At 49.1% G+C, this 68,477-nt stretch overlaps 6 protein-coding genes and 1 pseudogene across 8 annotated transcripts in view; 2 read left to right on the top strand and 5 right to left on the bottom strand.

The window, feature by feature from the left end:
• Positions 1-6,176, bottom strand: part of Poldip2 (DNA polymerase delta interacting protein 2) — a 10,553-nt gene extending 4,377 nt beyond the window's left edge. Inside the window, exons 1-6 of the mRNA XM_036197724.1 lie at positions 5,940-6,176; positions 4,420-4,501; positions 2,444-2,541; positions 838-934; positions 604-679; positions 299-406 (exon numbers count right to left, since the gene is read on the bottom strand). Coding sequence (XP_036053617.1) covers positions 299-406; positions 604-679; positions 838-934; positions 2,444-2,541; positions 4,420-4,501; positions 5,940-6,100 — 622 coding nt within the window. The 5' untranslated portion in view covers positions 6,101-6,176. The remainder of the gene's footprint in view (positions 1-298; positions 407-603; positions 680-837; positions 935-2,443; positions 2,542-4,419; positions 4,502-5,939) is intronic.
• Positions 6,177-6,242: 66 nt separating this feature from the next.
• Positions 6,243-11,177, top strand: Tmem199 (transmembrane protein 199). Of its 2 annotated transcripts, XM_036196441.1 has the most exons (6): positions 6,243-6,521; positions 7,773-7,846; positions 8,548-8,637; positions 9,442-9,484; positions 9,682-9,794; positions 10,289-11,177. In XM_036196441.1, exons 1-6 carry the CDS (start codon positions 6,311-6,313, stop codon positions 10,382-10,384), a joined length of 627 nt encoding a protein of 208 aa, XP_036052334.1. In that variant the 5' UTR covers positions 6,243-6,310; the 3' UTR covers positions 10,385-11,177. The 2 variants fall into 2 exon arrangements, with proteins under 2 accessions (XP_036052334.1, XP_036052335.1); XM_036196442.1 differs by lacking the exon at positions 8,548-8,637 and having other exon boundaries at positions 6,245-6,521.
• Positions 11,178-11,591: 414 nt separating this feature from the next.
• On the bottom strand, positions 11,592-12,205 carry LOC118590129 (annotated as a pseudogene).
• Positions 12,206-13,831: 1,626 nt separating this feature from the next.
• On the bottom strand, positions 13,832-16,043 carry Sebox (SEBOX homeobox). 2 transcript variants are annotated; one of them, XM_036197754.1, is made up of 3 exons: positions 15,295-16,043; positions 14,979-15,139; positions 13,832-14,847 (listed from the first exon to the last, which is right to left on the bottom strand). In XM_036197754.1, exons 1-3 carry the CDS (start codon positions 15,320-15,322, stop codon positions 14,467-14,469), a joined length of 570 nt encoding a protein of 189 aa, XP_036053647.1. In that variant the 5' UTR covers positions 15,323-16,043; the 3' UTR covers positions 13,832-14,466. The 2 variants fall into 2 exon arrangements, with proteins under 2 accessions (XP_036053647.1, XP_036053648.1); XM_036197755.1 differs by having other exon boundaries at positions 14,979-15,052.
• Positions 16,044-16,583: 540 nt separating this feature from the next.
• Vtn (vitronectin) lies at positions 16,584-19,609 on the bottom strand. Its single transcript, XM_036196445.1, has 8 exons — positions 19,435-19,609; positions 19,225-19,344; positions 18,805-19,146; positions 18,581-18,720; positions 18,261-18,417; positions 17,969-18,121; positions 16,989-17,339; positions 16,584-16,776 (listed from the first exon to the last, which is right to left on the bottom strand). Exons 1-8 carry the CDS (start codon positions 19,496-19,498, stop codon positions 16,667-16,669), a joined length of 1,437 nt encoding a protein of 478 aa, XP_036052338.1. The 5' UTR covers positions 19,499-19,609; the 3' UTR covers positions 16,584-16,666.
• Positions 19,610-31,443: 11,834 nt separating this feature from the next.
• On the top strand, positions 31,444-53,719 carry Sarm1 (sterile alpha and TIR motif containing 1). The gene is made up of 9 exons (XM_036195259.1): positions 31,444-31,498; positions 32,552-32,637; positions 33,619-33,831; positions 34,108-34,199; positions 34,321-34,556; positions 39,170-39,272; positions 39,342-39,531; positions 48,575-48,696; positions 48,898-53,719. Exons 1-9 carry the CDS (start codon positions 31,444-31,446, stop codon positions 49,025-49,027), a joined length of 1,227 nt encoding a protein of 408 aa, XP_036051152.1. The 3' UTR covers positions 49,028-53,719.
• On the bottom strand, positions 52,227-59,315 carry Slc46a1 (solute carrier family 46 member 1). Its single transcript, XM_036195834.1, has 5 exons — positions 58,964-59,315; positions 57,679-58,531; positions 55,730-55,813; positions 53,317-53,473; positions 52,227-52,765 (listed from the first exon to the last, which is right to left on the bottom strand). Exons 1-5 carry the CDS (start codon positions 59,189-59,191, stop codon positions 52,708-52,710), a joined length of 1,380 nt encoding a protein of 459 aa, XP_036051727.1. The 5' UTR covers positions 59,192-59,315; the 3' UTR covers positions 52,227-52,707.
• Positions 59,316-68,477: the final 9,162 nt, after the last annotated feature.

Raw genomic sequence — 68,477 nt, 5'->3', positions numbered from 1 at the left:
TGGAAGAAGGTGCAGAGATGCTACTGAGATTAAGTCCTGAGGGTGTGATACCGTGGGGAAGGACTGGGAGTTAAGAGCCCTGGCACTCGTTTGGACCTCTGGTTGTTACGTCTATCAATTGTGAATTGTGTCTCATCACCCCACCTGTTTCTGCTGGTGTAAGGAAACAAGCCACTGACCACACAGGATACAGGGAAAGTGAGAAGGGATATGGGACCAGATCTAGCTGCCAGTTATGTCTGATACTCTGCTTCAAGAAAGGGGCTTCTCCTTCCTGCCTCCCTTCCTGAGAGATTACCTTTTGTCTGGTCATAGAGAAGAAATCTTTCGAAGAGCTCGTGCTGGATGGGAACCTGATCTGTGGAGGTGTAGGGGAGGATGTCTTCGTGGCTGACATAGTCCAAGCCTGGCACAGAGAGGCAGAGCTGGTAAGACTCAGAGAGCGAAGGGATGAAATGAAGAGAAAACACCTTCTGGTCTTGTCCAAGGCAGGCAACCCTGGCACCATGATCCCGCCCAGCAGATGACAGGACATCAGATCCCTCTCCCGGGGACACAGCCGAACCCTGCTCCTCAGGTACCACGTGGACGCTAACTCCTCACCTGGGATGGCATAGAGGGCCCGGCTGTCATCATGGTTAGCCAAGAAGGTCACAGCTTCTGTCTGAGATCTCTGAGACTAAAGCAGAAGGTGATTCAAAGGTTTCTTGGCCACTACCCAGTCCTGAGGCCTGGATGCTCAGGGCTGACCTGAGCTCTATCTGACCCCTCTTTGTGCCTAAGTGAGTGAAGGGACCCCATGGAAGGGACCCCGGCCCAGGCACTTTGCTTACTTACTATATGTGGACAGTCACGGGCATCAATCAGCACCTGATAGTAAGTGTGAGTTTTGCCTTTCACCTCCTTAGAGCCATGACCAGCGGGGTTCTCTGCTCTGTGGGGTAGGAGAGGCAGCCCAGATCACCCCAGAGAAGTGGAAGCTGTACCTGGCTCAGCTAACTAACATCTCCTCTGCTAAATGGGCTGCTTCATGATCTGAAGGGGTCTTGGCACAGGTTGGCACCTGCTCAATACCACCTCCAGTAGCCTCTCCCCAGTGAGAGCAAACATGGAGCCTGCGGGACCCATACAGTTACCACTCTCTGGGCACCTCCTAGAGGAGGGCCATGACAAAAGAATCCAGTTGCTACCTGAGTCCCCAAGGGCACAAGGACCCTGTGCTTCTCCCACCCCAGAGTTGTCTGTGGTCATTCAGTGGAGCTTCCTTCTTCTAATGTGCTCCAGGGTGATGTGAGATGAACAGGAAGATCCCAGCTGGATATCAAGAAACCAACCAGAGGGGCTGGAAAGTGGGCTTGGTGGGTGAGAGCACTGGCTGCTCTTCCAGAGGACCAAGGTTGGGTTTTCAGCTTCCACACGAAGTTCACACTGTCTGTAACTCCAGTTCCAAAGGGTCCTACGCCCTCTTCTGGCCTCTAGGAGCTCTGCATGAGTATGGTGCACAGACATGCATGCAGGCAGAACACCCATACATATTACATAAAAATAAAATCTTGCCGGCAGTGGTGCACGCCTTTAATCCCAGCACTTGGGAGGCTGAGGCAGGTGGATCTTTGTGAATTCCAGGCCAGCTTGGTCTAGAGGAAGTTCTAGGGCAGCCAAGGCTACACAGAGAAGCCCTGTCTCAAAAATCAAAAATAAACCAACAAGTAAACAAATAACAAAAACAAAGGGCAGTAGGAGTCCATTTTGGGAGGCCAAAAGAGACCCTATATACTTAGTATTAAGCACTCTGTCTCCATGGGTATGAGTGCCAGAGAAATACTTGGGAGTCATTTCTTTTATTTTGTTTGGTTTTTCTGTTTTGGGGTTTTTGTTTTGTTTTGTTTTGTTTTGTTTTGTGTGTTGTGTGTGTTTGTTTTTTTTTTAAAGCTGAGGATCGAACCCAGGGCCTTATGCTTGCTAGGCAAGTGCTCTACCACTGAGCTCAATCCCCAACCCTTGGAGTTTTTTTTGTTTGTTCGCTTTCTTTTGTTTTTTGAAATAAGGTCTCTCTACATAGCCCTGGCTGTCCTGGAACTATGTAGACCAGGCTGTCCTTGAACTCACAGAGATCCTCCTGTGTCCTGAGAGCTGGGATTAAAAGTGTGCACTACCATGCCTGGTTGGGTTTGTTGTTTTGTTTTTTGAGACAGGGTTTCTATGTAGTCCTCGCTGTCCTGGAATTTGCAATATAGACCAGGTTGGCCTCAAACTTGGAGATCCACCTGCCTCTGTCCCCTGAGTGCTGGGATTAAAGGCATGCACCACCACCACCCAGCCATGGTTGGGGTTGTTTCTAAAGCCCAAGAGGATGCTATTTTCACCCCTGAGGCCCCAACTGAGTATGTCTGCCACAAGTCAGGCCACCTGAAGACACCATAAACATGACAGTGAAACTTACTTTTCAGGAGCTGCAGAAGCCACGTCCCGGTCATACAGTCTGGCCTGCCAAGGAAACAGGACGACCCCTCGGTAGCCAAAAACACTATGAAGGAACAGCTAGGAGGAAAGAGAGACCTCACTGAGCCCACTGTGCAGAAAATTCATCCAGGTGGGGCATGACCATGAAGGAGTATGGGTACAGGCAACTACAGCACAGTCTTGCCAGCCTTCCCCGAAAACTCTGTACTTAACCCTAACTACTGCAGCATGTTCATGCCTCATCACTGACCCCTCACCCTTCAAGTCACCTTTGGCCTTTAGGGAACTTTCCTTGACCTGCCCTCCTCTTAGTCCAGGATAGAACCATTGATTATATTTCTTTGTCTTTCTTAAAGATTTATTTTACTTTTAATTATGTGTATGTATCTGTATGTGGGTATGTGCATGTGAGTGCAGGGGCCCAAGGAAGCCAGAAGCATTGAATTCCTGGGATCAGGAGCTATAGGCAGGTCCTCTGGAAAACCAGTAAGTGCTCTTAACTGCTAGGCCATCTCTCCAACCCCTACTGACCACATTTCTATCGTCAACTCCAGGACAGAAAGAACACTAATGCATAACACCGGGTAAATTTTAGGCATACAAATAAATAAATAGCTTCCCTTACTTACAATGGAACTTTTGTTTCAGAGGGGTTTGAAGTTTTGTAAGCCAGTCTGGCCTCAGTCTTGCTAGGTAGATAAGAATGACCTCAAAGTCCTGATCTTCCTACCTGCACTTTCCCAAGTGTTAGGATTATAGGAGTGGACCACCACATTCGCTTTGTGTAGTAGGATGCAAACCAGGGCTTCCAGCATGCTAGGTACCCTATCAATTAAACATAAACAACATCCCTAGCCTGATTCGAATTTTGTTGTTGTTGTTGTTTGTTTTTTCAAAATGTTTCTCCAAGTAGCTTTGGTGTCTTTCCTGAAACTCACTGTATAGCCCAGGCTGGCCTCGAACTCACAGAGATCTGCTTCCCTTTGTATCCTGAGTGCTGGGATTAAAGGTGTGCGCTACCACCACCCGGCTTGACTTGTATTTTTAACACGAATCCTTTTAAATGATAATAATTACTATTTGGGGGAGGTGTAAAGGGTACAAGTGCATGGTGTGTCGAGGTCAAAGGATAGCTCCATGGAATCAGTTCTCTCCTCCACCTTTACTTCCAGGCTTCCTCGGCAAGTGCCTTCACCAGTTGAGCCGTATCGCTGGCCTCTTACTGAATTTTCAAATAGCATCACTGTATTAGACCTCAAAATTGAAGTGTTCCTTCTGCTCCCGACTCTGAGTGATGGGATTAGATGGTACTGTACACCTCCCTCCAGAAACCTCATCTTTAAAGAATTTGATTCTAATGCACACATGGTATGCACAGCGCTAACACAGAGGCACGCACACTAAATGAATCAATGTAAAATATCTTTTGGCCCGTTAGATAGTTCACCAGGGTAAAGGCACTTGCCACTAAACCTAATGACCTGAGTTTGATCCAAGCCCCACATGGTGGGAGGAGAGAAGCCCTCTCCACAGCTGTCCTTTGCTCTCCATGCATGCGTGTTCTCTCTTTCTCAATAAATCAACGTAAAAACATTTTTTTTAAAGTTTGTGATTCGGAGCTGAGCATGGTTTCATACATCTGTAACCCCACGATTCTGTAAATTAAGGAAATAAGACTGCAAGTTCAAGGTCAGCCTGGGTTATAGAATGAATTCAAGGCTGAGCTACACAGAAGACCCTGCCTCAAAACAAAACCAAAACTTAGGATCTTGGTCTACCACCAAACAAAAGAAGAATGGAAGCTTGGGGGTAGGCCAGCAGTCAAGCATCTGTCTCCAGCACTATGGGGATACAAAGAAGAAAACGCCACTGAGACTCAGCATTGTGATAACATTTGACTCCATTCAGAAACCAAATATTCCATGAAAATGAGAGCTGCCCCAGCACAATACCTACCTGCCCGGTCTCATATTTTCCATTTTGTTTTGGCACCTCAAACACACCAACTGTCTCCAGCACCTTGCCCTCTGCTCGGTTTCTAGTGGGGAAGGAAAAGAATAAGCAAGTGAAATGTTAGGAAGGTAACAACAGCCCTTCTCCATCAGGAAAAACAAAACAACAAACAAAACCCTAGCACACTGAGGGCCAGGGCAGTGGTGGAAGAGAAGGCCGAGGATGCTGCTTTTCTTTCTTGAAGACCCAGCCTTCGGCCTCTACTTGGTGAGGACCTTCCCAGTCTCCCAGCGTTAGATGGAACTACTCCAGATTTACTCACTCTTGTCTTCACTGACCCTATCCAAGCTCATGGCTGCACATCCTGGTTAAATGTACACCTTCACCCACGCCCATGGCCACCCTCAGCATTTTAACTGGCCTTCCTATTCTGCACTTGAGTTACTGACGTCCCTGCCCTGAGTCCATGGGAGACCATTGTTTCCTGAGAGCAATGCCTAGTGTCTAAGAGGTGCTCTTTGTTCTGAAGAGGTGCCTTTGTTCTGAAGCAAGCAGCTCTTCTGTTTCTGCTCTTACCCACTGCTTCCTTGCTCAATAAACCTGTCATTTGGTACGTTGAAAAATGGTTGGGAACCAAACACGGTTCCACATGTCTGTAATCTCAGGGCTCTTGAGGCTGAGGCTAGAAGATCACACGTTCTGGGCCAACCTGGCTACATAGCATGACTCTTCCAATTCTACACATCCATCTACCCTGTAAACTATAACAGGACTTAACATCTCTAGATTCCCAAAGGTACAACATACAGTACTGAAGTCTCCCTACATAGCGCCCCCCACCCACCCCACTCACCCTGCGCTCGCGCAAGGATTATTTAAGTCTTAAATAGCAAATACCTCTCTCAGCCACTATCAGGTCAGTTCCATCAATTACCTTTTTAGATAGGACTAATTTTTCTATGGACTCGTCAAAGCACTGTGATTTTATTTTGAAAATGATAACTTCATACCCAACTCGATCACTCCTGTCTGGTCCCTAAAAGGCTTTGTTTACACCATCCCCAAGCCTCAAACCCTCTTTCCCAAGTCACATAGGCAAAACCAGTCTCCCCAGGGTCACACAGAAACCTAGGACCCACAAAGGTAGACACTTAAATCGACTTGTTTCCCACGTAATAGCATCTTTTTGAGAGAAGCCATGACCCAATAGTGACTGGGGATCAAAGTCAAAATCCCGGTAGTTGTATTAAATGGCAGCCCACTACAGGTGCCGGGGACCCCAGCAAGGGAGGCAGGATTCTCCCTCGGAGCTGCCCTGCACCGCCAGGGCCCTGGGCCGTGCTCCCTTCTCCGCTCCTGGCACATGTCCCAAGCAGCGCATGTCGGTTCCCTGCTCGGGACCCTTTCCCAGGTGATACTCCGGTTGCCCACAGAGAGTCAGGCCTCCTGGCCTCCTTAGTGGCTAGGAACACGCTCCCCAAATTCTGGGCCCGGTTCCCTGGCCCCCTGGCTCCGTCCCTCACCGGGACGACAGATGCCTTCGCGACGTCGCTGTAGCCACCGGCAGAAGGGCCCCTGCTCCACCGACCGCACACAGCGGCCTCGACCCTCGGGCCGTGGCCAGCGACCGAGACCACCAGCGGCTGCCCACAGTCAGGGCCCGTCGGGCCGCACAGCTAGCCATGTCCCGCCCGAGCGCCCGCTCGGCTGCTGACACAGGGCCAGACCCGCGGCGGGACGGCGTCCCGCCCCCGCCCCACACTGCCCCGCGCCTAAGCCCCGCCCCCGGCCCTCGGGCCCGCCCCTCGCTGCTGCGCGGACTCCTCCAGCTACATCCGGCGCAGGTGAGCGGAAGTCCCAGCCTGAGATCACCTGACCAGAGCGTGAGCTAGAAATGGCGTCTTCCTTGCTTGGGGGCGAACGATTGATTCGGGCTTTGGGCCCTGGCGGAGAACTGGAACGGGAGCAGCTGCCCCGGAAGCTGCGTGCCCAGCTCGAGGCTGCTTTGGGGAAGAAACACACGAGCGGTGATGGCACCCCGGGCCCCCGGCGCCTGATACCCTTCCGTCTGATCCGGGAACTACATCAACACCTGAGAGAAAGAAGTGAGCGGTCCCCAATCGAGTGTCGCCGCCTCGTTTCCAGATCTAATCCCTCCTGGGACTCCCCCAGCCCCCATCACTCTCGCGTGCCTGCCAAGTTCTCATTTAACCAATCCAAAGCCTTTTCATAAACCCCAGGTTCACCACTTACATCTTAATTTTCGTGGGAATGCCTCGTGTGCGACAAAACGTATTTGTGTAGATTTTGTTGAGTGTCCTCTTTTAGGTCCACCTAAGTCCACCTGACTTAAGGAATTCGAGATTCCACCCTAGTTGTATCTACCAAGTTGAGTTTCCCTTTATAATGAAGTGAGCTTCTCCCGTTTGGGAATTAGTGATTTTTCTTTCATCTCAAAGGCAAGGGTAGAGAATTCTGATCCCCTCCCCAGCCCCCGTTTAGGGGTGAGGGTAGGGAAATAGAATGACAAAAAAAAAAAAAAAACTGTATTGAAAGGTCTGAACTGGGAGTCGCATCTAGTTCTAGTCCTTTCAAAAAGTCATTTGAACCTGTTTACTTATCTATTAAGGGAGGGAATAGGGTAAACAGGCATGTAACATGTTTTGCCAGAATTGACATATCCTGGCCAGAAGTGCAAAGAATAGATACTCAACTTTTAGGACTTAAAGAGGACCTTAGAAAAAGATCCTCTAATACAGTGCCCTCTGAGTGCTTAGCATCACAACGACCCAATAGGACAGATTATTATTTTCACAGAAATACGCTATCACTGGCAGGATAATTGAAGACTGACAGTTACAGTCAACTGTGCAGCACTAGGAAATACTTCAGTGGAATTTTCCTAGATTTTTCTTAGTTTAAAATGATCTTGAGTAGAAAGAAAAATAAATGAATACATAAGCAAAAGAAAAAGAAAATGCTCATGAGGCTTGCCATGACAGACACCTGAAATCCTAGCACTTGAGGGGCTGAGGCAGGAGGATCGTGAGTATTGGTCTAGATGAGGTAAATGAAACCTAGCCCAAAAAGAAAAAAAGAGGGGTTGCGTATGTGGTGCATTTGAGAGACAGTCAGGTATATCCTTATGAGCTTAAGGTTAGCCTGATCTACACAAGCCTTGTCTTGTCTCCAAATATATAAATATATACATACATATATGGGGATATATATCCCAGGGATGGGTTAACAGGGATGGCCATTTTTTGGGGGGTTAAAATTAGGGCTACCCACTTCTATGAACTTAGTCTTCCAGCCACAGCTTCATGGGTCATTATGTGGAACCTTTTTCTTCCCAGATTCCAACCTATACCTTCATGAACTCCTAAAAGGCAGTGAAATCTACCTTCAAGAGGTTGTGAAGCCTCCTCGGGTATGTAAGGGATATATTTGTGAGAGTAGTTATGTGCTGAGTTGGATGTAGATTTTATTAATCAACTTTCATGTTTGAAATATTATATTTTAATGATTTGGAATGGCTGGGATGTGGTTCAGTGGAAGAATACTTGACAAGGCCCTGATTTCAAAAAGTAAATAAAATTTGGGGGCCAGTGAGATAGCTTAATGAGTTGTGGCACTTGTCACCAACCATGGCAGCCTGGCCTCAGTCCTCAGGACCCACATGGTAGAGGAAAAAAGGTAACTCTTAAAGGTTTTCTTCTTACTGCCACACATGTACTGTGGCTTTGTGTGCACATGTACAATATATATTTGGGGCCGGGCAGTGGTGATGCACACCTTAAATCCCAGCACTCCGGAGGCAGAGACAGGTGGATCTCTGAGTTTTAGGCCAGCCTGATCTACAGAGTGAGTTCCAGGACAGTCAGGGCTACACAGAGAAACCCTGCCTTGAAAAAACAAACAAATCTTTGGAATCTAAAATCAGAGAAGGAAGCTTTGCCTGACAACTTTGGAAAACTGAGATCCAGTAACCCATTTTCCAAAGCAGTATGCAGATGCTCCCTAGCACTCTTAGCTATACCCTGCACTTTGGAACCAATGATTATGACATATTTTGCAGCAAGAAATATGTAGAAGAATGTCATTCTTCTCATGTGGTTGTTTTTGCTTTAGAATCCAGAGCTAGTTGCCCGACTAGAGAAGATTAAGATACAGCTAGCCAATGAGGAATATAAGCGGATCACTCGAAATGTCACTTGCCAGGTAAGGGCCTACTCCTGCACCAGAAATGATACAGAGTTTCAGTTCTAAAAACAACAGTAGCAGAGTGCAGTAGCACACACCTTTAATCCAAGCAGTCCTGATGCAGGGGCAAGTGCATCTCTGAGTTTGATGCCAGCCAGAACTAGATAGTGAGACCCTGTTTCCGAAAGAAAGAAAAGAAAGACATGGGAATTGAAACTCAGTTTATATACTGTTCTAGAACTGTAAGACCTCTGTGTTCTGCCAGGCATGGTGGTAATGCCTTTAATCCCAGCCAGGGCTATTGCACAGAGAAACTCTGTCTTGAAAAACAAACAACAACATAAAAGACCTCTCTGTTCTATCTAGATCAAACATATCTTCAGTGTGTTCACTGAGATTCTTGGGCTTAGATGGTAAACGATTCTCAAATAGCATAGAAATGGAGATGAGCCTTGGAGCTTTTTCTTTATTCAAGGAAGGGTCTCTGTGGCCCAGACAGGCCTTGAATTCTGGATCCTCTTGACCAGCCTCCCAAATGCCGGGATTACAGGTGTACCTGCAGCTTTTTTTTTTCTTACTGACAAGACTCATTTGGCATGTTTCTGCTATAAAGTAGAAAAGTAGATGGGTTCTGGGAGCCTGGATCCTCCTTTTTGTGATCTAGAAGGCATCATACAATTCCCAGAAAAAGAATCCCTGGAGAGCACAAAATTAATCTGTTGAAGAGTAGTAAGGGCTGAGGCCAGACTGGCAAAGGGGATTTCTGAACTGCTTTCATTCTGAAATCATGTGAGTTGTTTTGTTGTTTTGTTTTTTTCCCAGGATGCACAGCGTGGGGGGACTCTCGATGACCTGGGAAAACAAGGTGAGGTACTAGAAACTGCTCAAGTCTCTCTCTCGTCTAGTCATGGCCTTGCTTCCCACTACACTATTCTTGGATCAAGGCTAAGATATTCAGTCTTGGTCTCTGAGAAGAACCCAGTAGATGGGGGAGCTATGAGGTAATAGGGTCTCCCTGAGAATGTTGACCTAAATGTTTCTTTTCTGAACTGCTTTCCAAAGTGAGATCGATGAAGGCTCTGGTCATCACCATCTTCAACTTCATTGTCACAGTGGTGGCTGCCTTTGTCTGCACTTACCTAGGAAGCCAGTATATCTTCACAGAAATGGCTTCGGTGAGTAGGCACTGGGCAGAACACAGTGCCCTTGTTGGGGTTAATGGGAAAGGGAGGATGTGTGTGAAACTGCACAAGTTATCAGTTGCATATATTTATGCAATAATGAGGGGACACATTTAGCTTTCCAGTAGTCATGGGGGTGACTAGTAATCTGAAGAGCTACCTTTCCCCAACAACTTAGAGCAGTGGGACCCGTTAAGATGGTTCCTCATGTTGTGGTGACCCCCAACCATACAGTTACTTTCATTGCTACTTCATAACTGTAATTTTGCTAGTTATGAATCATAATGTAAATATTTGGTATGTAGGATATCTGATACTCAACCCCTGTGAAAGGGTCACTCAACCCCCAAAGGAGGTTGTGACCCACAGGTTGAGAACCACTGACTTGGGGACTGAGATAGGGAATCTCCATCCATATTAGAAGTGCTAAGGGCTGCAGATATGGCTGTTGGCCTGCATCACCTACACCTGGTTCTTCCCACTGGCAGAGAGTACTGGCTGCATTGATCGTCGCCTCGGTGGTAGGTTTGGCAGAGCTGTACATCATGGTGAGGGTGATGGAAGGCGAACTGGGGGAGCTGTAACTCCACCATCAAAGTCTGGAAGAAGTTTGCGAAGCCCCAGACTCTCCATTGCCCATCACCGACTCTCAGTCAACCCACAAAGCTCTTTGTACTCCGCTCCAGTTAGTCAGAGGGCCAGTCAAGTTCTTCTTTGGGGAGCCATGTCTGCTGTCAGTTTCCTTGGAGAGGAATAGAGGAGATTCAGACAGCAGTGTTTCTTTAAAACTGAAAGAACTGGTCTCAGTAACTGCTCCTGAATCCAGTGCCCATTTGCCTTCTGCGGTCCATTCTGGGGTCTGCTGAGTCTGGGATTTTCCCATCAGAAGTAAGTAGAATCCAGACCTTCTCCCAAAATGGGCCGTACTGCCTTCAACTGGCCCAAGTGCATAAATCAGTCAGCATGCTTCATCCACATATCTTGGCACGAGATCTGTAACTGAGAGCAGAAGACCCTAAGGAAGCAGAAGGCATGAATCTGGGAAGAACCAGTCAGAAAACAGGCATCAAATAAATAAGAGAAAAACCAGTTGAAACAGGATGGTGGAACGAGAAGCCAGGCAGCTAACTTTTTCTAGAAAAGGAAATGGTATCAGGCCAATTTCCAGAATTCAAAACAGGCTGAAAGAAATCAGATGATCAGCTATGGTACTTCTGTTAAATGGAGCCAAAGGTGTCTACATTGTCCTGTTGTCTGTATGTTATGTTACACTTTGCAGAATGTGGATAAGTTACAGAATGTGGATAAGTTAGAAAATCTGTTTAAGGCCCTTGAAAAATGTTATTTATCCAATAAATATGTTTTGTGTTCAGTGTATTTTTGTTTTAGCTCTTTTTTTTTTTTTCTGCTCTACCACTGAGCTAAATCCCCAACCCCTTGTTTTAGCTCCTTTAAGAGCACAAAGCACAAAAACTTCTGTAATTCTGAGAATTTCTCAATATCTGCCCTTGTTTGTGACATGGTCTTGCTATATAGCTCTGGCTAACCTCGAACTCATGGCAGGCAGTCTTCCACCTCTGCTTCCTGAGTCCTAGGATTCAGGCACATGCCATCATGGCAGGTCTTTGAGGTCTGTTGGGCATGCCAGCTTTCCTTCCTTTCACGTGTCTGTGTGGCTAAATATGCTAGTGTGTGGGTACCGGGAACTGAAGCTCTATTCTCTGCAAGAGCTGTAAACCACTGAGCCGTCACTTCAGCCCCTCAAGCCTCTCTCTCTCTCTCTTTTTACTGTGAATGACACTTTATTCAGTCATTTTCTTCACAACTGAAACTCTGGGAATTCAAAATTATCATCTTTGCCCGTGAGCTTCTTATATACACCAGAAAAAGTTTCAACCTTGTGCTCCACGTTGTTCTGCTGGGCTTTGTCTAAATGAACCTTTAGGAGCCGGCAGCCATCCAGTTTCACCCGGATCCTCTTCCCCACAATCTCTTGGGAAGACCAAGTCCTCGAGGATGGCGTCATGCACTGCAGTGAGGGTGTGGCTTCTGGGGCCTTCTGCTTATTTTTCATGCGGCTTTTCCGAGTTGGCTTGGGTAGAATCAATCTTCCTCTGAGCAATGAAGACCACATACTTCCCACTGAACTTTTTCTCCAACTCACGAACCAGCCGGACTTGGATTTTCTGGAAAGACTTCAGCTTAGGAACTGGTACAAAAATTATGATAGCTTTCCGGCCACCACCAACTTCAATTTCCTTGGCCGTGGTGATGTTCAATTCCCACAGCTACGCCTTGAGATTGGAGTTCATCTCCAGCTCGAGCAGCGCCTGGGAGATGCCAGACTCGAACTCATCCGGCTTCTCGCCATTGGGCTTCACAATCTTGGCACTCGAGCTGAACATTTTTTTTTTTGGAAGCTGAGAATCGAACCCCAAGCCTTGGCTTGCTAGGCCAGCACTCTACCACTACCACTGAGCTAAATCCCCAACCCCGCCTCTCTTTTCTTAACTTCCTGTTGTCGTGTGTGTGTGTGTGTGTGTGTGTGTGTGTGTGTGTGTGTGTGTGTGTGAGAGAGAGAGAGAGAGAGAAAAAGAGAGAGAGAGAGAGAGAGAGAGAACAGGCCCACATGTGCCAGGGTTTTCAGATGGAGGTCAGGACAACGTGGAGGGGTTCATTTTGTCCTTTGCTTTGTTGAGGCTGGGTCTCTTGTTTCTGTTAACTGTACTGCATACTCCCGGCTACCTTTTCCTATTTCTTCTCTCTAGAAGTGCTAGGATTGTAGATAAGCATCATCTCTTTAGGTAAACTCTCCTCAGGATTGTACAGCAGAGGCTTTTTATCTACTGAGCCATCTCTGGACCATGTTTTTCCCAAGCTTGTCTCATATTCTTACTAGATAGTAGACGTTTTGTCAATTATGTTTATCAGTTCCTGTTAGAAGGGAGAAGTGTCAAGTGCAGGAAAATATAAGTGGCATTTTAAACAGTGTTTCTGATAACCAGGACTGTTAAAGAATTGGGTCAGAAAGTCTTGCTGAAGCCTGAGGGGGGACTTGTGGTTCACTTCCCTGTGTTTTCTGTATGTCAGGCTGCCTACGTATCCTTAAGTACCTAAATTTAAGTTGAGAGCCTTCCAAATGTTAGAGGTTTGACTTCAGCAGACTGCCGTCCAGCAGACTTTGACCAGCCTAGGGTATCTATTTCACAGTAAACTTGGGGTCCTTTGCTGTGAGGAATTGTCCACTAGATCCCAGTCCCTCCCCACAGGCCAATAAGCTTCAGTGACATCAAGCTCTTACCAACAGTGGAAGCAAGAGGCAAGCTGCAAGCATCTTTCTGTCTACACAGGCAGAGAGAGTGTTGGGAAAGAGGTGGCCAATTCACAGCACAGGAAAGGGAACTCTGCCACATTTTATCCAAAGCACTCAGGTTCTTACCAGTTTCTCATGATTTCCTTTATGGAGCAGAGGGAACTCGCATTTATTGAGTTTTTAATCATGTGTCTTCACATGAAGTTCCTTACCTAACATGTTACCCAAAACAGGAAGAGTGTCCATCCCTGCTTTACAGACAGAATTTCGGAGTTGTAGTCACATAGCAGAGCTAGGGTTTGGATCCAACACAGATTGATTGCAGACTCCATGCTTTTCTCTCCACAGCAGCTCCAGAGGTGGAGGGAACTGGAACATTCTGGCATGCAAGCCAGCTACTGTGTCCCCAGAGCCTGTGAGAGCTTGAGCCCTTTAATTAACCACCATAATCCCAGCAGAAGCCTGGACATGATTCCTACCCAGTCTGTGGCACCTGGCCCTATTTAGGGATTTGGTGATGGGAGATAACCTTCCCAGGCAGGCAAGCCTCACCCCCATTCATTTGCAATACAACAATCCAGATTAAAGTACAGAGTTGTTTTATTTGGAGATTAGTTGGTATTACAGATGCCAGTGATAGGAAAACCCAAGGCTGCCACACCCCCTCCCCAGATCTGTCAGGTTGTCCCCACAGCCCACATCAGAGGACAGCCAATCTGATCTTCGGGAAAATTCAATCAACCTAAGACCCGGGCTTCTATTTCTGTAACATTAATATCACTGTCTCTTCAAATCCACAGTTCTGATTAATTTGTCCAGGTGGCAGGAAGTCAGGCAATGGGGCCCTGAACCATAAAAGGGTAGGTGTCCCAGCAGTCCAGTTTAGGAGCAGTACCCTTCCCCTGGCACATAGGTAAGGTCCTGGCAGGGCCCTCGGACTGGTGGCCACCCCCTCAGAGGAAAGAGATCATCAGCTAAGATAATAGGAGTTGGGGACCCAAGCCTAGCAATAGAGGTCGACAACATGGCCCCTTACCTTGACAGTTTCTCCTGATGAGACAATGGGCATATGCCCCAGAAATGACCAGGGCACTGGGTAGTAGGAACTAGACTCGAATCCCTGCACAGGACCTTCAACTAGGTTGCTGGAGGTCGGGAGTGGAGGGTTGGGTCTCTGAGCTAACTCTGTTAGAGAACACTCCCTATGTAAAAAGAGGCGGGGGTTCTCTTATGTGCTCCATCCCAGGAGAGATGGATCGGGCTACAAGAGCCAATCTTACAAGCTCTACAAACTCTTACAAGCTCTACAAACTCTTACAAGCTCTACAAACTCTTACAAGCTCTACACCTAAATTAGGAGTGATCTACATTGGTGACAATGGCTGAGGTGTAGATAAGGTCAGACAGGCTGTCCAGTGAAGTCTGAGGAACAATTTGCTCTAAAGAAGGGTGAACCCCTGAAGCCCCACTTGGCCCCCGTGAGGCTGCAGCTTTAGCTCCTGCCCAGCTCTGCCCTGGACCCAAGCTGGGAGCTACACAGGAGGTCTGTGGGCATGCTGAAGCATGCTGAGATGAGCTGGTGGGGTGTAGAAGCTGGCCCGGTGTTCCAAGGACCCAGGGCTGCTGGGGGGTGTCTGGAAGACAATAGGAGTTTGGAGGAAGCTCCAGCCTAGGATTTGGGGCTCCTGGCTTTCTGTTCTTGAGTCTCTTGGCTCGGCGGTTCTGGAACCACACCTGATAGGGAAGATGAAGGGGTATATCTTGGCACCAGCACACTCTCCTGGGTAGAAATCAGAATTCGAAGGCAGGATGCCCAGAGGGAAGAGGTGCTATATCAAGCCCAGAAATTCGTTATTGCAGCTCACCTGAATTTTGGCTTCAGGCAGGTGAGTTACCTGGGCCAGGTGCTCACGAGTACTGATGTCAGGATAGGGCCTAGCTGCAAATACCCGTTCCAGCTCCAACAACTGCCCAACACTGAAGGTGGTCCTCTTTCTCCGATGGGGACCCAACCCACTGGCACAGCCTGTGGGCCGGAGTGGGAATCAAACCTCCTTTGCAAAGCCTCAGCTTTAGAGCCTTGATCAGCCTCTGCAGCCCCTACTCCCTACACTCCTCACCCTTCACCACCCCACCTTGCTACTCTTCCTCACCCTACCCACCCTTTCCCCACCAGGTCACCTGGAGATGTCTCCACAGGACTGGCCATGGAGCTGGCACAGAGTGAGGAGCCAGAGGGCCATGCCAGGGCTATTGCCCACCCCAGACTCAGGCCTTAGGGTTTTAAGCTGTTCAGAGTGCGCCGTGGCTCCGCCTCCAGAGGGAAGAGGCTTAGCAGTCACTCAAGGGAGGTGGAGAAGGCTGAAGGAAGCAAGGCAGGATTGGGGCTAATCGAGGTCTAGGTTGAACCAGATAGGTGCACACCCCAATTTTCACCAAGAAGCTGGTCACACCTCCCTCCTCAAACCTCAGCCTCTGGCAGTCTCTGCTTTCAGTCCTATACCGTGTGAAACCCTTGCCCCAAACCACAGAAATCTACCTCCCCAAAGCTCCCAGGGCTTCAGATGTTCCTTAAGATCCCCCAGTGTCCTGGTCTTGGCTGCCTTCAGGGGGAAAGTAGGTGGATTCCTGTCCCACTCTCTGAGGACTTGGCAGAGAAACTGGGTGGGATGAGGATGCTGTTGGAGCCACCTACTGTCAGCAGGGCTGGGGAACAGTTTCCACCAGCAGCTTGCTCTAGAACCTTTTCTGGCTCCTCTAAAGGCCAGACAGGCTTCCTGAAACCCAGGATCCTGGAGCCAGGGAACATTCACGGGTGAGCCAGGGCTTCACAAAGACATTGACTTTTACAGCATTTCCTTCCGTGAGGGTCCTCTGAGCTTCTTTACTATGAGAAGGGGGATGTATGTGAATGATGTTCTTCCTGTCCTTTGTCCTTGCCTCTTCTCTTTCTTTCTTCCTTCCTTCCTTCCTTCCTTTCCCTCTCTCTCTCTCTCTCTCTCTCTCTCTCTCTCTCTCTCTCTCTCTCTCTCTCCACCCTATGCCCAGGACAAAGAAAAGCCCCCATTAGGTGTGTGTTGTGGGAGTCTGTCCCTCTGTTGCTTGGAAGTTAACTGTGTTCTAGATGCACAGTGGACGGCAAAGCTGAGTTGAATTCCATCCTCTCGCTTCTCATCTCTGAGGCCCTGGTTAACTCCATGGTAAAGAAGCTTCACCTGAGAGAGGGCTGGGTGACTGCTGTCATCACCATAGCAACTGGAGTTCATGTTCAACTGCAGAGCAGGGTTGTGTGTGGTGGGGGAGACTTGGGAGGGTAGCTCTCACAAGGCCCCAGCGTTGCTGGTTTAGGAAGAGCACCGAGCCCAGTGGGGTCTTCTCTGTCCCTCCACAATCAGTCCTGAGAGCCCCACTTGTCCTTCTTTGTCCAGGGGACAGGGCTGCCCACCATATTTAGGACAGTAGCCTTAAACTCAGGGCCAACAGACTTTATTGGGCTGGGAAGAAAAGGCTGAAAGATGAGTTTCTCCAGGCTCTGTTATGTGGGCTCTGGCTCCTACTTTTCAGGGGCTGGGCAGCCCAGCCAGTACTGAGCAATGGAGCGTGGGTAGGGAGGGTTCACAGAGTCCACTCGCTGGGTTCTAAGGTTGACTCGGTAGTACATGTCTGAAAGAGAGAACGGAAAGAGGGTATATAAGATCCTGCCTGGTCCTGTCCCTGATCCCAAGAAGGAAAACAAGGGTTGCTCTCCGAAGTGAAAGGGAACATCCACCATGCAGATAAGGTCACCATCTCCAGGCTGTGTTCAGCACCTAGGGACCAGAGCCTGCAGGCAAGGCCCAGGCAAAGCCAGCTTCAGGGGCAGTAAAGGCTCTCACCTCCAGAGAAGAAATAGACACTCTGAATGGGCTCGCAGGTGGCAGGTACGAGCCAGCTCATATCATAGTCATAGTTGTAGGCGTCTAGCCCGCTCTCTTCACTAGAGAACAAAGAGAACCAGACTGAACGCGATGAGCGACGGGAGCTCAGGCTGCGGCTGCGGCTGCGGCGGCCACCCTCCTTGCGGGAACCATAGCGTTTTCGGCTGCGACGCCTAGACTTCTTTTTTTTGGCCTGCAGGGAGTGGGGTGCGGAGCCTGCGATGTAGATGCGGCCAGCCATAGCAGCGTCCACTTTTCCTGGCACACCATGCCAGTCCCGGCTGATGAACTGGGGTTCTCTGACACCGTCTGTAGCAGGGAAGGGGTTAATGCACTTTGAGAATTCAGGCTTTGATTTTTTTTCAGCGGGGCATTTATTTATTATTTATATATTTATTTCCTTTGAAACAAGGTCTCTCTATGTTCCCATGACTAGCCTGGAACTCACTATGAAGACCAGGCTGGGCTCTTAACTGACAGAGATCTATCTGCCTGCCTCTGACTCTGAGTGCTGGGATTAAAGGAGTGTGCCACCACTGCCAGCTCCAGCAGGACCTTTAGAGTTCATCTTGCCCAAGACACACAACAAGCTCATGATAGAACTCAGTACCCAGCACCCAGGCCTCAGACTCCCTGTCCAGTGCTTTTTCCTGTGCCCTTTCTCCACTGTATCCCTTCTATCTCTGCCCCCTCCCAAACCCCTCATCCACGCCCCCCTCCTTCTGCTGTGTTAGGCAAAGTTCAAGGTATGGGGTCCAAATGGAGCCAAGCCTCACCCCCAAAAGTCAACAGAAGCAAAGTCTAGCCAGAGCAAACAACTCTTGATCGATGGTGCCACGATTGCAGTCCCCTCCTCCCGAAACCCTCACTACCACCATCGGGCCCTATTCCAAAGCCACTTTCTGGAGAAGGAAGCCAGACTCGCTGTCCCTCCATACCAGAGGGTCTGCCCAAGAAGAGAAGTGCAAAGATGTCTTCCCAGCTGTCGCGCTGAAGCAAGGCAAAGTGCTCAAACACAGCTGACAGAGAGCTGCCTTCACATTCCTCCTGGCTGGGCTGCTGCCGAAACACATACTCCCAGTACTGCTTCCCTGAGGAGCAGGACAGCTGGCGTCAGAAGGGCAGGTCTGACTAAGGCTAGGGAGCACACCCCAAGTCCTGACCCGGGGAAACGTAGGAGAGAGCAGGGATTCCTCCACCGCCCGCCCTTTCTCCTGCCACCCCGAGTACCCTTGAAGAAGTAGACCCTCTCCCGGCCATTGTAGCGGTGGGCAGGAAGGGCAAAAGCTGCATCGACATTGTCTGGTATGCCGCTGAAGCCATCAGAGATGTTTTGAGGATAACCAGGGTCCAAAACACCATCCTCAAAGCGCCAGTACTGACTACCCTGAGAGGCAGGGAAGATGAACAGAGTGAGGACATACTGCTGGACAAAGGCAGTCAAGTATCCTGTCACCAGCTCCTGGAGCCTCTGACTACCTTGTTCTCATAGCTCCCAGCCCTTCTATGATACTCTTTACCTTGCTTGCTCATAGACTTGGGTCTGGTACCTTGAAAAGGTAGGTCTTCCCCTGACAGTTGATGCGTGTGAAGGCAGCATCAATGGGACCCTCGATGCCCCAGACATCTCGGATGAGTTTGGGGTACCCAGGCCTCACTGCCGTTTCATCCAGCTCATAGCAGTACTGCCCTAGAGGAGGGGAAGCTGTGTGAGAAGCAGGTGATCCTAGGGCAGATCCCCCGCCCCACCAGACCTGTCCGTCCATAGAGTCACCTCGGAAGGCAAAGAGGGAACCGTTCTTGAGGTCCGTGAAGGCGTCAAAGGGCTTCCCACTACACAGCTCTTCCTCTAGGGAGTCAGTGGTATCAGGACTTGGGCTCACCTCCAGGTTCCCCACTTCTGGCTCTGAGATGCTTGCCTCCAGTGTAGGAGCCTGTTCCTTGGGCTTTAGGAAAGATGTCGGCTTTGAAGTCCCTTCAGTTTGGGCTTGTTGGTCAGGGTGTAGAGAAGTGTTCTCTGGCTGTACATGGGTGCTGGTGTCGTTCTTGGTCCCCTCCGGGTAGTCATAATTCCAGTACTCATCTTCCGGCATAGTGAACACATCCCCCCGAGTCACTGTAGGCAGAGTGGGCAGTAGTGAGTTTCCGGTTGCACAGGGGACCCCACCCCCACCCACCAGGGCTCTGAACGAACCTTGGGGCTTGCACTGTGCCATGTAGTCAGCACAGCAGCTCTGATAGTAACTGCAGAGCTCATCACACTGGCACTTCTTGTCGGCCACGAAACCCTCCGTGCAGCGGCCCTTACATGACTCTGTGGGAGGGAGTATCAGTCTCTACAGCCCAGGCCAGACCACCTTCCCACCCCGCATTGCCCTAGATGTCCACCAATCGGCCCCCACACCTTGGTCAGCCAGGGAAACCCATGCCAGCAGGGCCAGTATGAGAAAGGGCCTCAGAGGTGCCATGGCAGGCCTCTAGCAGAGGGCCTGGCAAGCTGGGCTCGGAGCTTCCGGAGTCTCGCCGTCCTGCTTGAGAAAAGAATCGAACTGAAGAGGAGTTGCTATTTTACTGGGTTCCTACCTCTGTTTGCTCATCCTCTGGCCCAGCCCTATTCCCCTCCTCCAAACACAGCTGCCGCAAAGGGTCACATTCCCAGAACCCCAGCCCTAGGAGGGCTGGGAAATAGAACCCTCGCCAAGACCAGAGTCAGGAGGGTCATGGGCAGCTGGGATAGCATGGTGGGTTGGGAAGGCAGAAAGAAAGTATGTGTTGTCACCCTGTGAACCAGTTACATTAATGTCTCCAAGCCTTCCTTTTTACGAAATGGGACCATGGTGCCTGGCCTTATCAGATGTTGAGAGATTACGGGAGCGAGAACAGATAAAACGCTTGGTGCCCTGAGTAGCTTCCAACTCATTCCCATAAGCAGTTATTGATTTAGTGTTTGACCAGGCACATCCCGGACTAGGTGTTTGTTCCATCCTACCCCCACGTCCCAGGTGGATAGTTAGGGCCCTGGGGTGGAGAAGAGCCGTCAGCCTCTTCGGGAGGCTTCTTTTCTTACCATAAAAGAACAAAGCTTCACTTCTCGCCTCTCCTTGTGGAAGCATGGTTCTCTCCAAGCTGGGTTTCACAGCACAGGAAGCAGTGGCACCATGTTTGTCTTTAATTTTAGACTTATGTATTGTGTGTGTGTGTGTGTGTGTGTGTGTGTGTGTGTGTGTGTGTGTGTACACCATGTGCATGCCTGTGTCTGTGAAGGTCAGAAGTGGACTTTGGACATGCTGCAACTGGAGTTTTGAACAATTGTGAACTGACATATGAGTGCTGGGAATCGAATCAGGGTCCTCTTCGAGAACCAGGGCTCTTGAAGACCAAGCCATCTCTCCACTCCCAGAGCCTAAGATTCCTAAGGCTTCCACCAATCCACTGATCTTCAGTGGACCACCCCTGAACACGCGCAAAAACTCAAGAGACCGTTCATCTTATCTTAGGAGAGTTAAGGCAACTGATGTGGGCACACCAGGTATATATGTTTATCGACCTCTCACCAGGATCTTGGGACACAAAAACGTTGATTGAGAAGGTGCCGACTACTAGTAAGAATAAAGAAAGATGCTTAGGTCTATTGGTTGATGAGGCTGGGACGTGGGAACCAGGATCTCAACTTGTTGCCAAAAATTTTTCAGATCTAAGGCGCCCCGGTATCGATCCAGAGAACATATTTGGACTAAGCCCATTATATAGTACTGTATTATGTTCTGTAATCTATGCGGGGCGGCACTAAAAATTGCCTATAATTGTGCACCCTGCTCTCCATTTCTCCTATGGGCTAGACGGTTATTCAGCAGTCTCCGTAAGCGGCAAAATCGTCGAAGTCGCCTAGAAGTCTTGGTACTGTACCGGCTCATAACATGAGAACGATTGTGAGCGAGCTCCGAAGTTTGAGACTGGGTCATTTTACACACGCGGATCTTATAAGGATTCATCCTCTCAAACACTTAGATGAAAATTCTTAGTGAGAACCATCCTTCGAAGGCGTATATGTTGCGAGTTACGCATTTGAATGTCTTTCTGAGGTCTGCTTTTCACGGTTTGCTTTCCATCATCAACTCCAGCGGAGGGACAGGGGCGAGGGTGGTGGATCAGTGTTCGACGCATCGTATCCCAGCGCTTTCCCACACTCTATCTTAGGCCACCGTAAGCGAAGAAGAACGTCACTCCACTATGTAGAAATAGGAGAGGTGGGCGCCATTGGTGGGCCTCGTCCTCGCGTGGTGGGTAGGGGTAGGTGCATTTGCGCCTAGAGTCTAGTGAGTGGACGGAGCTCATGAGACGAACTTAGATGGCGTGGGCTCCTCTTGTTAAATATCTCATGACTCCGTCTACCAGTTGTACAGAGGCGCGGGCTCATGGTCTGTACTGGGTGGTGTTAAGGTTTCCCATCTCAGCGGTCTCTCCGGACGTGGTAATCAAAAGCAACAGGCACACTAGGGGCAGGGAGACTCACTGTAACATGGTCTGCTGGAGGCCAAGGACCCTTCAGTGGTATGATTGAAGGGCATGGGGTCCTCCTCTCTATTCTCTCCGCGTTCGGCGCTGTATCATCCTATTTGCCTTCCCTTCGCCCAATCACCGTGCAAGGGTGCTCCCCTTCCCACGTGACACACCGGCAGTCCTGATGTCCCCAACCTGATGAGAGCACTGGACACCTAGGCTCCGCATACGTAGCGTTATCTAACTTGCTTAGAGCCCATGAACACGACGCCTGGCTCGGTCACAGGTCCCACTGGGATGGGTATTTTTGAGACTTTTTCGAAGTGGACAAGGATGTTCTCGGGAGTGCGCTCCGACCAAGAGACCACCACGCGCCTCTTCGCAGCAGGGAGCCGCAGGTAAGTGTATCACCCAGGCTCGGAGTAAGCAACACAGGACGACCGCGAGGTAGGAGTGTCCTAGGCGATATTAAGAGGTACTCATTCTCCGAGCTCTACAAAATAACATATAAGTGGCCCGATTAATCTACTTCGGCACGCATAGTCTCTGACCACGTGATACGGGAAGCGCGAATCGGGCCTCGACAGTGCGCCTGGGGGGACCGGGATAGATCCAGACAATGGCAAGGACAGCCACGACATGATGGGAATTGAGGTTACTGGCGCTCTGTGCACCAGCTGGGTGGCTCCTGGCAGAAAGTTGGTCACTCCGGACGGGGTGGGCAGCCGGAAGTCTGATGCAACGCTGCAGCTCTGGTCAATGCCGGTGGTTTGATCGCTGCACGCCAGAGCATGTGGGCACTAAAACGCCACCGTAAGACGCACGCTGTCCATTCTGAGCTGACTGCCAGCGCCAAAGCGCGGCCGAGCGCAACGTGTGAGGCTGGAAGTCGGAGGGAGTGCGAGCGCCGCACAGGGTCTATATCCCTCAGGGCCAGCCAGGGGCTAGCACCGGGAGTGGGCATGGCTTCGCACTGGGCTTGTCCAAACGTGCTGGGAGTGAAAGGGAGGACCCGGGCGAAGGCTTGGCCACGACACAGTGGAGGTTGTGTCGGTGGAACGTACTAAGATTGCAAAAAAGGTCACAGGACATACCTGGATCACGGTGCCGCACACTTCCGATTGGAACAGCTATCGTCCGTGTAATTTGACGGCTGCTAACCAATGGTCAGGTGAGCGGCGGGCACGCATGCATAAGGAAGTATCCACGCGCCCTGTCTGGGGCAGGCAGCGAAATGGACGCACAAACTGCTTGTGGAAGATATAGAGCTATTGGAACCGTGGTGTGTTGGGAGGAAGCGCTGAGAAGCACAAGCGCAGGCATCTGGTAGGGATGTCGCGAGAGGCCAGGGCAAAAGGGGGAATTCGCTTAGAGGTTGGTTTAGTGGAGGACGATGCCATTGTTGGGAACCTTGCGCGATTTACAACAAGGTGGGATGCTGACTACATGCTCAGCTCCCCTGAGACAAGCCGCACGGGGACAACCGGACTCAGTTGCTCTCTGTACCTCTCCGTGTGATAATTCCAACATTGGTGTTGCCTTTACATAATGATAACCTCCCCAGCGCTGGCGTGTCCTTGGTTCCTGGAAGGGCACACGCACAGTGGAGACCTGGAGAATCATGTCATAGAGCGAGTGTCTTGGAGTGCAGGAAGGCGATATAAAGAGAGAGGGTGGTTTTGGTTGGGTTATATTTCTTGTCGCTGGATTGCGAGGGTTAGGGGCAGGAAACTAATAGGGGAAGGGGGAGGACAGGGGAACCCATTGGGCTGATTTTATATAGCAGAACCTTATACACATTCACCTCAATCTCGATCATCAATCAAATCATGTATGCGACACAGTTCTCATCATAAGGCCTAAATAATAATAATAGAATCAGAGTCTAGGGTCTTACAGCTCCTTCAGTCTAATGTCTGAAGGCCGTTACGCATAGGAGACTGCTTATCTTGGCTTTCAGGAATTCAGGGCCACAGCACCATCCTCTCGAAACTATGAAAACAGGCTTACAAGCAGAAGCTCAACTTCACTCTAGACACCACTAAATAGGCCATCTCTAGTGGTGGCCAGACATGAAAGGAACAATTAATAGCGGGACGTCTGTTCACAATAAATTTTATAATCTCATATCCATGCAAGATAGTACATTCAGATAAATCTGATCATGTAGGCTCTTCAACACTCGCTACAAAGTATTAAAGCGGTTATCTAGTAAACACTGTTCCAGTTTTAATTCAAAGACCATTCTAGTATGGACCAACTCAACACAAGGCTTCTGTCGGTCTGATACGTGTATGCGATCTGTGGTAAGGCTCTCTTGTCTCTGGAGGATTTATCCCTTAGTGGACGAGCTAGATAAACATAGTTAGTTTAACTGGTCAACATTGCAACGAACAGAGACAGTTATCAGAGTTATGCGGAAGACCCCAAAGAGGGAAAAGCTCTCGCTTGGAAAGCCCATATGCATACTTTACTCATCTATTCTTAGTAACTTATTGTCAATCTAGTGTCCCCGAATAGGGATGGGCCCGTGAAGGTAATAGACAGAATGTATACTTCCCATATGGATGGGGAGTGGAGGCTGGCCAAATGTAGATGTGTATGGTGGGTCTCGATGGACATGTTATTTTAGGCCCTTGGTGTGAGGCTTGGTAACCCACGAGATGGGAAGACACCCAAGCAATAAAGGAAGTGGCCTAAAAAGATAGGACTTCCAGTACACTAAAAGCCCACTTGTGTTGTGGTAGAACGATAGGGTTGGCAGAAGAAGCACCTTATGGGCAGGTGATATGTGGCACAGGAGCTTGCAAGGAACTTTGCAGAGGGACACTTTCGCTAAGCCACATGGTTTTATTCATTAGAATGACAGATGAGCATATAATCTCTGCAACCTTACTAGAGAGCTCATACGGAGGGATGATGCTCAAACCACCACAAGAAGTGGATCCAAGCTCACACACGCACGACCAGGAGGCCAAGATAAGTAACACGTAGTTGGGTGGAACTCGCTGAAATCAGGTATCCAGAGGACCTGCAAGGCAGAGACTCAAGACAGGGCACGAAGTCCTGGAGTGTGGAGTTCTTCTTCAATGTCCTCATACATATTCCCTGCTTGATGAGAAACCTCAGCGCGCGCTCAGTCTAGCCAATTTCTTTTCACGCGCGCTCAGAGGGGGTTTGCAGGAGGTAAAAGAGTCAGATGGTGTATCATGCCGAAGAGGGCAAAGGTCTGGTTTACAGAGTCTTCTGATCTCATCTGAATGTGAACTATCACACCCCGCCCGGTTATTGCTCTCACTGGAGGGGTTTATGTGCTTCTGAATGTTTCGCCTCCTCCCCCAATTCATTGCTCGGGACTGCAAGAGTGAACCATCTGGTCCTATGGTTGTAATGTTCGGGTGCAGAGAGCTCTTATTAGTCATATAGGCACTTCCGCTGGTATAGCTGACTTCTTGCTTAGCATTAGTTCTTTTCGCAGAATTTCTTCCTACCTTTTCATCACTTTCTACCATCACGGCACATGAGAGTCGAACAAGTTCCCTTGTGCGGAGAAGGCAACGCGACACTTAAACTATACTCTTGGTTCCTAATAAACTATCCTCGCGAGGATGAGAGGGGAAGACATTACTATACACATAAACAGCGCTATAATAATTACATAAATCACAGGCCATCGGCACTCACGCCATGTGTAAAATAAAAACACAAGAGTATTGATAGGAACAGGATGAAATAAATAAAAATCCGATGAATCTATAAATAGATACCATTCGGAAATCAAAGTAGATGAACAGGTTCTCTGAAAAATATGGCATCTCCTCTGGGCACTGCTTAAATTACTAGCTGTGATAATTAAATAAATAGGTATATCGAGATTATATGAAGATTGGTCCGGATTTAAATTTACACACAAGAAAAGACATACATAGTAATGTCAGCATTATATTGTCAAACACAAAATATATGACAATAACTGCTCGATATGCACGAACATAGGATATACTAGACTTGAGTAGTATATAAATAATTACAGCTAAAAGTGTTTCAGCAAAATGCCGTCCACGCTTGAATATGGAAGGAAAACCAGCTTAACTGAAACTAAAAGGTAACAACAGTCTATAGTATTCTCTACTTATGCTCTATGAACACCCAGACGATAGGGGGGGCATGAACTGTAGGATAAGCTCACCAATCTGGGTCTAGTTAACGTATTTTAGACTCTCATAATATTTCGTGTTGAGAAAGGGTCTCACACACTCAGTAAATATAAAACTTCCCCTAACTTGGGCAGGTTGGAATGTGTACCAGGGCTTTCTTGTGTAACAATACATAATAGTATTTATGGCCTCGTTAAGTCTATCATGCAAGAGGACCTTCAGTCTCCACAGAATACTATTACTAGTATTATTGTGTGATATAAAAATGATATTATTCTACGCGGTTCTCCAAACAACACCGGGAGAGTCTTGATCCATCATTGACTTCAGGGGAGAACGCATTCATTGGACCAGAGCAAGGGAAAATTTTGAGAGGTAAAAGAGGTCTCTTGGTAGGACTATAAGACTTTAGGAGGATCAGGAATACACACTATTACTCTATGACTCAGTCGAGACACGGGGTCGTTATTCGTAAAGCTCTCGGTCCAACAAGATAATAAGCCTCCTTAGTCTACATGTCACGGCAACAATAACCATGGGCCATGTAATGAGATGATTCTAGACCTTTTAAACAACTGTCAATAATATGAACAGATGGTAGTAAGAACTGTGTGAAGGAACAAGTTATAATTGCCTAACATTATTTGTAATGTAAATCATATTGAATAATGAATTTGCTTTCGGCATTGTACAATGTAATATATTGTGCTGCCTGTGCCATGTGTGGGTGCAGTACAGTCAATAAGTAGTCAGTGTAGAGTGGATGTTTTGATAGATGAATGTACCATGGTGATGAGCATGGAGTTAATAGTATAGGATATTGCTTGAAGCATCGGCATGTTGGATTCTGGACTAATGAAACCTCCACGATGTTCCTCTTCCTGTATGAAGTAAAGCAGCCAGTACAATATATATACACATGGCTTAAGAATAATCAACAAAACTCTCCCTAGTTCCCTTGCTGTACACTCGAGTTATGACTAGGAGGTGGTAGACATATAACTATAACGCATATGAAATAATTCTTCTGAACTTCTATAGCTCTACTTAAAAGCAGGTTATACTCACATTCTAGTCCATGATAGCTAAAAAGAGTTGATATCACGGCATACATTTTAGATTAGCTTACTCTTGTGAAGAATATATCAGAGAACACTGTATGATCTATTGTCAATTATCAGAACTAAAAATTCATATGTGACGATCTGTATGTTTCGCGAGACATTAACCTGACTTTCTTTCTATCCCGAAACCTATAGATTTTTCACTATCTCACTAGATATAAAAACTGGAATCCTGAGGTTTCCAGACATTTCCAAGGTAGGAATAACAGTATAAGGGACTACTTTTGGGGTGGGCTGGTAAGCACGTATTGGTAATGTATAAAATTTCGCTAAATTAGTGACCAAATAAAGCTTTGCTTGATGCGAGAAATTTGATGTTTTGGAGGTGTAAAATCCACAATGGGGGTCAATTTATGTCACCATGTACTCATATCACTCATAAAGATGATATAAAATGCACTGTACACTGTGCACTATGGTCCTTGTAGCAATACCACTATGAGAGGCCATCTGATTCGAAGATGGTAGTCTCAATCGCTATGGATGTATAAGAAATTCTTGGGGGTAAATACACTCTATGGTATACTAGAGGTAACAGGATGCATCTTGGTGGGATCGGTATGGTTGAGCCTACAAGGTGAATAAGTTCATTAACTTCTCTTGGGTATCATAACGATAAAAAGGTCAATGGATTACTTTATTGGGTAAATTCGAACAAGTGTGGATTCCGGCCCCCCTCAACCCCCCCGGACGTGGAAGACATTGAGGGAGAAAATGTCAAGAATAACAACAGAAAAAAAAATGAAGAAATTAAATGAAGTAATTTAATTCTTAAGGAAAGCAAAAACAAAAAAAAAAGCGAAGGATGGTTCCTCGGCGGACGCGGAGAATGCATACCAAAAAAGAAAAGGTTTGCCTTTCTTACTCTGGTGGCCTTCAGGCTCTGCCTGGGGCATATCCTTCCTGCAGCAGCCGGTTTCCTAAAGCCGAAACACAGACTGGACACTCCTTCCCCAAAGCTTGTCACTGGCTTCTTGTTGTCACAAAGACAAAGTGCAGATGCCTCGATCAAGCTGAGGAGGCTGTCATTAGGACTGGCTCCTTCCCCACCCTTTCTTTAGACCCTCTGTTTTAGCATGTGGGAGTGTGGTTAGCTCCCCGGGAGTACCATCTCTCCAAAAGCTGCAAGCCTGTGCATGCACCTGTGTCTACAATGCAAGACCCCCTTCTCCTGGCTCATGTCCTAACATCCTCCTGACATAATCCCTAAGCAACCATTGACTGACTATATTTCACATATCTACTGAGATCTTTTCTTCTCTTTTGTGTCGCTAGGGATTGAATTCAGAACCTTGCACATATTAAACAAGCACTTTGCCATTGAGCTCCAGCCTGTGTGTCTGTCTGTCTGTCTGTCTGTTTGAGACAGGGTCTTACTAAGGTACTTAAGCTGGCCTCCAACTCATGGTGTAGTACTGGCCTTGAGCTTTCAATTCTCAACTTCTTTTGTTTGTTTGTTTGGTTTTTGGTTTTTTGAGGCAGGGTTTCTCTGTGTAACAGCCCTGGATGTCCTGGAACTCACTCTGTAGACCAGGCTGACCTCGAACTCACAGAGATCTGTCTGTTTCTGCCTCCCAAGTGCTGGGATTAAAGGTGTGTGCCACCACACCCAGCGTAATTCTCAACTTCTTGAGTAACTGAGATTACAGATGTGTGCTGCTGTGCCCAGCCTGGTAAAACCTCCAGATTTGTTTTGAGTACAGGCATTTTTATTTTACACAAATGGCACTGTGTTATATAAGCACAATATATTTCCTTTTCCAACTCCAGATTAGGGTCTTAAGATCCTTCATGTCACATACCAGAAGTACTGGGACACACCTTTAATCCAGGCTGTCAGGAGGCAGAGGCAGGTGGATCTCTGTGAGTTGAGGCCAGCCTGGTCTACAGAGTGAGTTCTAGGATGGCCAAAGCTACATAGTGAGATCTATATGGGGAAAAATAATAATAATAAAGTTCCTTCCTGTTACAATGTTATAAATCTGCTCAGTAATTTATTACAGCGATGAGCACCTGTCCAGTTACCCCCAGTCTCCGTATTCATGGCTCCAACTTCCTTGCTTCCCAGATAGCACCTTGTCAAGCATCTTTACACATGTGCCTTCAGTTGGACTCTTTTTAGGAGAGATTGCCTGCTCCCCAGATTAACTGGACACCAATGCTGGTATTATACGGTTCTTTTTACTAATCTTTCACGCAATATGTAGTCTTCAACTGGAGAACCAATGTTACCTGCTGGCCTCTACACTCCTACGGTGAAGTTGGTTGAGCCTCCATACACACAATATCATCTCGCTCAGTAGTCCTGCAATAATGAATTTACTTTTCACGTTTTTATTGACTACCTCAGAATAGTCATGCAGTGGGTATAATAGTGGAATATGGTATAGTATGGTGTATTTTTTACATCCCTTTCATCATAATTTTGTTCTCAATGTGAGACTCTGAACTCATTTCATATCGCTATTGCATATTGAATTCTGCATTTTGTTTGGTTCTGTTAAATAAATAGCTAATATGTCACACCATGCACCTAGTCTATCATAGCATACAGTATAACCCGTTTTTCTTGGGATTTTCTTTCCTCTGGTGTCTACCCGGCTGGGGACAACTTGCTCTTCCTAGACTCCTCCTCCTCCTAGGTTTTTACACCTCTTCTGGTCTCTATGCATGTTATCTCATTCAATCGCTGCCTCGCAGAACCATTCTGCTGTCATTATCATAATTCCGAGACATGGTACCTTTGTCCTTGAGATACCCTCTTCACGCCTATCAATTTACCATCTTGGGTTCAACACAACAATTAGGCTCTCATCTCATTAGCTATTTAGCAGGAAAGACAAGTTTCTCACAATTAAATAATCAGGGATTTAGGGTCCCACAGATAATCTCCTTAGCACACATCCTCCTCGCATGACAATCATCCAAATTTGCCTAAGCATGGCGCCCTACTACTGAGAACTTGATCGTTCATTGGTTACTTGCCTGCCGCTAGCCTTGTTTGCTGGGGCAGATTAAGGCTTGGAATAATGATTGCAGCCTCAGGCGAACAATGGTCGGACTGAGCTTAAACATCAGCCTCTCTAGTGCTGGGAACTGAACTCTGGACCTCACTGCAAAAGCAGCAAGTGCTCACTGGCTGAGCCACCTCTCCAGCTTCTTTATAGATTATCTTGTTGAGTCTGATAGGACCAATTTCTCTTTCTTAACTCACTCACGCGCTCTATTTACTCTATTTGTCCCCTCTTTCGCTCTCCGTCAGGGCTCCAGCCCGGGTACAGGTGGAGATTCCCTTTTCAATGGAAAGTGAAAGGATACTAAAGAATTAACGAGAAGATACGAACCAGAAAAGTTGATGGTGTGCTCTTTATAGTCCAGGAACCAGGAGAAATCCCAGGCGAATCTGGCTCTAGGTCAGATAGTTGGAGGAAGACTAGTTCTAGTGGTACTGCATTTTGCGGAAAGGGAGGAAATTAGATGGGATGGAGGGAGAGGTTAGTGTGCCTAGTGTATTAAAGAGGTCTCCGGTGATTAGGATGAGGGATGAAAGGTAACAACGGGTAGTGTGAGTGTGTGTGCTGTAGAGAAGATAGAGTGGGCAATATAGGATGTCTGCCTGTGCTCATGTGTGTCTGGTTACACTAGGGTCGATACGCGCCCAGGGGATCGGCGCCAGGCCTCCATGAGAAAGCCAAGCTCTGGAGACTGCCGCCACACCACGTTCTCATCCTTCTGTCTCCTTCGCGCACGTGCGGACTCGCCGTGGGCGGGCAATCTTGGAATATTTTATGAATGCATGCGTGGGTTGCACGGAGATCGCCGGTCAGGGGTGATCTTGAACACCTGGCGAAGCACGCATCGGACGGCAGAGCACGGTGGAGCTGTCACGGAGCGTGGCGGGTATCTTGGAGCACATGCTTGGCGGGAAGCATTGGAGTCACCCTTCGTGGAGAGACTGTGGTTCACTAGCGGGAATGGGTGTTGGCAGGGCGCGGCCACCGGTCCTGCGGCTGTCCTGATGCATGGGTGAATCGGTAGCTGCTGAGAGTCAGCAACAGTATCCCTCCTTCGAGCGTCTAACGCTAGCGCAGTTGGCCATCTCGCTGCTTAGGACGCCATGGCCACTTGGCTGACCTGCACACGGGCCAGGCGGTGCAGAGATGCATGGTGGAGAAGAGACCGCTGCCGAAGTGGCTCTTCCCTTCATAGACTGCCTTAGAACTACTAAGGACTATTGTGAATTTGAGCTGCCTGAAGTGCTGCATGCTTGACCTGGCTGGTCTATACATGGGCGAGTGCTATGTGCTACTGTAATACAGACGGAAAGGTTGGAAGTCGCGTTTGAAAGCCCTTAGAGCTATGGTCTGTTTGTCAATTCGTGCTTTTTAAGGTCCTGTATTGGGAGGGAACTGACGGTGGGTAGGTGGGGGTGGTCGTCTTGGGACCAAGGATATTCTCCTGTGTAGCGCTGCTGTTCGGCCCTATGCCTTGAACCCTCTGGTCGCGATGATCTGTCGGCAAGAGAGACATCAGACGTCCAGGGGGCCGCTTCGGACACCAAGAGAATGATGTCCTGCCTAAAGTCTGGGTGGTCAAGATTGTCTTCGCGGATTGGTTAATCTGGTGTCCGTTATGGGAGGTCTCCAGATCGTCACTAATTCGCGGCTTTCTATCTTGGTGGCTGCTCGTATGCTTATAATTTTTGTCCTATCTTAAGGAGGGAGCTCTACTAGGGTCAATGGAGCTCATAGGTGGTACTTGGTGGTTATGAGATCTCATGGGAGTCGAGCTTCTTAGGGGGTTTAAGATTGATGTGGTAGGCGAAGGCTGCGGCTATAGGTCTCCGCTCATCACTATGTTTAACAGCCTCGCCTAATATTGTCCTAGGAGAGGCATTTTGGAGTACTTTCTGTCCAGACCAGAGAAATTGGACACGTGGATAGATTCAGCAGGGAGGGACTGATTCGAACTCTGGCACGCGTCTCGTTCGTGCCATGACGCCGCTGACGATCATCGGGAAGCATTAAAGCGTCGTAGTCTGTAGTAAAAGAGCCACTGAAGCCCTGTCTAACATATAACTTACTATGAGTGCATACACCAGTGCAACAGTCATCAGGGTCTAATTTATAATCATTATACTATAAATAAAATATGTATATGGATCATTTCCCTTACCATTAGGCACTTCTAGCGTAGATAGCAATCAGTAAGGACTAGTAACAGATGACTCCAAGTTCACACCTATTTGTGAGCCACTTTTGCAATGGGTTTGTCATCCGAACTCAGAACGCGCTACCTCTGCTGCGTTATATAGGGGTACAAACGCAAGAGAAGATACCTGAAGCAAGTTGTCTCAAAATACGCTGAAGACTCGCACATTACCATTAAGAGTCTAACAACACACACTGACCCATTTTGTTCGCCATAACGAACTGGATTTGCTGGTTTGGTGAGTGGATTATATTTGGGGTTAGCTGGAAAGGGAAGGGAGGAGTTTGTCTGATAGAGTATCGGAGATACCGTAAGAGAGAAGAAGACAGGTTAGGGATTTCTGCTTGGGAAGCGGGTGAGGGGGCTGACGGTGCTTCTGGGCCATGAATCGCTTGTAGATAGGTAAAGTCTGGGGGCTGTGGAGGAAGTGACTACACAGCTCGCGGAATGTGGTCAAACTGACATCTATGCGAACCCGTTAGAGCTTGGCGAGTTGTTGACCTGTGCTTATGATTGTCTCCATCTTCAGAGGGAACTAATGTCGAAGTTGGCAGTAACGCACAACCTTGGAAATTCGAGAATGAGAGCAAGACCTCGAGGACAGATAGTCTTTGGGTGCGCGCTCAAGTGCACACCTTCACAATGTCTAAGGATAGTTTCATGGTCGACAGGGAATATACCCCAGACGCTCCTCACTATAGATCTATAATCGCAATAGACTTTCTCGTCCTAGTTAACCCTCCCGCACTACTTTGGGTGTCTGGGGCCATGGGCCAACTTTCTTGGGTTGACGGCTATTGTTCATTGCGAATTTCTCCTGGACTCTCCGATGATCTCACTTCCAGTCTTTGACTCTCTCTTTTTGGAGATTATATAGTTTTGTGATAGAAAGTTGATCGAGGCGAGAGGGTAGAGAAAGAAAGATAGCAAATGGGCCAGGTTAGCTCTAGAGCTGTATTAGGGCCCATGGCCAGTTCTGGATTCACCAATTGATCTTCACGTGGGTTCCTGCATCAGGAAGTGCCAATTACTTTAGGATAATTAATCCTCATAGGGTTTGATTGATTTATACATATGTCAAACCAGCCATAAAGAATGGTAAGAAGATGGTGTGGGGTTATGGTCTTGCTGTTTCTCTTTCTTCTGGTCGGTTCATTCTATTTCTGGAGAAACTGACCTGAAGCCAATGCTGGTGATCTAACCCTGATGGGGTGATCGAACGGTATTGTCGCATGCAAGGAAGGTTTTGGAAGGTTGCTTAAATATGATACTAGAGGTACGATTGGTATTGGCGTTAGTACATGAGAGAGGAAAATAGCCAATGTGGGATTCGCGCAGGCGTGGCAGAGACCAGAATGACATATACAGAGGTGAACTTTTAGTATGTCTGATTGGAGATCGTGATAGGATCTATGTATCGGTGGGATCAACGGTAAAGGCGCTTTTCCTCAAGTCTGAAAACAGGAGACAGATGGGTTAGAGACTCGGAAAAGAGCACGATGTACCTGTAGTGTTGTTGGTCGTAGAGACCTGCGAGAACGCCTAGCCGTGTAAATACGACTCTTAGGCCTCCCTCAATCCATCCTCCTTCCAAAGGTGTTCAGTGACATCGGTGCCATCCAGAGCCTGAAACGCCTGGTTTCTTACTCCACCAACGGCACTACGTCGGCGCTGGCGAAGCGTGCCCTGCGCCTGTTGGGCGAGGAGGTACCCCGGCGCATCCTGCCCTGCGTGGCCAGCTGGAAGGAGGCCGAGGTCCAGACCTGGCTGCAACAGATCGGCTTCTCCCAGTACTGCGAGAACTTTCGGGTAGAGCCGCGGGCAGCCACCTCCCCCTATACCAAACGGGTGCATCCCTGAGGGGCTTGCGCGGCCCCTGGGGGCGTCCTGAGCCCAGGTGTCCGCGTGCCCTGTAGGCCTCACGCCAGCAGCGCCACCCTGGCCATTTAGCAGTTGACCTGCAGTCAACCACCCTCAGAGTCCCTTTGGCCTCCACCGCCACCTCATGTTCCTTTCCCTTGCATCTTGTGCTGGGGGGCAGAGCGAGCGGAAGGAGAGCCTTCCTCACACCTACCTCTCCCCCAGGATCAGCAGGTCGATGGTGACCTGCTTCTACGGCTCACAGAGGAAGAACTCCAGACAGACCTGGGCATGAAATCAAGCATCACGCGCAAGAGGCAAGGAGCCCCCAGCCAGTCCAACCCAGCTGGGGCTTAACTAGCTTCCCCCTCTGCCACCAGCCCGTCCTTAGCACCCTTAGCATCAGAACTGTAACATCATCTTCTACCTCCTGGGCAGGTTCTTTAGGGAGCTCACAGAGCTCAAGACCTTTGCCAGCTATGCTACATGCGACCGCAGCAACCTAGCGGACTGGCTAGGCAGCCTGGACCCTCGCTTCCGCCAGTACACCTATGGCCTAGTCAGCTGCGGCCTGGACCGCTCCCTGTTGCACCGAGTGTCAGAGCAGCAGCTCCTGGAGGACTGTGGCATCCGCCTGGGGGTGCATCGCTCACGCATCCTCTCTGCAGCCCGAGGTAAGAGCGCCCACCTGGGAACCCCACTCCAGCTCCAATCCTGAAAGCGATGGGCCGCCCTGAGGAGTGAGCACCTGGCTGGGTTACACTGGTTTTGAGGATGTAAAGAAGAGTGAGTCTGCTGCCTTTGCCCTTAAGAAGTCCTCCACCTGAGATGGGTACCAGGGAGGGAGGGAGGAGGTGTACAATCAGCAGGTGGCCACAGTAGGAAGTATTTTCAGGACTCCTCTGAGAGCCCAGAGGAATCACTGCCTGTCTTGGTCACTCAAGTTCAGACTTGGAGAGGAGGAGATGCTGTCCAGGTTTTGAGGGATGTGGGGGAGGGGGGCAGCAGGGAGAACAGGAAGGACAGCCAGGCAGGGGTAGCTTTAGCAAGTTTAAGGACAGGCAGGACGGTACCTGGGTGCCATTGGTGGGGCACTGGTAGTTTGGGGTGGGGAGGTGGGGGTGGGGGGAAGGCTTATCCTAGTATCTGGCAGCTTACAAAGTCAGGCAGTATGTCCCAGCAGAGCCTAGGGCATGGGCAGCCTTTCTTTTCCTTCTATTGATTGATTGATTGATGAGACAAGGTTTCTCTGTGTAGCTTTGGAGCCTGTCCTGGATCTCATTCTGTAGACCAGGCTGGCCTCGAACTCACAGAGATCCACCTGGCTCTGCCTCCTGAGTTCTGGGACTAAAGGTGTGTGCCACCACCGCCTGGCAGCCTTTCTTTTCTTACTGACTTGTTTTCATTGGACAATTAACTCTTTGGCTAGGCCTTACATGTCAATAATGATGTATCCCAAGTATCACAGTCAGTTTTTTTGAGACTTATTTTTATTTTATGTGTATGAGTGTTTGTCTGTGTGTATGTATGTGTACCTCTTGAGCTTCCAGTACCCATAGAAACCAGAAGAGGGCATCAGAGCCCCTGTAACTGGAGTTACAAATGGTTATGAGCCATGAGATGGCGCTGGCAACTGGACCTGGGTCCTCTAGAAGAGCAGCCAGTGCTCTTAACTTCTGCGTCATCTCTCCAGCCCTTGCAGTAAGTTTTTAGTCTATAATCTCATAACTGAGTGTGGAGGTATGCACCTATAACCCCAGCACTTAGGAGGCAGAGGCAGGAGAATTGCTGAAAGTTCAAGACCAGCTTGGTATACACACGGCGTCTAAGACCATCCAGGGCTATGGCAGGCAATCCTGTCTCAAAAAGCAAAAAGATAACCTACTTATTTCCATAGCCACCCCATGTAGTAGGAGTTCAGTATTTAAATCAACTCTTACAAACTTTTAAAGAATAAAAAGAGGCTCTTAGGTTGGTGGGATGGCTTAGAGGACAAAGGTTCCTGTTGCCAAGCCTGATGCCCTGAGATCGATCTCTATGACTCACGTAGTAGGAGAGAACGCACTCCCCAAGTTGTCCTCTGACCTGCATAGGCGCTCTGTGGCACCCCACCCCATGAATATATAAATGTAAGGAAACGTTTTTTTCAAAAGAGACTTGAACTTGAAAAATAAATATGGCAGTGTCCATCTTGAAGTGTTTGGAAAAGTGTATGCTGTGTAATCCAAGTTTTCATCCTAGTTTCTAATTTTGGAGATAATAAAATGAAAATACAAGAATTTAAAAACATTTCCCAGGGTTATAAAAGCCATTAAGTGGCAACTGGGATTTGAGCCTACTGTTTTTAATGCATCATAAACAGACAAATGTGTGTGCTGTTAATTATGAATATTATTAGAAAATGAGTCCATTCATTTGATCCTTCCACTCAGCAATAACGTGCTAAGCACCTCATGGACTGTTTCTTCTGCCTTAAGAAAAGCAGCTCAGCCTTGATCTTGTAGCTCCCAGTGAAACTCCAAGATTTCCTTTGTTGCTGTTCCTTGTTTCTTTTGTTTTGTTTCATTTTTGGACACAGAATCTCTCTATGTAGCATTGGAACAGGCTGGCCTTGAACTTCAGAGATGCCTCTGCCTCTGCCTCATAAGTACTGAGATTAAAGGTGTATGCCACCACTGCCCAGCTAAGATTTCCTTCCCTTCCTTCCTCCCTCCCTCCCTCCCTCCCTCCCTCCCTCCCTCCCTCCCTCCCTTCCTTCCTTCCTTCCTGTAAGGTTTCTCTCTTGTAACCCCAGCTCTCCTGGAACTCGCTCTGTAGACCAGGCTGGCCTTGAACTCAAGATCTGCCTACCTCTGCCTCCCAAGTGCTGGGATCTGTGCATCACCACACTCAGCTGTTTTGTTTTGTTATTTTATATGTGTATAGTTTGTTTGTATGTCACATGGGTGCATGCATGTTAATGTATGTGGAGTCCAGATGCCAATGTTTGGGTGTCTTCTTCTTCCTCTATTGCTTGACACTGTTATTGCTTGTTTTTGAGACAGGGTCTCACTATGTAGCCACACTGACCTGGAACTCACTAAAGAGACCAAGACTGGCCTCAGATTCACAGGGATCTTGCCTCTGTCTCCCATTGCTGAGCTCAAAGGCATGTGCTACCACAGCTATGTTATTTTTTGGACACAGGGTCTCACTTGATTCTGAGCTCATCAGTTGGCTAAGTTGGCTGACACCTGGCTCTAGGGTCCCCCTTTCTCCATCCTCCTCCCTTCCCCAGTACCAGGGCTACAGGCATGCACCACCGTGCACAGTTTGTGTTTTTCCTGTTTTATTGTCTGGGGTGTGTGTGTGTGTGTGTGGTATTGCAGTCAAGCCAATGGCCTTGCACACGAGGAACAAATGCACCTCTTCTGAGCCACATTCCCTGGCCATGCATACCTTTTTTTTTTTTTTTAATCTTATTTGTCTTGTTACATGTATTTTGTGTGTGTGTGTGTGTGTGTGGTGTGTGTGTGTGTGTGTGTGTTGGGGGGGCAAACACGCCATAGCTCATGTGTGGAGTTTAGAAGAGAGCTTTGTCACTCGGGTCTCTCCTGTCCACCCGAGTCCCTGGGATTGGTGGCAAGTGTCTTTACCACTGAGCCATCTCACTGGCCCATGCAGTTTTTTGTTTTTTCGTTTTTTTAAAGTAGGGACAACAACATACTTAGAGGGCAGCTTTAGGAAGATCCCTCTGGTGATGTGGTACATGGAATAGGATGGTTAATCCTGAATGGCTTGGGGAGCTGTCTTAGTTAGTGTGTCTATTGCTGTGAGGAGACATCATGACCACAGCAACTCTTATAACAAAAACATTTAATTGGGGTGGCTGGTTTACAGCGCACAGAGTCAGCCCATTATCATGACGGGAGCATGCAGTGTGCAGGCAGACACAGTGCTGGCTACATTTAGATCTGAGGGCAATAGGGAGTGGGCTGAGACACTGGGTGGTATCTTGAACATATGAGATCTCAAAGCCTTCCTCCACAGTGACACACTTCTTCCAAAAAAGACCACCCTTACTCCAACAAAGCCACACCTCCTAATAGTGCCACCCTCGATGAGATTATGGAGGCCAATTACATTCAAACTACCACAGGAGCCCATTGAGGAGGCTGGTGCTGGACACCTGCAACAGGGAGGGGTTCCAGATGTTGAGTAGATGGAAGGGAGACTCCACACAGCAAGGTGCCTGGTGCTGAGTGCGCACAGCAACTCCATGAGGGCAGAGTTTGCTCTGTTTTGTTTACTGCTGTATCCTAGCACTGAGGCTGGCAGCCAGAATCCTATACAAACTTACTGAATTAGGTGATCCCCTCTGCAGCAATCTCTCTCTCTCTCTCTCTCTCTCTCTCTCTCTCTCTGTGTCACTCTCCCTGTCTTGTGTGTGTTGGTGTGTATATGTATCTCTCTCTCTCCTCCCCCCTTTGTGGTGTGTGTGTGTGTGTGTGTGTGTGTGTGTGTGTGTGTGTGTGTATGTGTGTGTGTGATCAGACAGGGTCTCATGTAATTCAGTCTGGTCTTAAACTTGCTATATAGTTGAGATTAGCCTTGAACTTGTGATCTTTCTGTCCCCACCTCCCTGGGATGATAGGCACATACCCCATGCCCAGTTTTCAGTTTCCCCACTTCACGGTGACGGGAAGCACAGCCATGCTCTTCACTTTTATCACCGTTTTCAGTACACTAGGTTTTTGTGCTTAGCTGCAGGTGGATGTGGCTGTTCTGAGCCCCTGTGATGTAGGCCCCTAGGCTAGGATGTCCAGGAGGTATATTTAATTCATCTTCCCTTGCAGTAGTTTATACTCGCCGTGGGTTCTCAGGACATTGACACCATTTTAAGTTGAGGAGCACCAGCCTTGACTGACTAAGATGTTTGGCAGGAGCTGAGGCAGAAGCCTGGGTTCCCGATGGAATTGAGAGAGAAGGGCCGAGGGGGAGGGGCTTAACCTAGGCTCAGTTTGGAGCGCTTGTGGCCAAGCTAGTCTGCAGTTCAGAAGAGAAGTAAAGCTAGAGATTCATGTCAGTGTCCCTGAAGTACAGACCCTTCCTGCCCAGGGCTAGCCAAGGGGTGACTTTCCTTTCCTTAGGATCCACCTCTCCATCTCAGTGACCCTTTCCGGGGCACATCACCTAGCCCAGACTGGCCTGAGAAGTTTGAATAGACAGGGGACTAAGATGATAGACCTCAAGATGAGTAGTGGGGGTTGGGGCACCCTCACCTCAATGTCTCTTTCCTTGGCTCCAGAAATGCTACACTCACCATTGCCCTGTACTGGTGGCAAGCCCAGCGGAGAAACCCCAGACGTCTTTATCAGCTACCGGAGGAGCTCGGGTTCCCAGCTGGCCAGGTGAGGGGGGTGGGTGGGCAGGTGGCTGGGGTTTGGGGCCAGGCCATGGTGTTGACGCTATTCCTGCAGCCTCCTGAAGGTGCACCTGCAGCTGCATGGCTTCAGCGTCTTCATCGATGTGGAGAAGCTGGAAGCAGGCAAGTTTGAGGACAAGCTCATCCAGAGCGTCATGGCGGCTCGAAATTTTGTATTGGTGCTATCTGCTGGGGCGCTGGACAAATGTATGCAGGACCATGACTGCAAGGACTGGGTGCACAAGGTAGGTGATGGCCTGGGCCTCTGTGAGGAAACGTTGCCTGGGGCGGAGGGGATGAGGTTTCCCCTCATCCCTTGTTTTCTATACACCCCAGCCACACTCAATCCCAGATCACTTTTCTGGCTTGGCTAGAAGTCAGGAGCCATTGCTCAGTCTGGGGTAGGACTTTAGTAAACTACTTAGGTCGTCCCGTCCCCCGTGTCGTCGTCGTCCCCCGTCCCCCACCCCCGAGACAGGGTTTCTCTGTGTAGCTTTGCACCTTTCCTGGATCTCGCTCTGCAGTCCAGGCTGGCCTCGAACTCACAAAGATCCGCCTGGCTCTGCCTCCCGAGTGCTGGGATTAAAGGCGTGCGCCACCACCGCCCGGCACTACTTAAGTTCTTGAAGCCTCGTTTTCTCAGCTACAAAGAAGGAATGACTTGCCTGCCCATTCATTTGGAAGGCTGGACAGTGAGGTCAGGGAGGGGTACAAATGTGTGGAAAATACAACATCTGCCAGCTGGGTACAGTGGTGGACCCTACAGTCCCAGCACTTGCAAGGCAGAGGCAAGAAGATTGTCTCAAGCTCAGGACCAGCAATGTCTATTTATCAATTTCTGGACAAGTCAAGGCTACCTAGTGAGACCTTGTCTCAAAACCCAAAGAAAACCCCAAAACAACACCTTTCACAGGGGTCATCTAAGACCAACAGAAAATACAGATATTTACATTATGATTCATAATGGTAGCAAAATTAGTTATGAAGTAGTAACAGAAATAATTTTATGGTTTGGGGTCACAACAACATTATGAACTGTATTAAAAGGTCGCAGCATTAGGAAGGCTGAGGACCACTAATGTAGGCTATTGTTAAAAGGACTCACAGGGCTAAATTGGGAAGCCTTCAGCAGGATGCCTGGCACATAGGAACTGCTCAGCAGTGGTAGCAATTATTATTATCAATTTAATTTTTGTGACTACATCTGTTAAATTCACCATTGTACCCCCAGTGCACGGTAGGATGAAATTGCCCTCGCAGAAGGCGTAGACAATGGGTCCATAGCACACCTATAGATTATGAGTCATGCATCAGTCAGTAGGGATTGGAGCTTCGGCTGGGGAATGCAGTCATCAACTGAAGTGAGGTTTTGTTGCCTCCAGGCAGCTGAGGACAAGAATATGCCCCACAGTGAGCCTGAGCTGTAGCACTGGTCTGTAGACTCAGCTACTCAGAAGGCTGAGGCTGGATGATGACTTGAGCCCAAGACCTGCACTGGCAACACAGCAAGACCTTGTCTCTTAGCAACAAAACCAAATAAGACAATGTGGCTGGAGAAAATGCTCAGTGGTTATTTGGGAGGAGCAGGGTTCCGTTCCCAGCTCTTACAACCTTCTCTAATTCCAACCCCAGGCCACCTGATGATATCTTTTGGTCTCCCAGGGCACTTGCACTTATGCACACACACATACACAAGCACACATACATGCCCCCACATACTCACCCAAGCATGCATATGCACACAAGCATAGACACAAATACACATAATTTAAAATAAAAAACAGGGCTGCGTGTGTTGGCATACACCTTTAATCCCAGCACTTGAGAAACAGAAGAAGGTGGGTACATTTCTTGGACTTTGAGTCTGGACTACATAGCAAGATCCAGGCCAGCCAGAATCAGCTATATGGTAAGACCCTGTCTCAATAAAATAAAATTAAAATTAAAACATGAACAAACACTGTAAAAATATGCCCACAATGACTCGTGTAAACACTGAGCCAGGGCTGGAATGATCAGGGGAGGCTTCATGGAGGAAGCAGAGCTTGAGAAATGTCTTAAGGATGCTGGTGAGGGTCTGGCAAGATGGCCTGGTGGTTAAAAGCACATGCTGCTCTCATAGAGGACTGGAGTTCAGTTCCAGGCACCCACATCAGGCCGCTCACATGCTCCTATAACTTCAGCTCTAGGGGATCCAAAACCTTCTTCTGCCCTCTAAAGGTTCCTGCAACTATCCACACACATAGTTAAAATAAAATGCATACTTTAAAAAAGCAGAATGCAGACGAATGGAGGAGAAGGTGCTCCAGGCAGGAACAGCATGAGTGAAGGAGTAGAGTTGAGATAAGACATTGTCACACACTCACAGGCTCAGACTTGAGGCTCAGAGATGCAGCATAATTGTAGCGTGTAGCGTGAAATGCGAAAGGCTGGGGTTTGAAATGTGTCTGATTTCAAAGCCCTTGCTCTTCCCCAGGACCTGTTCCATGTTTGATGACAGAACTGAGATTATGGAGGACTCAGCTGACCTGAGTGCCTTAGTTAGGGTTTCTATTGCTGTGAAGAGACACCACGACCATGGAAACTCTTGTAAAGGAAAACATTTAACTGGGGTGGCTCGCTTACAGTTCCTCTGTAAGTCCATTATCGTCATAGTGGGGAGCATAACAGCAGGAAGGCAGGCATGGTGCTGGGGAAGGAGCTGAGGGTTCTTACATCTCGACCCACAGGCAACAGGAAGTGCTCTGTTTCACTGGGTGTAGCTTGAGCATAGGAGACCTCAAAGCCCACCCCGACAGTGACATACTTTCTCCAACAAGACCACACCTACTCCAACAAGGCCACACCTCCCATTAGTGCCACTTCCTTTGGGGCCATGTACTTTCAAATCACCATATTGAGAGATAATTGAGAGAACTTCACATCCAGGGGTGTCATTTGGTGAATTGAAATTGGCTATGGTGGGAGTAAATACACCAAAGAAGTCGGCAACCATTACAAAGTGGGGCTTGGAGGTTTTTGTTTGTGTGGTTGGTTAGTTGGGTTTTCTCCCTGTGGAGAGCTAATTATGACACATTCACCGGGTCCCACTTGCTAGGTGAGAACTATGAAGCCAGGTTATAGAGTGTCTAAAGGAGACAGAAGGGGCCTGAGAGCTGGCTCGGCAGGTTAAGGTGCTGGCTGCCAAGCCTGACAATCTGAATTTGGGTCCTGGGTCCTCCATGGTGAAAGAAGAGACTGGCTTTTGTAAGTTGCCTTCAGACCTCCACACACACACTGTTACATGTATGCACATGCCTGTGCATGTGTGCGCGTGCGCGCGCACGCGCACACACACACACACACACACACACACACACACACACGCACGCACACAAACATCTGAAGAAGTTATACAAAGGAGAGAGAAACCCTGCACATAGGCCCTAGGAAGCAGAGTCCATGCCAGGTGTAGTGGTTTCTTGTGTTGTGTAACAAGGTACCGGACACAAGCGACTCCAGGAAGGAAGGTTCACTTTGGCTTGCAGCTGGCAAGAATGCTCCAGCACAGTGGGGAAGTCGAGTAGGAGCTTGAGGCAGCTGGTCACAGTTCATCTGCCATCAGGAAGTAGAGCACAATTGGTTCTGCTTCTTTGCCAGCCTCCCCACTTTGTGTGCAGTCCAGGACGGAAGCGCCAGGAATGGTACCACCCACGTTCAGGATGAATCATTCTGCCTCAGTTAGCCCAATCAAGATAATCCCTCCCAGAGGTGCCTAGAGGCTTGTCTCCTAGGCAACTCGAGATCCAGTCAAGTCAATCAATTTTAGCCATCCTACCAGGGGAGGTACTAGGGCAGAGAATGTGAGGATAGACATGGAGTGCCATCAGATTGGGAAAGAGGGCTGAGCCCTGGAGGCCATGTAGGAGGGCTGAGTCTGGAGCCTGGTTTGTGGAGGAGGCATGGGACCAGGAAGATGTCTTCCAGGAATATGATGCCTTGGAGGTGCAGGCAGCCTTCTGGGGTGATGGGGATTGTCTCTAAGTGCCAACGAAGTCAGACCTGCTGTGTTTGTGCCATCTCCCTGAAGCCTAAAACTATGCGTAGAACAAAGGAGACTTAATTTAAAAGAATTTATGGAATAAATTGAACCAGTGAATAAACAAGATGAGTGATTCTGATAGATCTTCTGGGCTGACCTGATAGCCAATTACTCTGTCTTAGAGTTTCTACTGCTGGGAAGAGACACCATGACCATGGCAACTTTTTTTGTTTTGTTTTGTTTTTTGTTTTTTTTTTTTTTGAAGACAGGGTTTTCCTGTAGCTTTGGAGGCTGTCCTGGAACTCGCTTTGTAGACCAGGCTGGCCTTGAACTCACAGAGATCCACCTGCCTCTGCCTCCTGAGTGCTGGGATTACAGGTGTGCGTCACCACCGCCCAGCCATGGCAACTCTTATAAAGGAAAATATTTAATTGAGGTGGTGACTTACAGTATCAGAGGTTTAGTCCATTATCATCATGGCAGGGAATATAGCAGTATGCAGACAGACATGGTGTTGGAGAATTCTACATCTTGATCCAAAGGCAACAGGAAGTGGTCTGTCTCACTGGGTGTGGCTTGAGCATATGAGACCTCAAAGCCCACCTCCACAGTGACACATTTCCTCCAAGAGGCCACATCTACTCCAACAAGGCCACACCTCCTAATAGTGCCACCCACTTCGGGAGCCATTTTCTTTCAGACCACCACACACTCCATCACTGTGACTTTATCCCTTTATTGGCCAAGCTGTAAGTCTGGGCAGCGACCAATGCCACTGTCTTTGGTTCTGTGTAATTCTGGGGGGTAAATATCTAAAAGGTCCCCCCAGTGAGTGGCAGAGTCAGAACTCATTTAGATGCTTAGTAGAGGCAGCAAGGCTTGGATGGCACAGCCCTGGATGAACTTGAACTCTGAAGGCTTGGCCTGGGCTTCATGTTTGAGGGGCTTGGGAGGAAACACCTTCTGCTCTTGGCGTCCCTTCCAAGGCTTCGGGAGACCAGTCTGTGAATGCTCCACTTGTTCTCTTCCCGGGCTCCACCACTGAGCCTGACAAGGAAGAAGCTTCCAAGTGGTGGCTTGGCTTGCTCCCTGGATTCTGTCCCCAAAACTCTGTCATCCTCTTTGGTTGTTTGCAGTGCCTAATTGTCTCTGGTTTTCATACACCCTTCCCAGAAGCCACATTCAGTGGCTAATCAATATACAAACCCACAAGTGAACTGCACTTAAAAAAGTCCCATCCCTGATGGGACTTGAAAGGCAAAACCCATTTGGTAAGTGCTTACCAGATCACTATTAACAGGGAATAATGTCCACAGAACAGTCTGTGGGGCAGGCTTTACCCTCTGCACTTTACAGAGAAGGAGCCCATTATTTCCTTCTTCTTTTTTTTTTTTTTTTTTTTGGTTTTTCAAGACAGGGTTTCTCTGTGTAGCTTTGCGCCTTTCCTGGAACTCGCTTTGGAGACCAGGCTGGCCTCGAACTCACAGAGATCCGCCTGCCTCTGCCTCCTAAATGCTGGGATTAAAGGCGTGCGCCACTAGCGCCTGGCTCCATTATTTCCTTTTTAAACAATTGTTCTTTCCTTTTTAGAGATAGGTTATAGCTATGTACACCCCAGGCTAGCCCCAAACTCACAATCCCCCAACCTTAGCCTTCCCTTGTGCTAGAATTACAGTCCTGAGCCACCACACCCCACTGCTCCTTAAATCTACAGTTTGTAAGTGCTGCTCCCTGCTCTAACCACTTGCTGTGGAATGCTGCCATTATTCTACCCCACCACCCTGTAAGATCATTAACTGTCATTAACCCTATTCTACATATTAGAAAACAGACTTTGAAAGCCCATTATTTCTGCCATGGGTCATAGAGCTGTGTCAGAGACGCCACATAGTCCTTACTTTTTTCAGGGTTGTAACCAAATACTGGACAAGAAACTCCAGGGAAGAAAGGCTCATTGGTCGATGATGCAGGGGAGCCTAGAGGCAAGATCATGCCTGTTGGGGGCAGGAGGAGGCTGCCAGCTCTCACCTTTGGGTCAGGAAGCAGAGGGGGCGCCATTCATTGGCTTTCTTCTTCACCCCCTTGTACTCAGTCTGGGACATCAGCCCATGGAATAGTGGGCTACATTCAGGACAGTTCATCCCCCCCTTAGTTATCTGCCCCCCACTTAAACACCCTACTAGACACAGCCAATGTTTTGAGCCTCACTAATGCCCTGGGTGTTTGTAATTTTTAAAAATGCATTGCTTTTGTGCGTGCGTGTGCATGCACACACATATGCACATGAGTGCGTGCAACACAGCACACTGAGTAAGTGGGGACAACCCACAAGAATCAGTTCTTCCTTTCCACCATGGAAGGGACTGAACTCAGGCTGTCAGGCTTTGTGGCAAGCACCTTTACCTGTTGAGCATCTCACTGGCCCTCTGGGTTTTGCTTTTTGGTTTTATTTATTTATTTATTTTCAAGGCAGGGTTTCTCTGGTTAACAGCTCTGGCTGTCCTGGAACTCCCTCTGTAGACCAGGCTGGCCATGGACCCACTGGACCCACTGGACCCACTGGACCCACTGGGTGTTTTTTAATCCAGTAAAGTCAATAATCAGATTTACCAGTCCAAATGAATCTGGATTTCAGAATGCATCCCCAGCTGCTATGTGTATCGCTTCACCCATTCATCTGTCCAGTCAGTAGTCAAGAAGGGCTGACCGTGAGCAGGGCTTTTGAAAGATGCTGAGAAGTATGATTAATGAGAAACAGGCACGACCCCCTGCCCTTAATCACCTGTGGTACCACAGAGAAGGGAAATATAAAGTAAATCACCCCTGAATTAGTTGAAGTTTGCAACAGAGCAGCAGAGCCCATGGGAATTCGCATGGGAGATCTGACTTGATCAGGATCAGAAGGCAAGTTCCTTGGGGAAATATTGACTGAGCTCAGACCAAAACCATGAGTGGATATAGGTGAGAGAGGAAGGAACCATGTTTGAGGCAGAGGACACAGCATGTGCAAAGGTCCTGTGCAGGGAGATAGATAGAAAATGGAAGGGGCTGTGAGCTCTAGCTGAGAGGACAGTGCAGGGGTGGAGTTTGAGAGGCAGGCTGTGGCTGACCGCACAGGGCCTTGCAAGCCACATTAAGGATATAAAACTTTATTCGAAGAGCTAGGTCAAGTCCAGAAGTGAGACGTCAGATTTTCCTTACATTGAACCCTGGGGCTCACTGGCCAGCCAGCCTAGTCTACTTGGTGAGTTCCAGGCCAGTGAGAGACTCTGTATAAAATAGGGGTAGTGGCACTTGTCTTAGTTTGCTGTCTGTTGCTGGCACAAAACACCTTATGCTCCAATGCAACTTGGGGAGGAAAGGGTTTACTTGGCTTTCAAGTTAAAGTCCATCGTTGGGGAAGCCAAGGCAAGGACTGAGGCAGAGACCGTGGAAGAACGCTGCTTCCTGGCATGCTCTGCCTGCAGTCCTAGACCACCCAGGGGGTCTGGGCCCTCCCACACCAACCATTAGTCAAGAAAATGGCCCACAGACTTGCCTACAGCAAACTGATGGAGACATTTTCCCACTTGAGGCTCCTCTTCCTAGATGACTTTAACTTGTGTCAAGTTAACAACAAACTAGCTGGGACAACTGGCCTCTAGCCAGCTTCACACAGTAGTAGTACATCACTAGTAAACCCTAACTTTTCTTGTTTATCTCCAAGTTCTCATTAACATCACTATCACAATATAAAACACAATTCCAACTTTTTTGTTTGTTTGTTTGTTTTGTCTTTTGAGACAGGATTTCTCTGTGTAGCTTTGGTGCCTGTCCTAGATCTCGTTCTGTAGACCAGGCTGGCCTCGAACTCACAGAGATCCACCTGGCTCTACCTCCCATGTGCTGGGATTAAAGGCGTGCGCCACCGCCTCCTGGCATCACATTCCAACTTTTAAAATCCCACTGCCTAAAATTCAAAACTTAAGTCCAATCTCTTTGAAAACATCAGCACCTCTTTAGAAGTCCAAGTCTCTCAACTGAGGGCTCCTGTAAAATAAATTAAGCACGTTTTTACTCTAAGAGGGAAGAGACCATCACAGTCGAACCAGAGCAAAACCAAGAACACAACAGTGCAAACAGCTCGGTGTTCAACATCTTGAACTCTTGATTTTCTGGGCTCCACACACAATAAATGAGCAACAAACAAATCCATCTCCGAAATGGTCTGAGGAAGAGAGGCAAAATGAGAGACAGACGGGGCTGGTGGAACTATCATGCCTGCGGGCTTTCACCTCCATGGTCTGTGTACCACCCTCAAACCTCAGACCCCACTGCTGAGGAGAGCTTGTGGAGGTTTTAGACATAGGCACGGCTGATGAAATTGTGGCTACTGGCACTGAACTCATTCAGCAGCCCCCCTGAAAAGTCCTAAGCCCCATGCTGTTGTTGATCTTTCTGATGCCCAGCCACCATCAGGGATTTTCTAGGCCACTTCCCCCTATCCAGCCTCTGGCTAGGGTCATTATGACAGTAAAAATACACTCAGGAGACTCCAGTAGTTTTAGGCGCCCCTAGCCTGCCTGTCCTAGATAGACTAAAGGTTTATGAAGTTCCGTGAAAGCCGAGAGAGGTCAGGGTACATTCCAGAACCAGTATTTTGCCCCACACTCAGTCTCAAGCTAAGTGTCATACACATGTAAGTCTCATACACGGTGGTCCCAGGGACATTGGGTGGGATGGAGGCCTGTGTCAGTCAGATCTCCATCACATGACAAAACACCCAAGAAAGTCAACAGAAAAGGGAAGAAGAGCCAGGCATGGTGGCACACACCTTTAATCCCAGCACTTGGGAGGCAGAGGCAGGTGGATCTCTGTGAGTTCGAGGCCAGCCTAGTCTACAAAGCAAGTTCCAGAACAGCCAAGACTGTTGCACAAAGAAACTCTGTCTTTAAAAAAATAAGGAAAGGAAGAAAAGGGAGGATATCCTCCTTTAGTCTATGGTTTTGAGCTTTGGATCCATGGCCACTTGGCTCTGTCACCTCTAGTCCTGCTGTGAAGCAGGACATTCATGGTGGCCTTGAGGCACAGAGTGGGGAAGGAGCAGAGTCCTGCTGTACCAGGGATGCCCCTTCTGCCCTCCATGACCCACTTTATACAACTAGTCCCCACGGCCTGAAGTCCCAACAGCGCCATCTACTGGGGACCGCACATTCAAGACATGAGCTTTCTTGGGGGTTATCCAAGATCAAACCTCAACAGTCCCTTTCTCTTTATTCTTTCTCCAGGAGATTGTGACTGCTTTAAGCTGTGGCAAGAACATTGTGCCTATCATTGATGGCTTCGAGTGGCCCGAGCCTCAGGCACTGCCTGAGGACATGCAGGCTGTACTCACCTTCAATGGCATCAAGTAAGTCCTGGGCCCTAGGGAGAGTTAAGGAAGGAGCTGGTGTGTGTGTGTGTGTGTGTGTGTGTGTGTGTGTGTGTGTGTGTGTGTGTGTGTGTGTGTGTGTGTGTCCCAAACCACCAGTAGCACATAGGTGAAGAACATGGCGCTGGCCCACAGCAGCCTCTGCCCACCCTCAGACCCATTTGGCCTCTTTGTCCATAGATGGTCCCACGAGTACCAAGAGGCCACCATCGAGAAGATCATCCGCTTCCTGCAGGGACGCCCCTCTCAGGACTCCTCTGGCGGCTCAGATACCAGTTTGGAGGGAGCTGCACCAATGGGCCTGCCTTAACCTGTCCCGGTTCCCACGTCCTGCCGTGACTCCTGGTTCCATAATCTCCCCGCCCCTAAAGGAGTAGCTCCTCTAGAGCCGCCCTGGGCTGAGACAAACCAGGCTCTTCTCAGGGAATGGCTCTCCCTGCTGCCTCCCCGTGGCCCACTTCTAACCCAGAGATGCCAGACACGGGGTGAGATGAGAGGACACTCCTCTGTCAGGCCCGGCCATCAGGTTCCAACTCCCATCCAGAGCCATGTTCCTGCTTCAATCTGGACCCTCAAGATAGGGGAAGGACATTGCCCCGTCTCCTGCCCCAAGAGCAGCCAGCTTGAGAAGGGTGAGGTTGGCAGGCTCTGGCAGGAGTCAGGACAATGGGCCCAGGAGGCATCTGGGGTTGAGGATCCCCCAAAGGCTGTCCACTCACATTGTGCCTGGCCTCTGGCTCACCTGGCTTCCTGATGCCTCATGGCCTTGCTCTATAACTACTTGGTACCCTTGCCAGACCTCTTTAGGCAGCCTCCTTTGCCATGTTGGGAGTCTGGGTGCATCTGAGCCGGCCCTCTGCCTGGCCTCGCTGCCCTTTCTGGTGCAAGAAGGGGCCCCTTGCTTGTGCAGGGAGACCCTAGGAACCCACCCTCGCCCAAACCTCTGTGCTGTGCCTAGCCTGCTCCAGCTGGCTTCCCCAGCTCTTCACCCACACAGGGCTTTTCACCCTCTTGTTCAAAGAAAGAGACCAGAGAAGCTCCAATCGCACCAGTAGCCTGAGCAGAACCTGCACCATGGGAAAGAAGTGGGACCCCCATGGGCAAGGGCCAATTCCTGGGGCAGTTTCTCCCACCGAAGTGTGTCCACATCCACTGGGAATCTTGTCAAAACTCAGAGCAGGCCATCTGGGAAGCGCCTGAGCAGCTGCGGTTTTCAGATTCCCAAGGGAGCCAATGCAAGGCTCTCGCCATGTTCTGAACCCCCACCCCACCCCCTGGTCCCTAACCCTCCCAGCAGCTTTTTCCACTGTCACCCCAGTTTTATAGAGAGGAGTGGCTGAATGATAGGCCCAGGTCCCCACATCACTGGTGGCAGTCTCCGGATTCTGCCCCAGTCTTGGTACCCAGCACCACAGCTTCCAGACCTGTTCTCCCGAGACTCATCCTAGAGGCTGTGGCCCAGGCTGGGTAGCAGCCTCTCCCTGGCCCCAAAGAACTGAGCAGTATGGGGTGGGTCTTAGCCAAAAGGCTGGGCCAGGGGCACACAGAAATAACTGGGCAGGACTGTCCTGTGTCTCTCCCCCCACTGCACAAAGAGGGTAAGAAAGTCAGCTGGCACTGCTCTGCCACCGCTCCTGGAGGCAGTGGGGTCACACCGCTCCTGGAGGTGGCCAGGTTCCTTGCTCTCAGTCCGCACTGTCAGAGAGCCAAAGGGCTTTCTCTCCAGGCCTAGGGACCCCTTCTTCCCACTGTCCTTCCTGCCAAAGACGCCCTCTTCCACAGCTCGTGGCTGGCCTCTGGCTGTGACTATCTGCAGTCCTGGTCCCTGTCACCAGTGCCAACCCCACATCCTATTCTGAGGTGAGGCAGATGGAAATGGTGGCCTTGATGACCAATTCAATGACAATACAGTGTATGAGTCCCCCTGGGGAAACATCGTCTTCAGTCCACACTCTCCAGAGGTCCCCATGGGCAGTACTCAAGAAGTTTCGGGTTTTTGTTTGGGACACATGTCACCGCAGCCTCCACTGTCTGGCCTTCTGCTGACCTATCCCCTCCTGTCTTCCTGGGGGACCAGAGCACAACCTTCTGTCCCAGTCAGGGTAGCAGAAGTGTCAAGGCTCCTCCAGCTAGGCACTGTGCTCGGTGGTGGCACATCTCAGGCTGCAGGCAGAGCAGCAGATGGCCTCAACCTCTGCCAAGCCTGGCTGACCACACTGACCTCGAGATGGGCTCTTCAAGCTACCCGAGCTTGCTTGGTCTGTGGGTTCAGGGTTTTCTGCCTGGCTGGGCTATGTAGCTGCTGCCCCCAAGCTGGGACTGAGTCAGGGTGGTCACTACCCTACACCACCTACCCCTCTCCAGTGGGCAATGAGCTAGCTGCTCAGGGACATTAAGAGGGTTAAAGTCCAGCCATAGTTGGCTCATCCCTTCACTAGGCATCTCCTCCTGGGCTGCATGAAGCTGGAGGGATCTCAGAGCATCTAGCAACCATGCTCGCTACCGTATCCCACCGAGGTCCCGCCTCTTTCCCATGGTGCAGGTTCTGCTCAGGCTACTAGAGCTGTGGGAGCTCCCCTGGTCCTGGTAACCAGACAGCTTGGGAGGAGTGCTGACCCAGGTTTCTCTAGGTTTATTCAAGGTCAAGGTGCCAGAGTGGAGCCGTTTCCTCCTCACAGCCTCACGGTGGTGGGGTCAGTGGAAGGATGTTTCTTGCGTAGTTTCCATCTCCAGAGGAGAGGCAGAGGCAGGGGTGTGGAGGCGGGAGAGACCCCTGCAGTTCAGTGGACCTTAGAGGGGAGGGGAGGAAGGGGTGTGGAGGCAGGAGGGACCCCGGCAGTTCAGTGGGCCTTCATTTTCCCCTGGGAGAATTGTCTTTTACCTGCACGGTTTCCAGTCAGGAAATTGCCTCGCAGGGTAGGTAGTGGGTAAGTGCAGATGTAGGGTCTAGCTCTCAGGGACAGTTCCGGTTTGAAGAATCACAACCCCTCCCCCCCACTTTGGGTCAGCTTGGTAGGGAGACGGCCAGTTGCCAAAAACAGCAGCTTCACAACAGGCCAGAGTCTGCCTTTCGGCTCTGGGTCCAGGTCTTTCTTTCCACCCTCCATTCACTCATTCATTCATTCATTCATTCACACACACACACACACACACACACACACACACACACACACACACAGCCCTGCTCAGCACTGAGCATGTGGGAGGGCCAAACGGCAGCCCAAAGAGATCCTGCAGGGTCTGGTGTAACCATGAAGCCAGCCAGGGAGTGACTCACCTGACCCTCAGGAAGGAGCAGCCAGGGCTTGGGCCCAAGTGTCTCCGCTGCTCTGAGGACGCCTCACAAGCCTTTCACCCCTCAGCAGCTTAGAAAGATGGAGCTTGGAGGGACATGCCCGGACCAACCCCACAGTCAGCTCAGGAACTCCCAGCCCCGCAGCTGCTGGTGTCTGACCTGTGCCACACAGGCCAAGAGCAGAAAGACAGAAAGCCCCAAAGCCCAGTGACTCTTCAGTCTGGCTCAGACAATTTACTGTGACAAGTGACATGGCGGGGTCAAGGGTGGTGTGGTCAAGGGCTGATTCCCAACCACAGACAGTGCTTCTGCCTCTGGGGTCAATACTCCCCAGGTACCATACTAATCATTAGGGGTGACTGGAGGCCACTGCACACATCAGGGCCCTAGTACCATGGGCTGGAAGGAGAGGTTGGTTCTCAAGCTTCGCTTGGTCCCTGAAGTGCCCTCTCCTTCACTCGGGAGGCTGCTGATGCTGAATGGCATAAAGGGTGAAGAAACCCCTGGCTCAATTGGTTCCCTGTAGCCTGCCCTGAGTGGGCCTGTCCTGCTTAGACTACAGACCCTATGCAGGGACTGGCTCAGTGGGAGGTCAGGTGGTGCCCATAATTGGCTTGAGCACCCTGTCCAAAGTGAATATAGCCTTCAGAGGGCCGGCTGGTGCAGGTCCACTGTTCCTCATGGCCTCCGGCAGATCACAAACTGTGAGGAAACTGCTGGAATTCAGGACGTGGATTAATCTTCTCCAGTACCCTGTGAGAGACCAGAGAGATGGTTCAGAATTGACATGGGAGCCCCCAAGCCCAGTGTGGAGAGGTGACATGGGACTGACTCGGGTGGGCAGTTCCAGCTGTCTTCCTCCCCAAGCTGACAGGCATAGGACAATGTCCACAGGCAGAGGGCTCTGGAGAGGAACTCTTAAGACTTCAGTGGGTCAGCCCAGCCTGGGGCTCAGCCACAAGTAGCCAAGTAAGTTCCTTTCTGTTCACACAGTTTGGCCCTGCAGTCGTATCTGCCACGTGAGGATGGGGCAGGCTGAGGGGGCCTGATAGAGAGGCCTTGTCAAGGCGTAGTGTTAGCCTGACCCCTCGCCACATGTCCCCTCTACCTCGCTCTGGAGATGGTTCCTAAAAGATCAGGCGGCCACCTGCATGGGGTGGGGTTAGCCCTGGATGACATGTCTAAAGGACAAGGGTTCCAGGAGCAAAGCTGCCATTTTCAGTCGGGAGCAGGAGCAAGAGGAAACCTCTGGGAAAGTAAGACACCATGATGAGCAGGCAAGGATGGTCAGGGCCCTTGATTACCCGATCAGAATGGCTGGGATGAAGAGGAGGCCAGCTCCCAGGAGGAAGGGGAAGCCCTTCAGGAAGTTCAGAGTGGCTGGGTAGAGTGAGTTGAAGATGCCAGAGGCCATCAGCATGGCCAAGCTATTCACACAGGCCACAGCAGAAAAGAGAGCACCTGGGAGGGATAAAGAGCACACTTCAGAGTTGGAAAAACCCAGGGTCAAATGAGGGCAGTACCACCCCACAGCTGGAAGACCCGGGGCGAGACAATTGGCTGTCCTTTCCTGTGCTGTGGTAAAGACTCAATGAAGTTATATGTGGGCAGCGCCTGGCAGAGGGGTTATTAGATACGCAGCTGTTGATTGTTATTAAATTCACAGAAAAGCCTGTGCGGTACCTTTTACTTAAAACATTATTAACATGTGTGCGAGTTTTGCCTGCATGTGTAACTCTGCACCATGTACATGCCTGGTGCCCTTGGGAACTAGAAGAGGGCGTCAGACTCTCTAGAAATGGAGTTACTGGTGGCTGGGAGTCGTCACTTGGGTGCTGGGAACGGAACCCTGGTCCTCCGGAAGAGCAGCCAGTGCTATTAAATGCTGAGCCATCTCTGCAGCCCCAGCTTGGTTTGTTTTATGAAATAGTCTCGCTATGTGGCTTAGGTTGCCCTTAAACTTGCAATCCTCCTGCCTCAGCCTCAAGTGCTAGGATTTTGAGGATGTACCACCATGATGACTTAAGAATTTTTTTTCTTTTATCATATTCACCCATGTGCGTGCGTCACTTGAGCCAAGCACATGTGTGGGGGGGGGGGGTCAGAGGACAACTTTCAGGGGCTGGTTCTCTCCTCCCATGTGGGCTCTAGATGGCGAACTCTGGTCATCAGGCTTGTTGCCTGCCTAGTCTTGCCAGTACTACACATGATGAAGTCTAATGGAAGCCTGACACAGGCTTCCCCTCTTTGGAAGCATCATTTGATCCCAAGTTCCAACACGCACAGCTCTGAGGAGCTTATCTTTCTGGGTCTCTGGGTCACCGCTCCTCCTCCTGTGAACGGAGGACACGAGCTATTGTAGGGACCACCAGTAATTTTAAAATGAAGGGTACCTATCACTGGTGACCTCCTGGGGCGGGGTGGGGGGCTGCTCTTTTCCCACAGTGAGTACAGTGAAATGTGCTGGGTGAAAAAAGTCCACTGTCTGCATCCATGGTGAAACACAACTGTCACCCAGCTCTTAGGAAGCTGAGGCAGGAGGATTTTGAGCTCAAGGACAGTTTGGGCTACTTACCAAGACCCTATTTCAAAATAAAAACAGCAGTATACGGAATGAATGAGGCATTTTAGCACCTGATCTGTGCCAGAACCCAGCTCTGTAACCCAGTTGCTGTACAATGAGAGATAACCTCATAGAAACAGAGACTCAACTGTCAGACTGAGGACCTGCCAGCGTCCGGGGGAAACAAAGGTCTCATGTCACAGATGAAGAAACAGGTCCCGAACAAGTCAGGGCTGGAAAGCCCAGCTACAAGACCAAGACCAAGTGCTCTTAAAAATCCATGGATCAGGAGGTGTGTGCATGCGTGGGGTGGAGCTGGATCAGTAGATAAAGCACCGGCTATACTAGCACCAGGACCAGAGTTCTGATGCCCTGCACCCACATAAAAGCCAGGTGGGTGTGGGGGCACCTGTAATCCCAGTGCTTGGGAGGTGGAGACAGGAAATCCACCAGGCCAAGTGGTTAGCTAGATTGCCCAAGTCAAAGACTCCATGTTCCTTAAGACACTGAAGTCACAAGTATGTGAGTACATATACATACACATGCATGCATCCCCATCCCATTATTTACAGAGCAACCTTGAAGAACTCAATTTAACCCTCTAGGCCTCTGCTTTATCTGACAACTGGGAACAACAAAACCTATGGCACAGATCACTTATTCCCTCTGGGCCTGTATACTCTGACCCCAGCAAAACAGGAAGCCCGCCGGGCAGTGGTGACACATGCCTGTAATCCCAGCACTCGGGAGGCAGAGGCAGGTGGATCTCTGTGAGTTCAAGGCCAGCCTGGTCTACAGAGCTAGTCCAAGACAGGCTCCAAAGCTACAGAGAAACCCTGTCTTGAAAAGCCAAAACAAACAAACAAACAAACCAACAAACCAGGAAGCCCTGGTATCATCACACCCACTTCACAGATGGGAAAGACAAGGTCTGAAGAGATAAATGTGGTCATGCCCTACTGATAGCAATCTTAGTTCTGTAGTACAAAAATCCACAGCATCTGTCTCGAGCCAGCTCTGATCACGTGGTAGAAGCGCATCTGTCTTGGCTACTTTCTCCTCCAGGGTAGAAGACAGGCCATCCTTGACCAGAACAGCCCATGCAGGCAACACTGAACATGAGGCACCAGGTACAGACTGACCCTGACACTCACCGTGCTCCGATTCGCTCACCAGCTTGGAGAGCTTGGCCCGGATGACAGGTGTAGTGACCAATGACAAGAAAAGCAACCCGTACCCTGCAGGGAGAAACACTGGTCAGGAAACAGCGACAGGTGTGTGTGTGTGTGTGTGTGTGTGTGTGTGTGTGTGTGTGTGTGTGGTGTATATGTGTGTGTGTGTCCTGATGCAGCAGAGCTCCTACAGACAGCCCAGGAGGGACAGATGTTGGACCCAAGAGGAAAGACAGCAGCTTTCCCCAGGCTCGCCCATCTGCTCACTCTTCCTAAGAGAGCTAAGCCCTGCCAACTGCTTTCCCAAACACCTCTCTGGTGGCTACCTGGCTCTAGAAGGGAGATGGCAGGACTCAGAAAATGAGCATGGGCTTTGGAGCTGGCCCTGAGTTCAAACCCTGTTACCATCACTTACTGTGTGTGTGACCTTGTCTAGCAGACTTCCCTGAACCATCTCCTAGCCTCTAAGAGGAAGACCATAGGCCTCTGGCGGAGGATGGTTCTCCAGTGTGAGAGGCTGACCTACAGCCTCAAAGGCAGGCAGGCCCTAAACCTGTGAACTGTCTTCTGTGGAAAATGAGTCTCTACAGGTTTAATCAGGAAGGACCTTAAGGGAAGCTCTCCTTTTCATTAAGCTGATAAAGATGTGGCCAGTCTCTAGCAGATGGAATACAGCTTCTCTCCTGGTGCCCGAGCGAGCACTGCCCTGGGACATTCTGATTTCAGCCCAGTGACTCTGATCCTGGACTTCTGGCCTCTAGTCCTGAGAGAACACCTCTCTGTTGTTTAAGTACACACTGTGTGACAATTTGCTTCAGCCACTTTGGGATAAGGAGATGACATCTGCGAAGGGCAGTTGTTGATAGCATAGCATGTGAGTTCCTTTGCTCCTGGCATCCGGCTACCTACAGGCATACAGCATTTGCAATTCTGCTGAGACTTTGTGGCACATCTTTATCTCAGCACTTTAGGGCCGTGGCCTTGAGTGGACGGGGACCCGGTCCCTTCACGTTAGCCAGCTGTGCTATCAAACAAGTGACTCTACCCAGCGCAGTTCCGGGCTCTCACAGAATACATTCACCTTTTTTTTTAGAAAGTTAACTTCTGGGGCTGGAGAGAGGGCTCAGCGATTAAGAGCACTGACTGATTTTCCAGAGGACCTGGGTTTAATTCCCATCACCCACATGGCAGCTCACAGCTGTCTGTAACTCCAGTTCCAGGACATCTGGCACCCTCACACAGATATGCAGGGAAAATACCACTGCACATTAAAAAAAAAAAAAAAAAAAAAGGAAGTTAACTTCTTCATTCCCTAGCCAGCTGCCTCTCTTCTCAGGAGAGGGAGGAGAGCAGGAGCAAGGGGAAGGAAGGAAAGGAGGAGGAAGTAAGTCCACAGGAATTTTAGAGATTTTGGCTTTTTAACAAACGCCAAACAAACAAACAAAAAAGGCAGAGTAAGGTTGCTAATGCCTGTGATCCCAGGATCTGGGAGGTAGAGGCACGAGGATCACAAGTTCAGCGTCATCTTCGGCTACACTGAAAATCACTTGGCCAAGTCTGGGCCTATCTCTAAACAAATAAATAAGATTCTTAAGGGAGGCCCAGCGATTCTTATCCAAGAGACAAGGAGAAAGACATTAGTAGCATGGACTTTGCTTAAGAACACTATAAATAAGCTATGGGAGGCCAAGGGGTAAAGCAATTAGCTTATGGGCTATGCTTTCGTCTTTTGCTCTACATTCCTAACAATATTTATGGTTGATAACGTGCATTAATTACTTTGGCCACCGATGCTCTATATTTTCTGTTTATCAGAGATGGTATTTTTCTGGGGTTTCTCTGCACAGGCTGAGAATGTAACTCCGTGTTCAAAGACAAAGGCTTGAACCACATTTGGGGGCAATGAGTGGATGACCCGGTTTTCAGTTTACCTGTGAACATGAGGGGTGTGGTGGTAGCAAATGCAAAGACCACCATGCCCAGGATGTTGAAGGACAGGCCAATCTCAGCCACCCAGGTGTCTGCCAGGCAGTACTGTAGAAGTTTTAGGCCGACCAGGCTGGTGAGGTAGGATAGGTGCTGGGCTGCAGAACCATAGCCAACCAGCTTGGAGTCCCAGCAGAGGGGCGTGCTCAGCTCATAGAGCGTCAGGATGTCTTGAGCCCCAAAGTGCACAGTGATCACAATGAAGATGGCCAATGAGTACAGAGCTAAATGCTTCCTGGACTTCTCTGGGGCTGAGACCACATACAGCCGGGCAATGGATCGGTGATGGCGGAGCGTGAAAAGTCTAGTGGACTTTGGCTCCTTCACTGTCTCACCAAAACAGAACGCTGCATACAGCGTCATGACGATCAGCAGGGCCAGAGCCAGCCAGAAGGGGTTGGCATAACCCTGGGCCCGGAGCCAATGACCCCCGAGAAGGCTTGCCAGGGTCCCAGCCACACCAATGCATGCTTCCAGCAGAGCCATGCGGAAGGTGCGACTGTGGTTAGAGCTGACATCTGCCACAGAGGCAAAGCTAGCAGCAAGGAGGCCATTGAAGTCTCCTAGAAGGGCACAAAGGACTCGGCCAAGCACGAAGAAGCCGACGTGCAGCTGTAGCTGTACCACGAAGATGGATACCACGACCTGGAGCAGCAGGCCGAGAGAGGACAGCACCAGCAGTGGGCGGCGACCCACGCGGTCACTCCAGGCTCCCAGAAGGGTGGACCAGAAAAGCCCCACCAGGAAGCCGCCCACGTTCATGTAGAGGGTCCAGTGGGAAGTCAGGGTCTCCACTTCCTGGAAAGACAGAATCGCCAGGGAGAAGGCCCTCACTTTGGTTAGCCACCATCATCCTGGGAGCTACAGGGTTGATGCCTTGCTTTGGAGCCCTAAGCCCCTTGGAATGTGGATTAGCTCAGTGGTAGAGCGCTTGCCTAGCAAGCGCAAGTCCCTGGGTTCAGTCCTCAGCCCCGACCAAAAAAAAGTGACTTGAATTTATAAAAGCAGGCCCTGGATAAGCATTCCCTCCGTGTCCGCACTTAGGTTAACCCTCCAGGAAAGCCATTCTCTAGGTCCACTACCGGCAACCCGAAGCAGTCAGCCCCTGGAGGCCCCCTTGGCTCTAGCTCCGCCCACCACGCCAAGTGCGTCCCCTCTTACGGACCCCCTCTTCCACAGGCCCCGCCCCGTGCCGCGCTCCGCGTTCACAGCTGCTCTGGTCCCCGCTACCTTCATGATGGGATCCGCGCTCTGATTCCCGCAGTTCCCCCGGTGGCGGGTGCCATTGTAGCCGAGATCGGTGCTGAACCGGTGCCACAGGTACTGCGTGGTGAGCGGGCCTTGCAGGACCAGGGCAAAGTTGGCCAGGAAGACGACAGGCTCCACGGGACCTCGGCACAGCACGGCCGCGGCGGGGATGCTGCGGGACGAGCCCACGGGGCTCACGCGCCCCTCCATGCGCGAACGCAGAGGGCCTGGCACCTCGGAACCGGCTGCGGGAGGCCCAGGCCAGTCTGCTCCTGGCCTGTCTGCGCCGGCGCGGGCCTCCTGCTCCTCTCCCAGTTGAAGTCTGGAGGGGCGGGGCATGAGATGTCAGCCTCCAAAACTTTGGCCCGCTGTGCTCTAGGCTGGGTGTAGTGGAGTTAGAATCCCTGTGGGGTGACCTCACTTCAAACAGCGCAAAGATACCGCCTTGCTGCAGCCCTCCCTCCTGAGCCCAGGAACACTCATAAGAATAACCAGAGTATCAATAATTAACATTTATTGAACATTTACTTTGTGCTGGGGCCGGAAATTCTGAGCGTATTATCTCGAGGCAGCCTTATAGACCTGCCATTTAGTGATCCGAATCCAGAGTTGTAGAAGGCAGATCAATGGGTACGCAGGATTAGAACACAAGGCTGGGTATGCCTTGCCGTGTGGCGTCTGCAGCCGCTGTACAGGGCATCTGAAAAAGGATAGTCAGAGCCTGCTGGCCCGCACTGGAACACTTTATCTGGAAGAAATGCTGCGTGGAGGCGGGGCTTGTTGGCACATGCTTTTAATCCCAGCACACCAGAGGCAGAGGCAGGTGGATCTCTGTGAGTTCGAAGCCAGCTTGGTCTACACAGGGAATTCCAGGCCAAGGCTATATAGTAAGATCTTGTCTTAACAAAACAAAACAGAAAGGAAAAGCTGTCTGGAAGAGTAATTGGGAAGGAACAGCGAGATCTGGTACATGGAAAGTGCTATTATTGTTTATACACACTTTCAGACTAGGCTAGCCTCTAACATAGAGATTCTCCTGCTTCAGGCTCCTGGGTGCTGGGATTAAAGGCGTGCCCACTTGCTATCATACTTAATAGCTGTTAGCTATTGCTAATGACTAAAGGTTGTCCCTTGCCCCTGCTCCTGCCCTGGGAGCCTTTCCTGGAGCTAGTTTCACGTCTAGGTCTGGCATCTGATTCTGCAGTCCCTTGGAGGAGCAGAGTTGAGACAAGACCAGAAGACCGGTGAGGCCCCTGGGTAGTCAGTCCTGTGCTCTGTAGGAACTGGGCCAGAAAGCAGACACCTGAGCCGCTCCAACTTTCTGTCTGTCTGGGCTTCTGTTTTACTGCCTGTGAGAAAGGAATTCACAGTCACACCCTTCCTCCACCATTTCTTGGTTCATTCATTTACTTTGTTGGTTCATTCATTACTTTCCTGAGTGCAGTGGAGGTCTGAGAACACGCCATCGAAGCAAACACACAAAGCCCCGCCCCCCACCGTTCTCCGACCCCAACCCGGACTTGGCAGCTTTTAGACTGGGGGCAAGAGAGACAAAGACCTGACTGAGTGATCAGTGTAGAGACGCTTTAAAGGGTAGGAATAGGGGCCTCTGGTGCTCATGTGGGGACCTGGAAGCAGAGTCAGCAAAGTCCCCAAGAACTAACAGGGTCTGTGTGTGGCCCGCAGGGCCCTGATCCTTGGAGTGGAGAGCGGCTCCATCTCTGCCTGGGCTTGCAGAGTCAGTGACTCTCATCTTTGAGCCAGTAAGATGCTAAGGCTCAGAATAGGTGGGTACCAGCTAACCCTCAATTGGCTTCTAGAGAGAGACGGAAATCTTCAGATAATCAGGCCTCTGTGTGCACCCCCATCCTGTTGCTCCCCATTATCCCTGCCCACACAGAGCTTTTACTGGTAGGATCAGCACATAAAGGGAGGCTGGCTAAAACAGTGGTTCTCAACCTGTGGGTCACGACCCCACAGGATCTCATATCAAATATTTGCATTATGATTCGTAACAGTAGGAAAATTACACTTATGATGTAGCAACAAGAATAATTTTATGGTTGGGAGTTCCCAACACGAGGAACTGTATTCAAAGGTCAAAAAGCATTAGGAAGCTCGAAAGACCAAAACAAAACAAAAAAAGCATTAGGAAGGTCGGGAACCACCTTGCAACTACTTCCTAGATAGGAGCTAAGGTCAGGCGAGGTCAGGGTCTCTCAGTGGAGAGCAGGGCAGGGTGTGTCTCAGTCTATGACTGGAGGCCTCTTCTGACTCTTGGTAAACAATTCCAGGTCTGGCTTGGTGAACCGGTGGGTTTAGCGGACTTATTTACAGGAGCATGGGAAGCAGCCAGACCACTGAAAAGTCTCACTCTAGCATGGGTGATGGCCTGGTGGCTGCCCAGCCAGAGTCTGCCTTTCAGTTAGCCTTCAACCTGTGTTGTCCTGCACCCTCAGAAGCATCCTGCATCAGGGACAGGATTACAAACAGCCGGGAGACGGTCCAGAGGGAGGGGCGGCCAGAATCTCGGTCATGGCCAGGTCATCCTCATCACTTCTTCCTTCTATGGGGGATGGTCAACATTCCTTGAAGACAGCGAGGCTCATCCAGTGGTTTCCACTTCACTAGTGAAACCCAAGCCATCCTGCAAGCCACAGCCACCTGGGCCACCTCCACCCTCCCCGTTCCACCCACCCCCTCTGGCCTCTCTTCACCCTGGCTTCACTGGCCTCCTCAGTCCCCTTCCAACTTGCCCATCAGTCTTATTCCTGCACCTGCCATTTCTTCTGCCTGGAATGCTGTTCTCCCAGATGTCCATGCCACTGGCTGCCCCACCTCTGCTAAAAATGTAACCTGACCCTATGATTTATGACAGCCACTCCCCCCACTCCTCCTGTCACTCCCTCTCATGGGATTGTTAAGACTGTCTTGTCTCTGTTTGCTGTCTGTCTCCCTTCCCTAGACGTTAAGGATCTTGGGTTCTTCAGTACTGTATCCCCAGCCACCAGAACGGGAGATGCTCTAAAGTTGTCAGGAAGAAAGGGTTTCCCAGCCGGAGCCCAGGGCCATGCAGACACATGTCGGTGTGGAGGTGTGCTGGAGATGGCAGAGTCCAAGAATCTGTACTCCGAAGGAAGCCAAGAAATCACCTGTCACTCACTCGGAAGACAGGGAGAATAAAATGACCCTGCCTTTCAAATCCCCAGAGCAAGGATGATGTGATCACGCAGCAGAAGGTCTACATATTAACTCTGTTAGAATTTGAAGCCATATGTGCCGGGCAGTGGTGGCGCACGCCTGTAATCCCAGCACTCGGGAGGCAGAGGCAGGTGGATCTCTGTGAGTTCGAGGCCAGCCTGGTCTACAAAACAAGTGCCAGGACAACCTCCAGAGCTACAGAGAAACCCTGTCTAGAAAAACAAAAACAAAAACAAAAACAAAAAAAAAAAAAAGAAGAATTTGAAGCCATAGTTAAAAGGTGCACAACAGAACAGTGCGAAAATATCTGTTCCCCCATCCTCTACCACTGTCTTGTACCAGAGACTTCGCACCAGCTAAGCAAGCACCTTATCACTGAACTAAGTCCTCAGGCCCGCAAAATGATCCTTATGAAGTGTGATGAAGCGGTCTGGAGAGTTGCCTCAGCAATCAAGAGTACTTGTTGTTCTTGCAAAAGACCCAGGTTCCCTTCCCAGCACCCACATGACAGCCTGCTGTCTGTAACGTCAGTTCCAGAGGTCTGACACACTGTTTTGACCTCTGTAGGCACCAAGCATGTACATGGTACATAGACACACCTGCAGGTAAACACTTGTACACATGAAATCAATCTTTTAAAAATGTTTTTAAATCATGATGCAGGATAAGTGTTTTAACTGTACATGAAAGCAGTCTTAAGATTTCTCCAGTTAGAGGGCTGTTCTTCCAGAGGACCCAGGTTCAATTCCCAGGATTCATCAGTAACACCAGTTCCAGGGGATCTGATGCCCTCTTCTGGCTTCTGCAGGCACTGCACATGATACATACATAGACACACATGAAGGCAAAACACCCATACACATAAAATAAATGTTTTTTAAAAAGTCCTAAACCGGGAAGTGATGGTACATGCCTTTAATCCCAGCACTCATGAGGCAGAAGCAGGCAGGGGACAGCCAGGACAGACACAGAAAAACCCTGTTTTTTGGGGGGAGGGGGATAACCAAAAGAATCTTTTTAAAAAAAGTATTTTCCCTATCCAGTAATTGGATAAAGACTAAGCCCTCCTGAGAGGTTGTTGCACAGTGCTATATGTCACAAACACACATGCTCTACTCCAGCATGTGAACACAGTACCACATCTCACACACACACACACACACACACACACACACACACACACACACACAGCTCTACCCTGAATGAAAAAGAATAAAAAGGAAAGAACATGACTGCTTTGAAGTATGGTGAAGGAGAAAGTTTATTGTACATAAAAGGGAGAGCTCAGCCAGAGGCAGGCACATCCGAAAGTCCAGAGTGGACATGACCCTGAGCCATGTGAGGACAGGGGAGAGAGGAAGGGGGGAGGGGGGACCAGGCACAGCAGCCAAGGGGCCCAAAGAGAATAGGTAACTGTTGGATTATAGAGGGAAGGGCAGCTGGGGGAAGGGCAGCCTCCCCTGGGCTAGCAAGTTCAGGGTAGGGGGTGGGGAATGGCAGCCATATGTGTAGGGACTGTGAGAACCTGGTACCTCGGCCATTTGTCTTAGGGTTTGAGAGTTAACATGCTCTAGCATCTGAATGGAAACCATGGTATTTTTGCTTTTCTTTTTTGTATCCAACACATCAGCAACATTACATAATTCCCCTTTTTTTGGTAGTACTGAGTTCGCTAGACCAGGGCTGTATCACTGAGCTGAAACTCCAGCCTCCATTTTACCTTTTGTTTCTGGAGACAAGAGTCTCACTAAATTGTCCAGGCTAGCCTTACACTCGCCCTGTAGCCCAGGCAGGCTTTGATTTGTCCAGCTCAACATTTCATTTTAAGCAAGACTGCCCAAAGTGGCCCCAGGACCCTGGCAAAACAAATGCTGCTGAAGAACGGGAATGGGACTCTCTGGAAACAATGTGCCCAACCTGCACCAAGACTCATTTTTTGTTTTTTCATTGTTTTTTGTTTTTTGGGTTTTTTTTTTTTTTCTTTTTCTTTTTTTTTTTTTTCCTGAGACAGGGTTTCTCTGTGTAGCTTTGTGCCTTTCCTGGAAATCGCTTTGTAGACCAGGCTGGCCTCGAACTCACAGAGATCCGCCTGCCTCTGCCTCCTGAGTGCTGGGATTAAAGGCGTGCACCACCACCACCCGGCTTTGTTTTTGTTTTTTGAGACAGGGTTTCTGTGTGTGGCCCATCAAGACTCTTAAATCCTCAGATTCCACAAACCATAGGAATTAATCTGAAGTACGGAAGTGGGTTTTACATACCACATTCTCCAGAACACTATGATTGCAGTCAAAAAGCTTGTAGATGGGGCTGGAGCAGCGGCTCAGAGGTTAAGAACACTTAATGCTTATAGCAAATCTTCCTTTGTATTGTTAACTCCCAAATAATGACATGGATACCTATTATTAATTATGAAAGTTTGGCCTTTAGCTTAGGCTTGTTTCCAACTAGCTTATAACTTAATTAACCCATATTTTTTTCAATCTACATTCTGCCACATGGCCCTTTACCCCTCCTCGGTATAGCATGTCCGACTTGCTCAAGTCTGCTGTCGAAAATCTGTGCGCTTAGATCCCTCCTCCCAGTCCCTCTTTTGCCCAGCTTTTGGCCATTCAGCTTTTTATTAAACTGATCAGAATGCTCCTCAAGCAGAAACACATCTTTACAGTATACCAAAAGATTATCTCACAATAGATGCTCTTGGAGAAGAACTGTGTTTGACTCAGCACCCATATGGCGTACACAACCATACAAAATTCCAATTCCAAGGGATCTGATGCTCTCCTCCAACCTCCTTGGCACACATGTGGTATAAATACATGCATGAAGACAAAGTGCTCATACATATAAAAGTAAGTAAATCTTTATGGGCATGGTGGTGCCCTTCTTTAATACCAGCACTTAGAGGCAGAGGCAGGTGGATCTCTGTGAGTTCGAGGCCAGCCTGGTGTACAGAGTGAGTTCCAGGACAGAGGAACTCTGTCTCAAAAAAACAAAACAAAAATAAATAAATAAATAAATAAAAATAAAAAACAAACAAAAAAACAAACAAAAAAAACAAAACAAAACAAAAAACAAAACAAAACTAACTAAATCATAAAAAGCAATAACATAAACCTTTTAGACAACCTGTGTATCTGAGACAAGTGAATTGTAATTATATATGCACTAATACTTACAATCCACCCCATATATATTATATATAACTCACAGACTGTGCCATTAAAATGATATATTCAAGCATAATATATTCAGAGAGATTGTAATAATACTTAGGTAACACATGATATTTGGAAATGAGAGAAGCTGTTCATGAGGAAAGCTCCAGGATGGAAAAAGAGAAAATGTACAGAATAGAGATCAGAGCCATACCAGCGAAATGTTAGAGAGGTGAGGTAAGAGTATTTTCTTTGTTTTAAAATATTTTTCCATTCTTCTCATGTAAACAGGTTTTTATCATGGAAAGTATCTCACTTTTAAAAGTCTGATGATGGTCCTCCTTCTTAAACCTGTTCTGCCCCGGCTGGCAGAAGTGGATTCTGGGAACATTACTGTGAACTTCCTGTGGCACCCGGCACTAGTGAGAGACTTCAAAGATGGGGCAGCTGATTCCGCAACACAGCTGTCAATGAAGGGAACCGGCCGACCGCGCATGCTCAGTGCTGTGACCTCGCCCTTCCTTGGCGAAATGGATGCTGCCTTTGAGCCAAGAGGCAGGCAGGTTTTAGCAGCAGGCAGTTAGAGAGGGACACAGGGATCTCCCAGTACAACAATGTGGCTGGTGTATAAGGATTGCTTCAGCCAAAACGCTGCTAGAGAGAGGGACTTCTGCAGCATAGTGATTTTTAGTGACCATGAGGACAGCTGTAGCCTCCCTACAAACATTCTAGGGTTTTCTATATCCCAAGCTTTAGTATGTGGTAGACTCTGCAGTAGCTGCTTGTCTGTTGCTGTGGTAACACACCTTGACCAAAAGCAACATAGGGGCCAAAGAATTTATTTTGCCTTAAGGTTCCAGAGAGGGTCCATCATGGCCGGCAGGCATGGTGGGACATAGGGGCAGGAACAGGAAGCTGAGAGACCACATCTTCAACTGCAAACTGAGGAAAAAAAATTAGAGATACATTTTACAATTGCAAATTGCTGACTTTGCTTCTGTAAACTTGCTTGCGTTAGACACTGACCCATCCTCTCCCTGGAAATAAGTAAAAAGTTTCAGAGCCCAGCCGTCGGCCTTGGGACAAGGTCTGCAATTATAGTTAAAATAATAATAAGTCCCTGTTTAAAAATTCCTCAAAGGGGACCCAAGATAAGGACTATCTGACGAGTCCAGCAAACTAGGTCAAATGTCAGCCAATCACAAGCCTGTAACTATGCGAACTCCCCTCCAGAGTAACCGCTCCCCCTAGACCTCCCTGAGCCAACCAGTTTACGACTAATGTTACAAAATTTCCCGCGTAATAAAATGATTGCTGAAATACATGATGATTTTTAAATTGGGCCAAACCCGGGGCACCTGGTATCTTATGCTAATTTTGTAGTTTCTGACTCTAAAAATGCTTGTAACTGATGCTCGGGGCTCTCTGACTGACCAGGACAGAGAGCCCGCTTGCACCAGTGCTGAATACATTCCTCATGCGTGTTGCATCTGCTGGTTTGGAATCTTGGTTTCTGGGGGAGCCCTCTCGCAGACGAAGGTATCCCAGGGGTCTGGGGTCTTTCACAAACAGGAAGAAGAGAGAGAACTGGAAGTGGGGTGAGGCTATAAGCACTCAAAGCCCACCCCCACCCCACTCCCCATGACTCAGTAGACTGGACTACCTTCCCAAACAGTGCTACCAACCAGCCGGCAACGCCATGTTCAAATAGCTGAGCCTATGGAGGCTGCTTCTCATTCAAACCACCACAAACTTCTTACCGGGAATACCCATCCCACCTGGCTTGGTCGATTTAGAGTCCATTCAGCCTTCAAGTTCGACCCATGTCTGGGTCATGCTTTGTGGTGGTCTGAATGGAAATGGCACCCATAGGCCCATAGGGAGTGGGACTATTAAGAGGTGCAGCCTTGTTGGAGTAGGTGTGAACCTGTTGGAGGAAGTGTGTCACTGGGGGTGGGCTTTGAGGTCTCAGATGCTCAAGCCAGGCCCAGTGTCTCACTCACTTCCTGCTGCCTGCCAATCTAGATGTATTACTCTCAGCTGCCACCTCTCCATCACCATGTCTGCCTGTGTGTCAACCTGCTTCCCGCCATGATGATAATGGACTAAAACTCTAAACTGTAAGCCAGCCCCAATTAAATGTTTCTTTTTTAAGAGTTGCCATGGTCATCTCTTCACAGCAATAGAAACCCTAACTAAGACAAACTTCTAGGCAAAATTAGTCCTCACCTTGTGTGCACGTCTGAAATACCATAATGTAACAAAAGTTCTGGGGAAGAAATGCCTGCAGGGATGAGTTCAGAACTTCAAAGAGCCTAATTATATACTATATAATTTCTGATTATATATTTGATCCAGAGCCTAATTATAACTTATCTTTAGCTACCCACACCACCACCCACCATTATTAGCCATTCCTTTCCCACCCCTGTGTCCCATCTAACACATCCTATGACTATCAGATCAAACCTTTAAAGTACATTAACTCAGCAGACCACTGGCTTCAACAACCCTGAGTCTAAGCTGTCATCCACAGCATCTGAGACCTGTAACAGAGGACTACTCCATCTTCACTGTACCCCACCTCTCTGATGAGTCCGCCAGTGTATTTAAAAACTGTCTTGACTTGTGACCGTCTTTGTACAAAAGTGTGAGACACCTTCCAAGTTGGAACATGGAATTTGGGGTGACCTAAATCTGTGTTCTTGGGCCATGGCCAATATTTGGCTCCAGAATAAACTATGTCTTATTACTGATATCATCAGGCTTGGAGCTTGACAAATGGTCTCTACCTTCTTTGTTTCTTCACTCTTCTTGTTTCTTGATACGTTTTATCATTTTATGTGCATCCTCAGTTAGCTTCTCAGAGACAGTCTCAAAATTCTTGTTAGTGCCTGCTCCAGATGATACACCCTTGACAATTTGTAGTCAATCTCAACTTAGTCCTTTCTGTTGACCCCTGGTGGCTCGGTATGGACAACTTGGCTTTTCTCTCCTTCTGCACACACTAGCTTTCCTCAGTGCTCTGCCTTTCTGCTCCTGACTAGACTACCTACAATCTCTCCCTTCAGCTTAAAGAAGGAATTCCTTTCCGTTTGTCCTGTAGAATAATTCTTCCAGCACGGCATCCTCTTGGCTTC

This window comes from Onychomys torridus, chromosome 8 (genome assembly GCF_903995425.1).
Source record: "Onychomys torridus chromosome 8, mOncTor1.1, whole genome shotgun sequence".
Taxonomy (NCBI): domain Eukaryota; kingdom Metazoa; phylum Chordata; class Mammalia; order Rodentia; family Cricetidae; genus Onychomys; species Onychomys torridus.
This window is presented reverse-complemented; position numbering and strand designations above follow the sequence as displayed.

Bases quoted from the DNA above. Each gene is read 5' to 3' on its own strand.
- Vtn (XM_036196445.1), bottom strand. From the start codon at position 19,498: ATGGCACCTCTGAGGCCCTTTCTCATACTGGCCCTGCTGGCATGGGTT. The intron at 18,122-18,260 runs GTACTCGGGGTG...CCTGCTCCTCAG, and splicing joins GAGGGTCTACTTCTTCAAGG to GGAAGCAGTACTGGGAGTAT. The intron at 16,777-16,988 runs GTGAGAGCCTTT...TCTCTCTTTCAG, and splicing joins TGTCTATTTCTTCTCTGGAG to ACATGTACTACCGAGTCAAC.
- Slc46a1 (XM_036195834.1), bottom strand. From the start codon at position 59,191: ATGGAGGGGCGCGTGAGCCCCGTGGGCTCGTCCCGCAGCATCCCCGCC. The intron at 53,474-55,729 runs GTGAGTGTCAGG...TATCCCTCCCAG, and splicing joins GGTGAGCGAATCGGAGCACG to GTGCTCTCTTTTCTGCTGTG. The intron at 52,766-53,316 runs GTAATCAAGGGC...GGTCTCTCACAG, and splicing joins ATCCCAGCCATTCTGATCGG to GGTACTGGAGAAGATTAATC.
- Tmem199 (XM_036196441.1), top strand. From the start codon at position 6,311: ATGGCGTCTTCCTTGCTTGGGGGCGAACGATTGATTCGGGCTTTGGGC. The intron at 7,847-8,547 runs GTATGTAAGGGA...TTTTTGCTTTAG, and splicing joins AGGTTGTGAAGCCTCCTCGG to AATCCAGAGCTAGTTGCCCG. The intron at 9,485-9,681 runs GTGAGGTACTAG...TGCTTTCCAAAG, and splicing joins CGATGACCTGGGAAAACAAG to TGAGATCGATGAAGGCTCTG.
- Sarm1 (XM_036195259.1), top strand. From the start codon at position 31,444: ATGGGAGGTCTCCAGATCGTCACTAATTCGCGGCTTTCTATCTTGGTG. The intron at 31,499-32,551 runs GTATGCTTATAA...CTCCATCTTCAG, and splicing joins TTCTATCTTGGTGGCTGCTC to AGGGAACTAATGTCGAAGTT. The intron at 48,697-48,897 runs GTAAGTCCTGGG...CTTTGTCCATAG, and splicing joins CTCACCTTCAATGGCATCAA to ATGGTCCCACGAGTACCAAG.
- Sebox (XM_036197754.1), bottom strand. From the start codon at position 15,322: ATGGCCAGTCCTGTGGAGACATCTCCAG. The intron at 15,140-15,294 runs GTGACCTGGTGG...TCCGGCCCACAG, and splicing joins TCCTGTGGAGACATCTCCAG to GCTGTGCCAGTGGGTTGGGT. The intron at 14,848-14,978 runs GTGAGCTGCAAT...CTTCCCTATCAG, and splicing joins TGCCTGAAGCCAAAATTCAG to GTGTGGTTCCAGAACCGCCG.